This window comes from Setaria italica, chromosome III (genome assembly GCF_000263155.2).
Source record: "Setaria italica strain Yugu1 chromosome III, Setaria_italica_v2.0, whole genome shotgun sequence".
Lineage (NCBI taxonomy): Eukaryota > Viridiplantae > Streptophyta > Magnoliopsida > Poales > Poaceae > Setaria > Setaria italica.
This window is the reverse complement of record NC_028452.1, coordinates 16,641,154-16,713,070: the sequence shown is the minus strand read 5'-3', so window position 1 is coordinate 16,713,070 and position 71,917 is coordinate 16,641,154. Positions and strand designations below refer to the sequence as shown.

The 71,917-nt window shown below is 47.6% G+C and overlaps 2 protein-coding genes and 1 long non-coding RNA gene across 3 annotated transcripts; all 3 read left to right on the top strand.

Moving 5' to 3' along the window:
* The first annotated feature begins 25,556 nt into the window (after positions 1-25,556).
* On the top strand, positions 25,557-28,335 carry LOC101769596. The gene is made up of 3 exons (XM_022825236.1): positions 25,557-26,778; positions 27,045-27,155; positions 28,117-28,335. The coding sequence occupies exons 1-2, from the start codon at positions 25,557-25,559 to the stop codon at positions 27,128-27,130; spliced, it is 1,308 nt and encodes a 435-aa protein (XP_022680971.1). The 3' UTR covers positions 27,131-27,155; positions 28,117-28,335.
* Positions 28,336-29,415: 1,080 nt separating this feature from the next.
* On the top strand, positions 29,416-31,751 carry LOC111256741 (zinc finger BED domain-containing protein DAYSLEEPER-like). The gene is made up of 6 exons (XM_022825235.1): positions 29,416-29,467; positions 29,586-29,821; positions 29,951-30,544; positions 30,684-30,746; positions 30,846-31,060; positions 31,115-31,751. The coding sequence occupies exons 1-6, from the start codon at positions 29,416-29,418 to the stop codon at positions 31,749-31,751; spliced, it is 1,797 nt and encodes a 598-aa protein (XP_022680970.1).
* Positions 31,752-47,778: 16,027 nt separating this feature from the next.
* LOC101768374 lies at positions 47,779-49,091 on the top strand. The gene is made up of 2 exons (XR_002676675.1): positions 47,779-48,469; positions 49,003-49,091. It is a non-coding gene; the product is annotated as an uncharacterized LOC101768374 (long non-coding RNA).
* The last annotated feature ends 22,826 nt before the right edge of the window (positions 49,092-71,917 follow it).

Below are 71,917 nucleotides of genomic sequence, written 5' to 3'. Positions count from 1 at the left end.
GGCGAGGGCGTGGGAGGCGCGGCAGGTGTGTTTCGCCAAAAAGGTGTAAACCCTAGGGCGCCCCCACCCCTCTATTTATAGAGGTTCCTGATGGGCCTCTGGATCCGAGGCCCATTAGTACTCCTAAACCTAATCCAACTCGGATCAGATCCGAATTGGGCTTCCAACCCCTTAAGTGTGTGACCCTATGGGTTCGGATACGTATAGACATGGCCCGAGTACTCCTACTCGGCCCAATAGTCGGTAGCGGCCTCTAGCAAGACGTGCCAACTCCTATATGCACACGAAGATCATATCAGACGAACCATCACAACATAATATACATACTATTCCCTTTGCCTCACGATATTTGGTCTAGCTTCAAGCCGACCGCTCTTTCTCGATCCTGTGATTCGGAATCCCTTTGTAGGTTAACTCTTAACCATACGTAGCATGGCCATACATTTTCGGATCCGATCACTCGAGGGGCCCAGAGATATCACTCTCAATCAGAGAGGGGCAAATCCCATCTTGATTGACCATGTCTCATAGCATGCTTCTTGACAAACCCGAAAGCTACCTTTATAACTACCCTGTTACGGCGTAGCGTTTGATAGCCCCTAAGTAGGTCGATCCACATCTAGAATACATGCGACAATCTCAGGTCTAAGGACAAAGCGTATATGTTGTTTTAAAGAGAGAACTACTTCTCGTGTTGGGTCAGTCCTAGCACATGTCTCCACATGTCTCCACATTATTAGTTCAACATCTCCATGTCCATGACTTGTGAAACATAGTCATCAACTAATACATGTGCTAGTCTAATATTCATGTGTGTCCTCACATGAACTCCGACTAGGGACAACTTTAGAATAACCATACAAGTAAAGAGTTTCACATACAATTCACATAATTGCAAATCAATTCAAGTAGCCTTCAATGGATATTCAATGAACACAACATACAAATCATGGATACAAATGGAATATCATCATCTTTATGATTGCCTCTAGGGCATACCTCCAACAGTCTCCCACTTGCACTAGAGTCAATCTAGAAGGTACCTAATACCCATAGCTCTTACATGCGCATCATGCTTAGCCTGCGGGAGTGGTTTTGTCAACGGATCAGAAATGTTCAGATCCGTGTGTATTTTGCATATCTTGATCTCACCCCGGTTAACGAAGTCTCGAATGAGATGAAATCGCCGCATTACGTGTTTGTTCTTCTGGTGGTTCCTTGGCTCCTTTGCTTGCGCAATTGCCCCATTGTTATCACAGTAGAGATTCAATGGGCTGGACGCATTCGGGAACACACCAAGCTCAATGAGGAAATTCCTTATCCAAACACCTTCCTTCGCGGCTTCCGAAGCCGCGATGTACTCGGCTTCCGTCGTAGAATCGGCCACCGTCTCCTGCTTGGAACTCTTCCAACTAACAGCACCACCATTTAGCGTGAACACAAATCCTGATTGTGACTTTGAATCATCTTTGTCGGTTTGGAAACTAGCATCGGTGTAACCTGTTACAACGAGCTCCTCCTGACCTCCATAGACGAGGAACATATCTTTAGTCCTTCTCAAGTACTTAAGAATGTTTTTTACCGCTGTCCAGTGACTCTCACCTGGATCAGATTGGTGTCTGCTTGTCATACTTAGCGCATATGAAACATCTGGGCGAGTACTTATCATTGCATACATAATAGATCCAATAGCCGAGGCATATGGCACTCTACTCATGCGATCCCGCTCATCAGTAGTCGAAGGACACTGAGTCTTGCTGAGATGTATGCCATGTGACATAGGCAAGAACCCTTTCTTTGCCTCTTCCATGCTGAACCGCTTCAACACTTTGTCAATGTAAGTATCTTGGCTTAAACCTATAAGCCTTCTCGATCTATCTCTATAGATCTTAATGTCCAGAACATATGCCGCTTCCCCTAAGTCCTTCATCGAAAAACTATTTTTCAGTGAAGTCTTTACGGACTCAAGCATGGGAATGTTATTTCCAATCAGTAATATGTCATCCACATATAAGATTAGAAATACTACAGAGCTCCCACTAACCTTCTTGTAAACACAAGACTCTTCTTCATTCTTGGTGAAGTCAAACCCTTTGACCACTTCATCAAAATGAATGTTCCAACTCCTAGATGCTTGCTTCAATCCATAAATGGATCTCTGAAGCTTGCATACCTTTCCAGCATTTTTCGGATCGACAAAACCCTCGGGCTGTATCATATACACGTCCTCAGTTAGGTTTCCATTCAGGAAAGCTGTCTTGACATCCATCTGCCATATCTCATAATCGAAATATGCAGCTATAGCTAGAATAATCCGAATGGACTTAAGCATCACTACGGGTGAGAAGGTCTCGTCATAGTCAACTCCTTGAACTTGTCGAAAACCTTTTGCGATAAGTCGTGCTTTATAGATGTGAACATTTCCATCCATGTCCTTTTTCTTCTTATAGATCCACTTGCACTCTATGGCTTTAACACCATCAGGCGGGTCAACCAAGTTCCAAACTTGATTGTCTCCCATGGACTCTATTTCGGATTGCATGGCATTCTGCCATTTTTCGGAGTCTGGGTCCATCATTGCTTCTGCATATGTCGCAGGCTCATCATTGTCCAACAATAATATTTCCCGCATTTCGCGGAGCCTTGCCGACCTTCGTGGTTGTGGCGGTGCTTCTCTTGCCGTGGGTATCTCAACTTGTTCTGCTACGTTAGCATCACTCATTGATTCTTGCCCGATCGGCTCATCTTGAACTTCTTCAAGATGCACTGTCTTTCCACTCTTTTCTCCTTTGAGAAACTCTTTCTCTAGGAAAACCCCGTTCCGAGCGACAAACACTTTGCCTTCTGATCGGTTGTAGAAATAATATCCCAAAGTTTCCTTTGGATATCCCACGAAAATGCACTTATCCGACTTGGGTGTGATCTTGTCCGACTGAAGTCGCTTGACAAACACTTCACATCCCCAAATCTTTAGAAAAGACAAACTAAGAACCTTTCCAGTCCATATCTCATATGGTGTCTTAACTACGGATTTAGATGGTACCCTATTAAGTGTGAAAGCTGCTGTTTCTAGAGCGTATCCCCAAAATGACAACGGTAGGTCCGACTGGCTCATCATTGATCGAACCATGTCTAACAAAGTTCGATTACGTCGCTCGGACACACCATTTCTCTGAGGTGTTCCAGGCGGCGTAAGTTGTGGAACAATTCCGCAACTCTTTAGATGATTGCTAAACTCGTGGCTCAAATACTCGCCTCCACGATCAGATCGTAAGGCCTTAATTTTCTTGCCACACTGATTTTCAACTTCATTCTGAAATTCCTTGAACTTTTCAAAGGTTTCAGACTTGTGCCTCATCAAGTAGACATAGCCATATCTACTAAAATCATCAGTGAAAGTTATGAAGTATTGGAATCCTCCTCTAGCCGTCGTGCTCATTGGTCCGCATACATCACTATGTACGAGTTCCAACAAGTCTACTGCTCTCTCAGGAAATCCTGTGAAAGGCGTCTTGGTCATTTTGCCTAGCAAGCAAGCCTCACATGTCTCGTATGATTCAAAATCAAACGAAGTTAGAAGTCCATCAGAATGGAGCTTCTTCATGCGCTTATCACTTATATGACCCAAACGACAATGCCACAAGTAGGTAGGACTCAAATCATTAGGCCGAGGCCTTTTAGCACTTACATTACAGACAGGTGAACCATCAAGATTTAAAACAAATAATCCATTCACAATGGGTGCAAAAGCCATAAACATATTATTCTTAGAGATCACACAACCATTGTTTTCACTCGCAAATGAATAACCATCCTTCATCAAACATGAAGGAGATAAAATGTTTCGACTTAAACTAGGAACAAAATAACAATTATTCAACTCCATAATAAATCCTGACGGGAGGTGGAGTTGCATCGTCCCGACGGTCAAAGCAGCAACTCTTGCATTATTGCCCACGCGGAAATCAACTTCTCCTCTTTCCACGCCCCGATCCGAGATCGTACCGAAAAGTTACGGCTGATTTACCGAAGCATACGCATACGGCAAAATCCCGACCCCGGCAGTAGATCCCATCTACTATTGCACATCTAATGCGCCTGGCGTGTGACCGTGGATCTCGATTCGACCAATCATATTGATCTTCGCTCACTGCAATTGGATTTACGTGTATCACTTAACTCCGATGGCGGAAACCGACTGGTAGGAGTATGTCGTAACACTACCATTGCAGCAAGAACACGAAACCAGGACATAGATCAAACTGAAAACTCGCATATCTCCATATGCACACATCCCGAATCCAAAACTAAACAGCTAAAGCTCTGATACCACTGTAGGGATACGAGGTAGGCTACGCTAGCGCAAATCAAAATTTCTACCGCGTATAACCAGGAAGAACTGCCGTATAAGGATCACGGGATTACCACTCGACGCACTACTGGTGCGGAAGATGTAGATATGCGTCGATGCAGTGAAGACGATCACGTAGTCGTACGTAGTCGATCAACGTCACGTCCAGCAGCTCCTCCACGTGCAGCAAGATCGCCTCCGGTGCCGCGGCTCGTCGTCAGCTCGTCGTGGCTCGTCGGCGGCTCATCGATGGCTCGTCCAAGTGCTGCAGGCGCAACACCTCCAAGGTATCCACACGTGCAGGGAGGAAGCGTCGCAAGCCGGACTGCTAGATCCGCGAGTTGCAACAGGCGAGGGCGTGGGAGGCGCGGCAGGTGTGTTTCGCCAAAAAGGTGTAAACCCTAGGGCGCCCCCACCCCTCTATTTATAGAGGTTCCTGATGGGCCTCTGGATCCGAGGCCCATTAGTACTCCTAAACCTAATCCAACTCGTATCAAATCCGAATTGGGCTTCCAGCCCCTTAAGTGTGTGACCCTATGGGTTCGGATACGTATAGACATGGCCCGAGTACTCCTACTCGGCCCAATAGTCGGTAGCGGCCTCTAGCAAGACGTGCCAACTCCTATATGCATACGAAGATCATATCAGACGAACCATCACAACATAATATACATGCTATTCCCTTTGCCTCACGATATTTGGTCTAGCTTCAAGCCGACCGCTCTTTCTCGATCCTGTGATTCGGAATCCCTTTGTAGGTTAACTCTTAACCATACGTAGCATGGCCATACATTTTCGGATCCGATCACTCGAGGGGCCCAGAGATATCAGTCTCAATCAGAGAGGGGCAAATCCCATCTTGATTGACCATGTCTCATAGCATGCTTCTTGACAAACCCGAAAGCTACCTTTATAACTACTCTGTTACGGCGTAGCGTTTGATGGCCCCTAAGTTGGTCAATCCACATCTAGAATACATGCGACTATCTCAGGTCTAAGGACAAAGCGTATATGTTGTTTAAAGAGAGAACTACTTCTCGTGTTGGGTCAATCCTAACATATGTCTCCACATGTGTCCACATTATTAGTTCAACATCTCCATGTCCATGACTTGTGAAACATAGTCATCAACTAATACATGTGCTAGTCTAATATTCATGTGTGTCCTCACATGAACTCCGACTAGGGACAACTTTAGAATAACCATACAAGTAAAGAGTTTCACATACAATTCACATAATTGCAAATCAATTCAAGTAGCCTTCAATGGATATTCAATGAACACAACATACAAATTGCTGCGTCTCGTCCACAATGCATCAATGCCTCGTACAATGGGTCAGCGATAACATCAAAATAGTCACCGCCGATTCCGCTTACAGCATTGCGGCAGCCGACGCGCAACAATGGAACTGCGAACACGTCAAGTGCATATCCGGTAGAACCTGGGATACCGATTTCCTAAAAGTGTCCAATTTTGGCCTACAGCTGATCCGAGCAGTCGGCTCCGAAGATTCGGATTAGATGGATCAGTTTGTCCGAGAAGACGGGAAACTTGGGCACGGATTTATGTCGGCTGATTCATTGGAGATGGTGGACTTAGGTGATGGCAGCAAACCAAGGCCGACGTATATTAGTGCTAGCTTGGATCCTGAGTACAAGTGTAAATTGATAAGTTTATTAAAAGAATTTAAAGATTGTTTTGCTTGGGAATACCATGAGATGCCTGGTCTAGACCGGTCCATTGTCGAACATCGGTTGCCTATAAAACCAGGATATCGGCCGTATCAACAGCCTGCACGATGATGCAACCCTAAAATTCTACCTGATATAAAGGCCGAGATTACAAGATTGATTGAAGCGGGGTTTATTCGGCAGTGCCGTTACGCCGAGTGGATTTCTAATATTGTACCTGTGTATAAGAAAAACGGAAAGCTGCGCGTGTGCATTGATTTCAGAAACCTTAATCAGGCTACGCCGATGGATGGATATCCAATGCCGACGGCCGATGTCTTGATAGACGCCGCCGCCAGCCACAAAGTCATCAGTTTCATGGATGGTAATGCCGGGTACAATCAAATATTAATGGCCAAAGATGATATTTCGAAGACAGTTTTCAGGTGTCCGGGCCACCTCAGTTTATTCGATTAGGTAGTAATGACCTTTGGATTAAAGAACGCCAGCGCTACATATCAACGGGCTATGAATTACATTTTCCACAAGCTTATCGGTGTACTGGTGGAAATCTACATCGACGATGTCGTGGTCAAGTCAAAAGGACATCAGGAACATCTGGCCGATTTGCGAGAAGTGTTGGAGTGCACAAGGAAACATGGGTTGAAGATGAACCCGAACAAGTGTGCATTCGGTGTGACGGCCGAACAATTCCTAGGATTCATGGTCCATGAACGTGGGATAGAAGTCAACCAGAAGATCATAGCTGCCATCAACAAGGTTGTAGCCCCGCAGAATAAAACTGAGCTGCAGTCCCTAATCGGCAAGGTCAACTTTATCAGAAGATTCATATCTAACTTATCCGGGCGTATTCAAGCTTTCACTCCTTTGTTGAAGTTGAAGCCCGATCAGGAATTCATGTGGGGAGAAGAACAGTGAAAAGCATTGGAAGACATCAAGCAATATCTGATTTCGCCACCTGTATTAGTCCCGCCACAAGCTGACAAGCCTTTCAGATTATACTTATCGGCCGATGAATGGGCTATCGGGTTGGCGCTGGTATAGGAGTTTGAAGGGAAAGAACGGGTAATATATTACATCAGCAGAAGACTCCTAGACGCGGAAACAAGATATTCCCCGGTAGAGCAGCTGTGCCTATGTCTTTATTTCTCATGCACCAAGCTCGGGCACTACCTGTTATCGGCAGAGTGCATAGTCGTATGCAAGGATGACGTAGTAAAATACATGCTATCATTGCCAATTTTGAAAGGACGGATTGGAAAGTGGATCCTAGCTCTGTCAGAGTTTGACCTAACGTACGAATCGGCCAAAGCTGTCAAGGGTCAAGTCATGGCCGATTTCGTGGCTCAGCATTGCGGACTGGAAGTCGCTGTCATTGAACCAGTTCCATGGACTCTATACTTCGATGGTTCTTCATGTGGGGTCGGATCAGGAATCGACATCGTCCTTATATCGCCTCGGGGGGCAAGTTATGATTTCTCTCTGCCAATAGAAGCATCCGTGACCAATAATCAGGCAGAATACCGAGCTGTTCTAAAGGGCATTCAATTGTTGAGAGAAATCAAAGCTGATGCTGTGGAAATTTTTGGAGATTCCATGCTCATTGTGGATCAATTGACGGGAAGATCTGAATGCAAAGATGATATCTTAAGAATTTACTACTAAGGTTGCCTCCAACTTTTGAAAGAATTCAAGCCCGCGGTTATTGAGCATATTCCTAGAAATTACAATGAAGAGGCCAACAGGCTTGCCCAACACGCATCCGGGTATCGGCCGATTCAAGGCGTTATGGCTCTGGAACTTGCGCTGACGATTGGCGAAAGGAGATCGCCGATTACTTGAAGGATACGTCCAAGAAAGTGGATCGGCGAGTGCGCTTTCAGGCCACGAAATATGTGTTGCTCGAAGACGATTTGTTTTACCGGACGATTGATGGAGTTCTGCTCAAATGCCTAGGAACAGAAGAAACAAAGGTCCTGATGGGAGAAATCCACGAGGGTGTGTACGGAGCTCATCAATCGGCTCACAAGATGAAGTGGATGATCAGAAACAACGGGTATTATTGGCCGACGATTCTCGAAGATTGTTCTAAATATTATAAGGGTTGTCAAGATTGTCAGAAGTTTGGCAATGTGTAGTGCGCACCAGCCTCGGCTATGAATCCGATAATCAAACCATGGCCGTTTAGAGGTTGGGGAATAGACCTCATCGGACAAATTTATCCTCCATCAAGTAAAGGACACAAGTTTATATTAGTAGCCACTGACTATTTTACCAAATGGGTGGAGGCAATTCCGCTGAAGGCCGTAACATCGGCCGCTATGATCGATTTCGTAAGGGACCATATTGTTTATCGTTTCGATATCCCTCAAACCATCACGACTGATCAGGGGACGATGTTCACTTCAGGAGAATTTGAAGAGTTCACCGCCGATATGGGGATTAAGTTGTTGAATTCTTCTACGTATTATGCCCAAGCTAACGGTCAGGCCGAATCATCTAATAAGGGGATAATCAAATTGATCAAGAGGAAGATAGAAGAACAACCTAAGAAATGACACCTATCTTTAACTGAATCTTTATGGGCTTACAGGATGGCCTGCCACGGGGCCACTAAAATATCTCCTTATCAGTTGGTATATGGTCACGAGCCAGTATTGCCTTGGGAATTAAGGACGGGGTCAAGGCGCACATCGCTTCAAGATCAGGTGACGGCCGATGACTATTCCTTCTTCATGAAGAGAGAGCTTGACGATTTGGCAAGTCAGCAGTTAAGGGCCCTGATCAGCATTGAATAAAACAAGAAAAGGGTGGCCAGGTGATACGACAAGAAGGTCAAGGTCAAAAAATTCTCCCAAGGTGATTTAGTATGGAAGTTGGTGCTGCCGATAGGATCTAAGGATTCCAAATTCGGTAAATGGTCGCCCACTTGGGAAGGGCCATATAAAATCGGCCGATGCGCTCCGGGAAACACATATATACTGGAAACTATCGAAGGAATAGAATTCACAAGAGCCTTGAACGGAAGATATCTCAAGAAATACTATCCTAGTATATGGGTGGACGCATAACTGGCGATAGGGTGCATCAAGACAACGTGGACAACTCCTATTGGCTCCTGTTGACATAGCCGATGCAAAGATAACATCGCCTTAAGGATGAAGCATTCGATTAATCTGGCCGATTTATTATTCCGTACGAGCAATAGGGTACATGACCAACACGGTACAAGTCGCCCTTAGAACAAAAAGTACCAACACATTTATTGACCGCGCTTTTTCTTAATCTCTCTCTCTATCCGGCCTAATTCTATCAAGAGGCGGATGCTCTTTTCCTCCAGATCCTCCATGGCGGCTTCAACCTCGACTTGACGAGGAAGTGGGTGGCTCCTGTCAAGGGTTGGTTGGGATGTTCCTGCCGCGGCATCCTCAAGGGTGACCTGACGAGGAAGCGGATGACTCCTTTCAGTTGGCGGCCTCTTGGAGCAGGTGGCATCTATATGGTCCCAGATATTTTGAATGTCAGCAGGGACATGATCTTTGAGTTCTTCACAATGAGTCCTGATCAGATCTCTGTCCGCCTACGTCAGCAGTTCGTCGGAATGCATGATCTCGATCGCTCGTTCTAGGTTAGGACTAAGGCATCTCGGCTAAAAAATGGCAAATAACTACCCAGCGTCAGATTGATTGAAATGTTAGACGGAGAAACAAAGGAATATTTCGTACCTGATTAACGGAGAAGGAAGAAGATGAAGAAGACATCTCGGCGTCTAGTCTGGGGGTATGGAAATCAAGTCGCTGGAGGAAAAGAGGATGGGCGATGCGAATGCCTTTAGAAACGACACAGGGCCTCATACTTATAGAAGGAAAAGGGCGAGAGACCGGTAGGACGCGTCTCATCGGAGTAAAAGGTTAATAAATGGAAGGCTGTCACAAAGGATGGTTCAAGTTTGAATCCGCACGTCAACGGCAAAAGGACATTAAATGTTTACAGAGCATTTAGTACTTTTACAATTCACCCAAGGAGGGCATTAATAGTCGCAATCGCTCGCTGCCTAATCTGATCGGCCGAGTCTAAAGTCCTCTGGTCATCATCAATCGATACAGGGACTTCTGGCATACGGCGATGGAGCTTGATTGCTTCGTGGGCCAGGCTCTACCTCTCTTAATTCAGCTCGGCGATGACAGAGGGGAGGTCTTGGAGTATTTTCTCTTCAACGGCTATGGCCTTGGTCTTTTGCTCCATCTCCTTGGCGAGATCTGCCCTCCGCCGCTTGAGACGATCTATGGCACCAACGATATCTGGGTGAGAGCTTTCAAGGAAGCTAATTCGTTGATGCACTTCTTGAGCTCGATGCTTATAAGAGTCCTCCTCTTCGCGAGCTTTTGCTAACTTGGCACGATCGGCCATGTGGCATAGAGCCCTGAACACCGGGACCCGCATTGACTCGATGTATGCGGTGGGTGCTAGAGCCTCTTCTGCCTCTTCGGGAACTCGGCCTCTGATATCGCTGAAAAGCTGCTGAATTGGCGAGGCGTCTTCCACTAAACGACTGATATCATCTTGGAGGAGGGTCTGTATGCTCTCAAGTTTGGCGCGGACGTCATCAGGAATTAAGCTCAGTGTGACTAGACGTGAAGCAACCTCCTCATCATCAGAAAGTGCGACCGCAAAAGAGAAAGAACTGTTGTTGGGGGTATCTTGCACCTAAGGAAGAGTAAATAAGTAAAATACGGATTAGCCGACAGTAATTGGAAATCGGCTGATTTGGGTGACAGGTTTCTGTTGGCGCTAAAAGTCAGCCAATTGACCCTCAGCGTCGGACACACAACCCGGAAGAATCTGCTTAGCTCCTGTTCGGGTGATCGCCCTGGTGTGGTTCGCGTGGCGTGCCAGCTAATCTGACCTGTTGATTGGCAAGGAATAAAACGTGTCAAATTCTAGGGGTTCCGATCGGCTAAGGTTCCGATCTCGAGAAAGCGTATCAGCGAATCGACCGATTTGCTATAAAAAGATAATCGGCAATGGTACAGCCGACAACCACGTAGCGATTATGAAGAAAACTACTAGAGTAAACTAGATAATGCTACAGGAGCAACACTTGAAATAGATCTAATCAGCTATATATGAAAATAATAAGTAAATAATAACAATAATAAAGCCGATAGTTCAAATCTCAAGCTGGATAACTGGTGATAAAACTAGAACAGCAGATGAAACCTATAATTCTAGTAAATATCAAAAACTGGTGAATAAATCTAAACGAAACGACAGCGATGCGCCCGAAGTTAAAGCTTAGATATTACTCGATAAACAGAACTTACAGAATCGGCCGGAGATCGTGTCGATGCAGTCCTGCCAACCCGTACGAACTCGTAGAAGAAGAAAAGTCAACAGTTTCTTACCTCATTGAAGCGAATTTCTTCTGCTTGCGTCGACGGGAGTGCTACACTCATCTCGGGAACTGGCACGACTGGTTCATCAGAGGAAGAAGATTCGATGATTATCGGTGCTCTGCTCGGGCCAGCCTCCTGGAAAGGTACGGGAAGCAGAATTTTATAAGTATAATGCAAATGGTTAAGTCTGATGATATATAATGACTGCCATACCTTTGTGAGTCGCCCGGCCGATGGTTGTTGGAAAGGTACAATCGATGTGCCCAAGGTAGCCTGCATCAAAATCGGTTAGCTTTTGGTTAAGTATCAAAAAATTGAGTTAAAAGACTCTCTACCTCGGTGGGAGGAATTGCTGGCGTTCCGATTTCCGCCTGGAATGTAGCCGATTGCTGTGGAGATTGCACTGGGGCGATTTGCGCAGCCTGACAGAAAGAAGAAGTTAATATCGATAGGCTACTTAGAAGAGTGTGGAGTATACAAAGTTACCTAGACGGCTTCTACCAACAATGATGCAGCAGCCGCTCCAGCTTCTGTAGCAGCCTGGGGATCGACTTCTTCAATGATCGGAAGAATCGGCGCAGCTAAAGATTCAGCCGATGCCGCTGCCGACTAATCGGCTGATTCTATGCGGGCGCGCACTTGACGGCTCATCTTCTTTGAGGTTTTCCTCGGCGTTTGTTTCGATCGGCCGGTGGTGATATCTTCGATGGTTGGGGCTTGATAGCCGATGAGTGGGAATGGTGTATATGGGTAGCGATTCTCTATCGACCTGCCACTTCGGCTGCGTGTTGGGGGGAGTCGACCCTCGGACTATAAAAGAAAATAAGAGTTAGCGGCAAATTTGTAGCATAAAAAGGAAACAGCATCGAAATCGGCTAAGGAAAGAGCAGTACCGCTGCATTTGGGTCGATGTTGTCAGGGTCCAGATCATTGCAATATGTTGCAGGAGATGCACAAAAGAGATGTTGCTTCCATTCTGCCCACCATAATTTGAATTGTTGAACAGCAAAAGGAGCTACTATCCAATTGTTGTTGGAATCGGGCACTAAGTCGCACAGCCGATTATAGTCAAGGCCTTTAGTAAGCGCATCTCGAAATTTTGCACGGCCGGCAAAGTAAACATGAATCGGCAGCTGACCAAGGCCGAACTGTCATGCTGCAACTGATGGGTTGCAAAACTCATAAGTTGGGGAATCCTTCCCAGAGAAGAAGTTCACCGGTAAGATCCCTGGCTTGATCAAGGCATCCGTAAGATCGTTGTCGAAAGAAATGGACGTCGAGTCATAGTAGAAGGGAAGCTCAAAAAGCGGCTCTGTTCTCTGGTACGGGTACCAACTGGTAGTTTCTTCACTGAAGCCATTGTAAAAGCATCTAAAATACTCGGCTGTCTGGGTGGCGGTGAACTTGCAACCAAGGAAAGCTGATGCCGCTTCGCTGAAAGAGGTGCACCGTCGTCGTACTGTGGGGTTTTCCTCTGACTCAATGTTGGGGAAGGTCTTGGTTTCTATCTGCTGCTGGGAGATCTTGCTCATGTACAAATTAAGCTAGAGGGTTGTGAACCACCAGGGGCCACCAGGGTTACCAATCGGCTCTCCCTTTGACAGTTTGACACCAATCTGGTGCATCATGTGGTAAGCCGATCCTAGCAGATGTTTCCCAAGAGGGATGGCGGCTCCTCTTGACAGGGCTTCGGCCAGGGCTTGGGTGTTGGAAGAAGGGCCGACTGCTCTGCCGCAAAAAAGATGCTTCTCTAGCCATATCATCAAGAAGGCTGCGTATTCTCTTTCTAAAATCGTCCCAGTCCTCATATTTTTGTTGATATAACCTTTCCACCCGCCGATTCCTTTCATTTCCAGCTGATAGGTTAGCTTCGTCAGATAGTTGAAGGGTGTATTGGGGGAGGAGATATCAAGACCGGTCAGCATCAGAACATTGGCCAGAGTTGGGGTCATGGGTCCGTACCCGAAGAGAAATGCATTGAGCGCGTCAGACCAGAAGTAGGAGGCTGCTATCACCAAGGGTTCATTTTTCTCCATCTGGGACAGAGATAGATTGATGCACTGGCCGATTTTTAGTTCATCCCACTGAACTCTCTTGGAATTGGCCATTCTTTGGTACCACTCTTTCCAGCTAGGGGTTTCATTCGACCAAGATCTAAAAGTGTCTGACCAATGGTTCAAATCCATAGGTGATTGCTTAAAAGGGATTCTATGGGTTTCTAGATTAATAAGGTCGGTCGGGTCTGGGTTCCCCATAGGGCCTAAGCAGATGAGACCAGGAGCTTCGGAAAGATGGATGGTGATTTGGTGTCTGACCGCCTAAAAAAGGTAAAAAGGGAAGAACTAAGAATGGATCTAAAAGATGCATGGGCGGTAAAAAAGAAAAGTTTTGGATGCTTACCTCTGGGATGAAGCTCATCGTCGCTGAAGGGGTCATCGGTGGAACCGCTATCGCCGATGGAGCTACCGGTGGAGCCTCCGTTGCCGGTGGAACCGCTGTCGTCGATGGAGCTGCCGGTGGGATCTCTGTTGCCGGTGGATTCGCTGATGATGCCGCCATTGAGAGGATGAGGTGGAATGCAGACAAAGGAAGGATCACCGAGGAATATGATTGGAAGCCAAAAGGGCGCTGGGAGAAGATGGAAAGTGATTCGCCGGGGAGGAAGTTACTGAGCTCGTGGAGAAGAAGCGACAGGGAACGCTAGTATTTAAAGACGGTCCGAGAGAAGGGATAAAGGCGAGATTTTTACCGCGCCGTCTACACGAATTCCGGGGGAGCGGTTGTCTCAGGCGCCCAGTTCGAAAAGATTGCAATCATCAGGTAGAAGACTGCGAAACAAAAGGAGATTTTTGCTGCGTTTGTTTCGGAGGAGAGGTTAAAAAAGAATTTTGAAGTAAAAGTCATGTTTTACTCCGAAACTGGGGGGCATGTGTTGATGCCAGATTTTGACACATTTTGAATCGGCGTCAGGGAAGGAGGAGATTGGCCGATGCGGCAGTATTAAAGGCTACAATTGGGAATCGGCCAATTGGCGCTACAGTTAGGAATCGACCGATTGGCGCTGCAGTGTTTCGGGCGATTGGCGAATGGAGTTGATGGGGGTCGGCCGATTGGAAGGCTGGAGCGACTGGGCCAATATGGGCTTAAGCTGGGCTAGAAAAGAAGATAGATGAAGAGATTGGCCCGTGGGGGCATGATAACCAACTCCGATACGAGTTGTGTTTGTAGATATTTATTTTCATTTAAAATTAGAGATAGATCCTAGTCGGTTAGGAAATCAGTTGTAACAGGCTATAAATAGCCGTCTCTGGGGATTTGTAAACAACACATCAATCAATACAAAACAATCTACTTTTTCATCGTACTTTACTTTCAAGTCGGTGACTTTGCCAGTACATCTTTTTCTTTCACGAGTTCGTACGGGTTGGTAGGGCTGCATCGACACGATCTCCGGCCGATTCTGTAAGTTCCGTTTATCGAGTAATATCTAAGCTTTAACTTCGGGCGCATCACTGTCGTTTCATTTAGATTTATTCAGAAGTTATCGATATTAACTAGAACTATAGGTTTTATCTATTATTTTAGTTTTATCACCAGTTATCCAGCTTGAGATTTGAACTGTCAGCTTTGTCACTGTTATTTTTATTTATCGTTATCGTATAGCTGATTAGATCTATTTCAAGTATTGCATCCGTAGCTTTGTCTAGTTTACTCTAGTAGTTTTCTTCACAATCGCTACGTGATTATCGACTGTATCACAGCCGGTTATCTTTATAGCAAATCGGCCGATTCGCTGATACGCTTTTCGAGACAGATCGGAATTTTAGTCGATCGAAACCCCTGGAATTTAATACGTTTCTTTCCTTGTCAATCAACAGGTCAGATTGACTGGCACGCCACGCGAACTGCACCAGGGCGATCACCCGAACAGGAGTTAAGCAGATTGTCCCGGGTCGTGTGTCCAACGCTGAAGATCGTCGGCCGATTTTTAGCGCCAACAGTAGGGCAGGTGGCCACATTGAATACAACTTAAAACCAAACAACCTGTAGACTTCTTCTATAGCTATAATCATTCTTGCATCACGGTACTGCTTGATCTCATTGATTACCATGTGCTCATTTCCTTTTGCATCAGCGGTAAATGATGCCCGATCATGACCTTTATATATGTATTTGTAGAGATATTTAACTGACTTGATGCTGCTACAAATACTTGACAACAAGCTGGTACAACTGAGGATATTTATTGGGGTCAGTAATTTCTGCTGATATGTACCTATCGTAATCATTCGGGCTCTTTAACTTACTTCCTGCCTCCATAACCAAAAAAAAGTACTCGTGTGGTAGACCCCTCTTCTGAAACTCTGTTACATGTGCCCATGCTGCCACAGTGTCGAGATGCCTCTTCTTGATCAAGAAATCATGGAGATCTAGTAGTTTAGCATGGTACACTCTGGTAACAATATCAGGATGATCCTGTGGCGTTTGCCTAGGCAACAATTCTACCATTATTTCATTCCAAGGATTGCATGTCATCATCATTTCATAATCAGGCTTGCCGTACCGTGCGATCAAAGTTATTGCATCCATGAATCTTGCCTGACATGTGGACTCCGAAAGCTCACCGCAGACCAGCACCTCTCCCCTTTTCCTCTCGCCGCCTAGCAACGTCATCAGAGTCTCCAGCACCGAGTCCATGTGAACCGGGCCACAGCATTGCAAAACGCCAACGCTGCCCCAATACCGACGGCTAGTGGACCGCGCCCACGGAAGGGATCCGCCCTTTGTCACTACTGTCGGAGCTCCCTGAACCAGGCTCTCGTGAACCAACCCACACCTTGGCTTCTCCGGTCGGCACCACCGCACCGAAACTTTCCACAACAAACCCCGCCACCGCCTCCGCCGCGCTCTTCCAACTTCCAATTTGCTTGCACGCTCCTCCGATATTCCGCTCCCGCTCCGCCGCGCCTTCTCCGCTGCTAAATCCTCCGCCCGCCTCCGTCGCGGGCTCTCCACGGCCGCCGCGCCGCGCTCTTTGTGGGTGATGATCTACCACACGATGTTGATCAACTCAGCGGAGCCGCGCGCGTCCCTCGTGCACGCCGAGGCCCCGCTTGCCTCCCACCTCCTCATCCCCTCCCACGCCGTCGACCCGCGGCGGCCCCACCCCGACCATGCCACCTACGCCACGAGCGTGCACTGCGTCGCCCGCGCCTCGAGCGGCGACGGCTTCCTCCTCCTCGATTTCAGGGATGCCCGTGCCACGGCACCCATCGGGGGCAGGCGCCGCGCCGCTCGGGCACGCCAATCTGTCGTGACCCTTGGCCGCCGGAGATCGCCAGCGACGTGAGCGGACAAGGAGGATCGACCGAGAGATAACAATCGCGGAGGAAACATTCCTCGCGAATCGGTTTCTGTTTGTTATTGTAAATTGTCTGATGAACTCTTGTCTTACACAACACAGTAATATAAACTCTTCTCTTCCTTCACCTTCAGCTGGGCCCAACGGCACCCGCTGCTCACACACACACGCTACGTCTTATTACAGAGAAGATGCACACTCCCGGTTGACGCCGTCGGTCTCGACACCTCCCCCCGCCGAAGATGTTGCTGGCCCACCAGCAATAAGTGCTGGAAACTTCACCTTGAGTACATTCCAGTCCTCCCAAGTAGCTGACACCGACGGTAAATGACTCCACTTCACGAGCACTTGAGGAATGGCTTTGTTACCTTTCTTCACCAGACGACGTTGCAGAATGTGTTCTGGTTGCAAATCTTTCACGCTGAGATCCACAACAGTTGTTAGATCAGCATACACAGGTGTGTAATTGGGTGTGAAAGGTTTTATCTGAGATACATGAAAAACTGGATGAACCAGGCTGCCTTCAGGTAATTGAAGCTTGTAAGCAACTGGGCCAATACGTTCCAAGACTTCAAAAGGACCGAAATATTTGAAAGCGAGCTTCGGAAAGGGTCTATTCACCACAGAAGTTTGAGCATATGGTTGCAGTTTCAACAGAACCTTCTCACCCACTTGAAAGCTTCGTTCCACACGTTTCTTATCAGCCATGAGCTTCATACGGTTCTGAGCTTTGGCCAGGTGGTACTTCAACTGCTGAAGTTGATCTGCGCGTTCTCTGACCACTGCCAGTGCTTCAGTCGGAGGCATATTGTCGACAGGAAGAGTTATGCCCGAATCTGACTCATATCCATAAAGTGCTTTAAAAGGAGAACATCCTAGAGCTGTATGATAAGAAGAATTGTACCATATTTCGGCCAGTGAGAGCCAAGATTTCCAACGTTTAGGAGTATCAGAAACTGCACACCGGAGATACATCTCCAAGCACTGATTGACCCTTTCAGATTGGCCATCCGTCTGTGGATGATAGGCCGTGCTTCTCAACAATTTAGTGTCAAACAAGGAGAAGAGTTCTTTCCAAAAAGCGCTTGTGAACACCCTATCTCTGTCAGACACAATGGACTTGGGAAACCCATGTAACTTCACCACATTGTCCATAACTGCTTTGGCCACAACTTGGGCTGTAAAGGGATGTTTCAAGGGTATAAAATGAGCATACTTAGTGTAACGATCAACCACCACCAAAATAGAATTTGATCCTTCAGACAAGGGAAGGCCCTCGATGAAATCCATTGTCCAATCCCGCCAAGCACCACTGGGGATAGGTAAAGGTTGCAGCAACCCTGCAGGATGGGTATTAGAATGCTTAGCCTATTGACAAACTTGGCATTGCTTCACAAAATTCTCCACATCGGCCTTGAGTCCTTTCCAATGGAACAACTTCTTAATTCTGTGATATGTGGCTTGAATACCAGAGTGACCACCAATAGCTGTGGAGTGCAGAGCAGCAATAAGTTTAGTCTGAAGTGCTGAGTTGTGTGCAATCCATACCTTGTTTTTGTAATTAATAATACCCTGGTGGAGAGAAAACCCATGTTCATCAGGTGAGGTCATAGCCAACTTTGTGAGAAGCTCTTGAGCTAAAGGGTCGGTAGAGTAGCTGTTTAACACCTCCTGAGTCCATAGGGGCTGTACTACTGAAACTGCTTGAATAGCTGTCAAATGACTGACCCTGGATAGTGCATCAGCATCCAAGTTATCCTTGCCTTGCCTATAGATAACTTTAAATTGTAGTCCCATTAATCTTGTCATGGCCTTTTTTTGCATGTCAGAGTGTAAGTTCTGTTCAGTCAAATAGGACAGACTCTTATGGTCAGTGCGAATGAGAAATTCTTGTCTCTGTAAGTACGGTCTCCATTTTTCTATTGCCATTATCAGGGCCAAAAATTCTTTTTCATAGATTGACAACTTCTGATGAACTGGTCCCAGAGCCTTGCTGAGAAAAGCTATAGGTTGCTCTCTTTGCATCAACACAGCTCCCACTCCCAAGTCAGAGGCATCAGTTTCCACCACAAATTGGGCACTAAAATCAGGAAGTCCAAGGACTGGGGCGTGGACCATGGCAGTCTTGAGCTGCTGAAAAGCCAGTTGTGCTGCAGGAGACCAAGAAAATTGCTTCTTCTTCAACAAATTAGTTAAAGGCCAAGCAATGATCCCATAATTTTTGATAAATTTGCGGTAATACCCAGTGAGGCCTAGAAACCCTCTCAACTCAGTTACTGTAAGTGGCACTAGCCATTTTACCATTGCATCAGTTTTGCTACGATTAGTAGCCACCCCTTGGTGAGAAATGATATGACCCAAATACTCCAAAGATTCTTGGGCAAAGGAACATTTACTGAGTTTCATATATAGTTTGTGGGTCCTCAGTTTGCTAAACACTTGCTTGAGATGAATGAGATGCATTTCCAATGTTGGACTATAGATCAAAATGTCATCCAAAAACACCAATACAAAGTTTCTCAAGAAAGGTTCTAAGAGCTCATTCATAATGCACTGAAATGTGGCTGGGGCATTTGTCAAACCAAAAGGCATCACTCTGAATTGGTAGTGGCCATGATGGGTTTTAAAAGCTGTCTTATGTTCATCAGAGGCATGCATTCGGACTTGGTGATACCCAGAGCGCATATCAAGTTTTGTAAAGTATTTGGTACCCGCTAGCTCATCTAAGATCTCATCTATAACTGGTATAGGGTATCTATTCTTGATGGTAATAGTGTTCAGTTTCCTATAATCCACACAGAATCGCCATGTACCATATTTCTTTTGTACCAGCAATACTGGCGAAGCAAAAGGGCTAGTACTAGGAACAATCAACCCTGCTGCTAGAAGAGCTTTGACCTGTTTTTCAATTTCATCTTTGTGCAAAGGAGAGTATCTGTATGGTTTGGAATTGACAGGTATAGAGTTTGGTAGTAAAGGAATTTGGTGGTCATGGAATCTAGATGGTGGTAGGGTATTAGGGTCTGAAAAGACATCACTAAATTCATCCAAAAGCTGTTGAACAAAAGCAGGTATGGAAGGGGAAGCAGAATGTGTTACCTCTACCACTGCATAAGCACCAATATCATTACCAGCAATCCACTTGACCAATTTATCTGAAGATAGTTCATGAAGAGTAGGTTCTGAAGGTAGAACCCCTTGAAGAAGTACTTCTTTGCCTTGATCGTGAAAAGCAATAGTTTTGTTCTCCCAATGACAAGTCATAGGACTATGCGGATTAAGCCAATCATACCCCAATATGGCATCAAAGGCCCCAATATCCAACACCTTCATATCAGTATGGAAAGTGTGGCCCTGAATCCACCATTCCAGTTGAGGCACTTGTGTACTGGTGATCAGTGTGCCTCCATTGGCCACCTTAACTTGTTGTGGTTGCATAGGTGTTGGTGTGATACCACACTTGTCCAGAAAAGAAGAGCTCACAAAGCTATGAGAGCTGCCACTATCCAGGAGTATTAACATCACTTTATTGTGAACCAGTGCTCTCAGTTTCATAGCTTCACCAGAATCAGTCCCTGCCAATGCATTCAGGGATAAATGACAGAATTCGGCAGTCAAGGCATCCTCCATCTCTAACTGTTGCAAAACTTCATCGTTCAATGTGACATCCAAATCATTCACTACCAAGGCATTGAGATGTGGTCTGGGTCGCTTACTGCATTTTGTCAAATGATTCTGATCAAAAGGTTCTGAACAATAAAAACAGAGGTTATTGGCTTTGCAGAAGTCCCTTTTCTGACGCTCTTTACTGAATGGGGAAAAAGAAGGAGGCAAAGGCTTCTGATCCAACTTGGAAGTCACAGACCCTTTTGAGATCGGCTGAAATTTGTTTGGTCTGAACTTTTGGCGATCCAGTAATTGTTCTTGTACTTTGGCAATCCTAACAGCTGTTTCCATAGTTTGAGGTAACTGGGACTGTACCACAGCAGCAATGTCAGGCTTCAAACCCCTTGTGAACTGAGTAATAAAGAACATAGTGTCATACCCTGTGTTATGCATCTCAATAAGAAACTGAAGTGATTCATATTCAGAGACATATTCCTCCACTGAATTTGTTTGCTTCAGCTCCAACAGTGCAGTCAAAGCATGAACATAGTCATAGGCACCAAATTTTAACTCCACGGCCTCCATAAACTTGTCCCAAGTATTGAGGTCTCCTTTGAGCCGCTGCACTTCCACCCAACGGCCTGCATTGTCCTTCATATGCATAGTTGTTGTGGTTATCCAAAGATGGTCAGGCACATTATAGAACTTGAAGAAGTCTTCACATTTGTGCCTCCAAACCTTGGGATCACGACCCGAGAACTCAGGAAAATTCAATTTCGGCACTGCAGCCCTGTATCCTGGTGGCCCGTCCCCAATACCACGATGTGCGCCAATCGTCGAACGAGTATGGTGCGGCTCACCTGGAGGTTGTGGAAGTGGCCGTGGTGGATGAAACTGTGGTGGTGGTCTGGATCCCAAAGAGTGAGCAGAGAAAGCATCAGACTCGTCGTCGCCCGCCCGATCCAAGGTGAGCTGTGCCACAGCCTTCCCTGTTGCCTCGAGTTGCTTTGCCAAAATTGATTGATCCTTCAACACTTGCTCCATGGCCTTAACCCCGAGTTCTTGATTTACTTGCATCTGCTCCTGCACCCGACTGATGTCCGTTACCCGCGCGAAGAGCAGATCGATGCTGTCTGTCATCTGCTGCCAGCGCGCCGCATCTCGCTGCGCCGCTGTGTCCATGGCGTCGAGGACGAACTGAGTCTGAACCGAAGGCTTGGGAGGCGCCGTGATGACCGCCCGCAAATCGACCCGGGATGGCAAGGACTTACGGGAAATCGATCGAAATCGTCGGTGCTGCGTGGCAAATCTCGAGATCTCAACACGCCTACGCCGGATCCAGTTCAATCGACAGAATAAGCGGCACCGCGACGCGCGCCGAGGAAGCCCGAATCTGATACCAACTGTCATGACCCTTGGCCGCCGGAGATCGCCAGCGACGTGAGCGGACAAGGAGGATCGACCGAGAGATAACAATCGCGGAGGAAACGTTCCTCGCGAATCTGTTTCTGTTTGTTATTGTAAATTGTCTGATGAACTCTTGTCTTACACAACACAGTAATATAAACTCTTCTCTTCCTTCACCTTCAGCTGGGCCCAACGGCACCCGCTGCTCACACACACGCTACGTCTTATTACAGAGAAGACGCACACTCCCGGTTGACGCCGTCGGTCTCGACACAATTGACCGGCATCGACATGAACCCCGGAATCGCGCGCGTCGTCAGCGGACACCTCTTCCACCTCCCCGACATTAACGGCACGAGCGACACCGTGTCCTGACAATCCCTCGGCCTCCTCACTCGGTCCGAACGCCCGCACGGACCACCTGACAGGTACGCAGTCGCTGACCTCGTCGAGGACCACGACGGGGAGGAGCGGAGCTTCGTCATGCGCCGGTTTCTCTCGCAGACAGGGGAGTGGGAGAAGCTGGTGGGCTTGCCGTCCTCGCTCCCGCTTGCACGCCGGATGGTCATAGACCACGCGGTGCTGGACTTCGCCGACCGGCTGTGGTGGGTAAACGTGAGTTGGGGTGCCGTCTCCGCCGACCCACTCGGTGACCGCCCGGAGCTTCCCGCATGGAGATCACTTGTCAGGGGAGGACACGCCACAGATCGGCGCTGTTGACCCACTGAACGCAAGCGTCATGCATCTCACAGTCGCCAAACAGGCGTTCTCGGTAGACATGGACAGGAGGAAGATGCTTGCGTGTTCGGTGAGAGGTGAAGGTACAGGCCTACCATGTGTGCTCCCCCCATGGCTTTGATCAAGCCGGATCCCTTCTGCAGGTACTGGTCTTTTCACTTGTTATCTTCTAAGATGTATGCTTGATACATGAGGTTTGTTTATGTACATTAGAGTTGTCAGATCCGTACTCTTCATTTCACCTGTCCTTAAACTCTCCGATGTCAATTACTTACAAGTTCTCAAAGGGTAGAATTATTGTTGTAATCTGGCATGTTGGATATTGAAAAAAAAGAAATGCTTATTGTCTAGTGCATGAAATCCATTTAAATTGCAGTCAATGTGCATAGCCTATTCGCCATCCGACTCTGTTTCTAGATGAATGTGAATTACATATTTCGAGCAAACTAAGCTAAATTTACATAATCAGAAACCATGGTATTAGTAAGGGTGTATATCTCCTTTTAGAATGTTCGATATGAGGATGATATGCTCTTGCTCAATCTCTTTGTTTGGTTTGGCAGTTGAAGTCTTCAACTATAACATGCAATGTAGAAAAATATATTTTTTTGTGGTCGAATTTGTCAAATCTCTCAATGAAAGGAACTTTTTCAAGCACCAATACTGATGCCAAAAGCAAGACTTTATCAGACGTATTGGTCCGTGTAGACAGAGACAAGAAGAATTGAGGTGCAGAAGCAAACTAATCACTTGGTTTGTTCTTAAGGTAACTCCTATGTTCAATCTGTTATCTATTTCATTTCGTTTCCAAATAATGCTTTTGTGGCTTCTTACCTTTCACTGCCTATATGTGTTTTGTGTTCATGTCATCGTTTCTAAAATGCATACTCCGAATGATAACAGACCAGAAACTGGCTATCACATATCAGTTAAACAGTTGAGGAATATTTTTTTCCTGCAATCTTGTAATGTTTATTGGGATTCAATGTGCAGGAGCGAAGTATAAATTTATACTTAGGGTAGAGTACACTAGAGTTTATCTGTATCATGTTTAACTCCCTACTTTACAGCAGCTGTGCATGTTATAGTTGTTCAAAATTTCAACTTTTTGGGGGGTGAAACAGTAGGAACTTCAAATTGGGTCAATGATAAAGCAAGTAACAAAGCATGAAACTATTAAAGCCTAAAAGATGTGTAGTGTTGTCATTTTTATGGTTTATTGTCTCCTAGAATACTCTGGACAAATATTGAAGAGCAACACTGAAATAAATTATATCTTTTGATGGAACTGAACTAAACTGTATTACTTCCTGTTCCTTGCCACGTGATCCTGTTGTAACTTGTAAGTAGCCACGTGATCACAGGACACGGAAAGTAAGCACACCATGTATATTTTTTAAAAAAATATATACAAATAGGCATTTGGGGTTATGACAGCGTTTCTGTTTATACATTATACTAAAACCAGCAAAAACGATAAAATGCCAGCTATAAGTTGTGTTTATGAGCTGTATGGCTTTATCATCATGATGAGCCACTGTAATCCCTTTCCTACAATATTATGAGCAACTGATCAAGCCTAAGACAGCTTGCTATTTCATAACAAGGATCATGGTGGAATCTTCTTCTGAATCTGGCATAAGTGAAACAGAAACATGCTATCTTTATTTTTTTTTTTCACAAGTCAAGGGACTAGATGCACTATCACAGCTTCCTGTCTACTACTTGTGTTTACGCTGAATGAAATAAATTCTATTTTTTTCCACACCACTCATAATCTTCATATGATATTCAAACGTGTCCTAATGTCTCCCATCTGATTCAGGTTTCGACAAAATCAACTGGATTGGGCGTTCTAACGAATCAGCAAGCTGATGGATGGTAGCTTGCAGAACCCTCGTAGTTTACCTATATATATTTTGTCCAATTTTGGGAGAAGTCACGAATTGGTCTTTGTTTGTTTGCGCTTTTCTGTGGGGTGGGGCTTTTAGTTGCACGCATATTAGAACTAGGAACATTGCAATTGCAGTAGAATGAGTGAGTTCAGTCAGCATGTAACTGGTCATCACAAGACTATTGATGATGTGTGTGTGTTTTTTTTTGAGAGAACATATTGATGAGATGATGTATTCACCGCAAGACAGCACCCGCATCGTTTCAAATGAAAAATGCCGATGCGTAGTTCTATGACTTGCCAGGAATCTTATTTAGGCATCTCTGGTTACTCGTTCTTTGGATGGTAACCTTGATGTTGATCTCTATTGCAAGCCGCGCTCGCAGCTTGTAAGCACAAATTTCCGGATGCACGGCTTGTGTAATTGTGAAAGACCGTGTGGGTGACTATACTGTTATGAGAGGTGATGAACTTATGAAAGTGGAATGGTAGGGCGGTAGGGCCGTAGGGGACACCGTGATCGGCTAAGGACTTCTTGGAGATTTGTAATTTGTTAGCGTACTAAGTACCTTGACAGCTTCGGTAGTGTGATTTTTTGCACGCGTCGCGTTTTAACTCGCTCGCTTCTCGTCGCATTGAAAAGGTATTTGAGGAATGTACGAGTTTGTGCGAAAAAAAAAGAAAAACTGGAGGGATTCAGTTGGGCCCTAAGTCGTGGTTCCTAAGGGCCCAGGCCCAAATAGCCCAGTTAACAGACCATTTTGGCGGGAACCTGGTGACGGGAGCGGAAGTAGAGAACAGCCAATGGCAGGCTAGCAACGTGGCAAAAAGGTAGTGAACTTTTTCTCAGTAGCTGTCGCCGATGAAATCGGTCTCTAGACTTATCTCACTAGACCATAGTACTGCTCCTGGACCCAGAAGAAAACAGGCGTACACCACCTAGTGGAACAAGCCCACGCTGCAGACGCCTCCACGGACGCCACCGTCTTTCGCATTGCAATTGCAAAATTCCCCTTCTCGCGACGCACCCAGCCCAGAGCTCAGCCCACCGCCCCACCCACCCACCACCGCAGCCCCCAAGCGCAGCGCCGCAGCGGCTCCTCCGAGATGCCGCTCCGGCGCCTCCTTGGCCTCTCCGCCGCCGCCTCCGGCCGCCTCCGCCGCGGATTCTCCGCTGCCTCCTGGCGCCCTCCGTGGGCCATGGTCCAGCATGTCGCGGCGCTGAACATGCCGGCGCCGGGTCCGCGCGCGTCGCTCCGGCTCGCCGAGCCCCCGTGCGCCTCCCGCCTTGTCGTCCCCGCCCACCTCGTCCGCCCGCCGCGCGACCTCGACCCCCCAGGTGACACCATATACGCGGCCTTCGCCGGTATCGTCAGTGCCGCGAGCGGCGACGGCCTCCTCCTCCTCACCTTCTATGATTTCCCCGCCACGGCCCCCGTCGTCCCCGGAGTCGTCATGCCCGGCGGCATCCGGGGACGGATGCTGACTGAAGTCGCCGAGGAACCCGAAGTCACGCGCTTCGTCTGCAACCCCCTCGGTGGCCAGCTGGTCCGCCTTCCGGACATCGACGGCACGACGAAGACATTGTGGTACTCGGACATTGGCATCCTCACCCAATCCGAGCTCCCGGATCAGCCACCTGACAAGTACGCCGTCGCTGTGCTCAGCAATGGCCAGGACCGGAGCTTCGTCCTGCGGCGGTTTCTCTCGCAAACAGGAAAATGGGACAAGATGGTGGGTTTGCCGTCCCCACTCCAGCTCGCGCGCCCGATGGACATGTACATAGCCCATGAGGCGGTGGCCTTCGCCGGCCGGCTGTGGTGGGTCGACGTGGCCCGCGGCGCACTCTCCGTCGACCCGTTCAGCGACCGGCCGGAGCTCCGTTTTGTCGAGCTGCCGAAGGGCAGCGTCACAGAGCACGCGGACTGTAAGAAGCGACGGGACTTGTGCAGGTACCGGCGCATGGGCGTCAGCGAAGGGAGGATGCGCTATGCAGAGGTGTCACAGGAAGAGCCTTTCCTGCTCAGCTCGTTTGCTCTTGACGACGACGGCAGCTGCTGGACGCTGGAGCACCGGGTGGCACTACGCCGACTATGGCCGCATGAAGACCTGTGTAAGAACAAGCCGCAGATTGCTGTTGTTGACCCACTGAACGCAAGCGTCATGCATCTAACAGTTGGCAAGCAGTGTCTCTCCTTGGACATGGGCACGTGGAATTCGCTTGGGTGCACGCTGATAGGTGAAGATGATCACCGCCGAGCGGAGTTTGAGCTCCTTAAACCGTGTGTGCTCCCACAGTGGCTTCAATCAAGCCAGATCCCCTCTTCAGGTTATTGTCTTTCACATGATTCATGTTTGGTACATAGATATTCTTATGCTACAATAATGCCTTTTAATTTTGCATCTTGCTAGTTGAAGGCTTGTGCATAGCAGTATCATTTTGTTCTGTAGTAAAATTAATTGATTATCCTTCTGTTCAAATGTATCAGTTTTATTTGTCACTTCAACTATTATATGCAGCATAGGGAACTGTATACTTCCATTTATTTTTATGTAGTAATAAAATTATTCAAGTCCTTCTATATATGATTGAAGGAACGCTTTCGAGGAACAAGGACAATGTTAAAAGCAAGAGTTTATCGGACATTTTAGTTCGTGTAGACAGGGTCAAGAAGAATTGAAATGAAACATCGAACGGGTTACTTGGTACTCCCTGAATCTGTCTCTCAATTATTGTCATATTCATTCCTTTTCATCTTAAGGATACTGCTTGGTGACTAGTTACTGTTCACTGCCTGTTTGTGTTCATGACTTCATACCATCATTATTGAAGTGCATACTCCGAATCATGAGTGATCAGTTTATAAAATGGCTATTTTGGTTAAGCGTGAACTTGAACAACAATTGCTTTTGTTAGGTGTTGTAGTGGCACTTTAGGCACTACATTTTGAGGGTAGAATACAACATTATCACCATCATATTCTACTTTCGAGTCTTTCAGATTATAGTTATTATACGAACATCATTGCATAAATTATTAAAAACTCCAAACTGGGCAAAGAAAATATACCAACTATGTATAGAACCCTTAAAATGTTTGGTGGGTCATCGTTGTGATTTATTTGTCTCCTGTATGTATAATTTTTTTAATGTAAAGCGAGTATAATATTATGAGCAATTAATTAAGATATTCCTGTTTCTTCAGAAGTGATCTTTTTTTTGCTGTTTTATGGATCAAGAAATTGAAAGAAAGTAAGCATAACGTGCATTGCTTTTTTTTTAAATAAAAAAGCACAAAGAAGTACATGGGCTTGTGCAAGACTGCTAGTATTTCTGTTTGTTTGTGAATATATTGAATCATCAGACATGGTTAAGTGAAAACTAGGAATTCTATATATAGAACACAATAATGTGTAAGAGGTTAAAGGATGCTAACCGTGCCATCATGATGAGCCACTGCCTTTCTTTTGTCCTAGAACCTAAAATCATATCACCTACACATCAAGCCTGAAATGAGGCTTGCTATTTGATAACAAGGATCATGGTGTACTTAATCAAGGCATGGATAAAGCATAAACATGGTATCTTTCCATTTTCATGAATAAAAGGGCTACATGGACTGTCGTTATTTTCTCTTCAGATGATTAATATTTCCTATTTGATCCAGGTTCCGTAGAAATCAACTGACAGAGGTGTTTTAACGAACTAGGAAGGTGATGGATGGTAGCTTGCAGAACTCTCAACTGGGGAAACTCTGGAGAAGTGGGGTCTATTGGCCCTAGCAGTTTATATAGCTATTTGTCTTATTTCAGAAAGTTTGGAAGAGGTTTTGGTTTTATGGAGCTCTTCTTTTTTGAGCGAGCGGGGAGCTTTGCTTGCACGCGTATCCAGATGACTCAGTTCAATCAGCATATAACTGCCATCACGTAACAGTGACACGATCCATGCTGTGTTCTATATCTGGCCATGCAGCCCGCAGCCCGAGAGCCCGGCACGGAGCACGTTTTTTTAGCCCGTACCTAACCCGGCCCGGCCCGTTATTTTTCGGACTCGGGCTAGCCCGGCCCGCAGCATCGTGCCGGGCGTGGGCCGTATCCTCGGCCCGACGGGCGGCACGGCCCGGCACGAAAAAGATTGCCGGCCCGTAGCCGGCCCGTCAAAACGCAGCGGCCCAGCAACGGTCGGAAGGGGGGGCGTATATAAGCCGTCGCGGCCGGCGACGCCCCCCCTTCGCAAACCCTACCCCCATTTCCCCTCCGCCCGCCGCCTCCTCGTCTCCTCCGCTCCGCGCCTGCGCTCGCGCTCCCGCCTCCAGGCTCCTCGCGACCTCGCCTCCTCAGCTCCTCCTGTCCCGGCGAGTCGGCAACGGCTGACGGCGACCGGCGCGCCGCCTCCTCGCCTCGACTCCTCCCGTCCTCCGCTCTCGCCTCCCGGCTCCCGGCTCACCTCCTGACCGCCTGGCGCCTGCCTGCCTGGCTGCCTCCCTGGTGCCTTCTGCCTTGCCGGCTTGCCACCGGCACCGGCGCACCGCCTCCTCGCCTCGACTCCTCCGTCCCGCCTCCCTGGATCTGGATCTACATCTTGATCTGGATCTGGATCCTTAGATCTAGATCCTCCGGATCCTTAGATCTAGATCCTCCTGATCCTCTTCTTGTTCTCCTGATCTTGTTCCTGTCGTCCTCTCTAGCCCGGGCTGAGCCGCTGAGGCGTCGCAGGTAGATCCCCCTCCCCCTGATCCATTTCTTGTTCTCCTGATGTAGATCCTCCTGATCGTGTTCTTGTTGTCCTGATCCTCTTCTTGCAGGTAACTGTATTCTTCTCCTGCTCCGGGCTCCGGCGTCGCAGGTATCCGTCGCCCCGTCGGGTGCCGCGCGCCGTTGAGTGACGGACCGGTTGAGGCCTGAGACAGTGAGACCTGAGGGACGCCCCGGCCCCCGGCTGCCGCTTGCCCCAGGAGGTCGTCGTGATGGACGAGAACTACACCATCAACGACGACCTAAGGGCCTGTGGCCTGCCATGTAACATCTTGCTGATCCTCTTCTTGTTCTTGTTTGGTTGTTCATCTTCTTGTAGCTGTCTTCCTGATCCTCTTCTTGTTCCTGTCTTCCTGTTCCTCTTCTTGTTCTGTTCTACCAGGCGACGATGAGGACGACGTGGCTGCCGGAGCCGTGCCACTCGTCGGTAGCTCTTCTGCTCCCGTCAATGTGGATGCTGCCGGTGCCGGAGGTACCATTCCACCTTCTACCCCATCTTCTACCCCATCTTCTACCCCAACTACATCAACGGGCACCAGTGTCCGCAAGGGGAAGCGGCGGTCTACTGCCTGGAATGACTTTGAGGAGTTGTTCCAGGAAGGCGCCAACGGGAAGAAGGTAAGGTACGCTGCCAAGTGCCGTCATTGTTCTCACATTCTTACTGGCCGGTCTTGTGCTGGTACTGGCCATTTGCTCTGGCACCAGAAGATGTGCTTGGCTAAACAAAACCATTCTTCTCTTGTTCAGTCTCATCTGCAATTCCATTCTGATGGCTCAATTATTAATTGGGAATACAAGCCCGATCTTGCTCGCAAAGAATTGTGCCGGTTGATTGCTAGACTTGATCTTCCCCTAGGCTTTGGTGAGACAGAGGCATTTGTGGAGTACATCCAGCGTGCTCATAACCCTCGTTTTGCTAAAGTTTCTAGACAGACCACTTCTAGAGATCTTGCCAAGTTCTTTGCCGAGCGTCGTCTTTCTCTTGTTGATACTTTGAAGTCTCATGTTTCTTCTGTTTGTCTTACTTCTGATATTTGGTCAGGGAATGCCAAGGAGGACTACCTTAGTGTTGTTGCACATTTTGTTTCTGCTGATTGGGAATTAGAGAAGAGAGTCATTGCTCTTAGGTTGATTGATTGCTCCCATTCTGGTGTTAACATTGCTGAGCGTATTGAACAAGTTGTTTCTGAGTTTGGTTTACAGGATAAAATTTTCTCTATCACACTTGACAATGCTTCTGCTAATACTTCTGCCATGTCCACACTTATTCCCAAATTTGTTGGTTATCTAGGTCCAGATCCTGAACCTCTTGATTCTGATTCTGATTCTGATAAAGCACTTGTTGGTCTTTTGCATCAACGTTGTGCATGTCATATTATCAATCTCATAGTCAAGTCTGGTTTGAAGAGGATCAAGGCTTATCTTGAGGCTTTTAGGACTGCAATCTCTTTTTTGAACTCTTCTAATCAACGCATTGCAGCTTTCCATAACTTCTGCATTCTCAAGGGGGTACGCCCCTCGTAAGTTTGGTTTAGATATGGATGTGAGATGGAATTCTACATATCTCATGCTCAAACATCTACTACCATATAAGAATGTCTTTTCTGTCTTTATTTCTGCTCATTATGTGCACAATGGCCAGCCACTTCTGACTGAAAACCATTGGGTAATTGCTGAGAAAATTTTGCTGTTCCTTGAAATGTTTTATGATTCCACTGTTGCTTTATCTGGTGTTTACTATCCTACAAGTCCTTTGATGTTGCATCATATTATTGAGATTGCTGGCCATTTGCATGGCCAAGATTCTGATCCATTGCTCAGGAATATTGCTGTTCCCATGAAGCTTAAGTTTCTCAAGTATTGGCAGAACATACCTCTGTTGTATTCCTTTGCATTCATTTTGGATCCTAGAGCCAAGGTGAGAGGTTTTCATAATGTTCTCCAACTTCTTTCTCAGACAGTTGGTGTTGATTACTCTTCTTATTTCACTGAGGTAAGAACTCAATTACATAAGTTGTTTAACAAGTATGAAAACAAGTTTGGTGCAGTTCGATCGCAAAGGCCCGCTCAACCTTCAGCTGCTACTGGTAAGAAAAGAACAACATGGGGTAAGATCTTTGGTGGTCCTGGTACATGTGGTTCTCCTGTTCTTTCATCTACACCTCCTATATCTCCTGCTTCAGAGCTGTCATCCTACCTGGACAGTGATACTATTTCTTGCTATGATGATGACTTCAACATACTTAGTTGGTGGCATGAGCACAAGCTATCCTATCCTATTTTGTCCATACTTGCTAAAGATGTTATGTCTGTTCCAGTTTCCACTGTTTCTTCGGAATCTTGTTTTAGTCTAACTGGCAAGGTGATTGAGGAGCGGCGCCGACGGTTGCTGCCTGAGACGGTGGAGATGCTGACCTGCCTCAAGGATTGGGAGTTGGGAGATGCAAGGGCCCAACATGATGTTGAGAAGGAGGTCAATGAACTGGAGGAAACTTACAAAAGCCCCTACCCAGACATGGATGAAGGCCAAGCTACTCCTAGTCAGTAAGTGATTGTCATTACTCATCTTGTTAAATTCTTTGAATTGTAAACACTAATAGCTAATGTTGTTGCCTGTTGCCCTGTTGTGCACTTGTGCTTGTGCACCTCCAGGCCTACCCCAGGACCAGGAGCAACCTGAAGCCTGTTGTATGTTGGCTGTTGCCTGTTGCTGTTGGACTTAGAGACTTGGAGACTTGACTTTGAATGCCTGATTGCCTGTTGCCTGTTGGAGCATGGAGCTTGGCCAGTTGCCCAGTTGTTCATTAGATGTTAATATGTTTTGTGTCTGTCAGTCTCTGTGTGTGTCTCAAACTCTTTGTAATGTTGAATTGAAACAATGAGCTGGCTGTACTCTTTTTCCCTTCCTAGGGTTTTCTCACAAGGGTGAGTTTTTACCTAGGAAGGTTTTTAATGAGGCAGCCAACACTTGATCACACAGATCAAGTGTTAAACAGCTCTAATAATTCCATGTGATGAATGTCTGTGATTTTGTGATTGTGTGTTGTGTCTGTGTCTCTGTGATTCCATGTTAACAGCTCAAATGAATTGTGAATTGTGAATTGTGAATTTGTGATTGTGTCTGTGTCTGTGATTCTGTGATTGTGTGTTGTGGTGTCGAATATGGGCTGTGGGCTGGCCCGACCCGTAAAAAAAGACGGGCCCTTCGGGCCGGCCCGGCATGAAAAAGACCTCACGGGCCCGTGTATGGGCAGCCCCCACGGCCCGTGGGCTGGCCCGGCCCGGCACGAGGGTGTTATCGTGACGGGCCAGGCCCGGCACGAAAACGAACGGGCCATGCCGGGCCCGTGCCGGACCGGGCCGGGTGGCCCGAATGGACATCTATACTGTGTTCTCCTTGCAAGCCAGTGGGCTCAAGTTTTCCCATGAAAATGGCGCCAGAAATCTAATTTGTGCTTGTGCACCTCTGTTTACTCAATTTCTGGAGATACCTCCTCAATATATTTTTTGCTTGCTGTTGATAAGAGGGCTAAAACGATATCCATGAAGTGGAAAATGACTGCCAAGTCAGGTTTCTTTTCAATCGAGTCACTTTTGAGTTGATATGCATACCCGAACAACGTTTGCTTTCGTTTGTAGCAGTACTTCATCTTGCTTGGTTGTTCACTGTACCTTTTTTCCTTCTCAGTTTCTCAGCATATATTCAGGAGCACTTTGTGCGTATATACCCTAGTCTGAAAATGGCCACTTGAGCGGACAGCGGACCCTCTTCCACTTGTACTCGTGAGAAATTTGATAAATGTCTGATGGCTGCACAATCGTCGACGTTTTGGTTAACTCAAAAGGCCTCGACGGTGTGATTGTGTGAATGGATGATAGCCCATGGCCGCTTGTGGCATCTCAGGCCCAAGTACTAGAACACTTTGGCGGGAAACTAGTGTCTGGTTGGTGGCAGCCGCCCGTAGTTACCCTGAAAAATATAGAATGAACTTATAGTATACTCTATCCGTTTTCATATATAAATGATATCTAGAACAAACTAACTAATCAGAAAGAGTATATTTTGAATTGTTTTCTAAAAGCATTTGAATTATTTCTCAATAAGTAATATAAGCGTTGAAGTTTACTGTCACCTTTTTTAAAAAAAAATCTTCTCCACGCTCCATGATCCCATCCGTTGCCGATGAAACTTGGTGGACTCTACCGTATCCGTTTCCCATATATCGTTTTGTTCATCAGTAAAAAACATAAGCTTTTCCGTTGCAATTATAAACTTCCATAAATTCAATGCTATTTTATCATCATCAGTATCATCCATGTACCTATAACCTATTTCAGATAGGAATATCCTTGGTAAAAAAACAGTTTGTTTAGGTGAAAAAGAAACAGTTTTGCCTTCAGCAGGAAAAAAACAGTTTGTTTATTTAGGTGAAAAAGAAACAGTTTTGCCTTCTGCAGGAAACGATAGCACAAGGTACGTCGTCAAAGGCTGTGTTGTTTCGTGTAGATTCCGAGAGCCTGTGTTCGGTTCAGAGACGTGGGATGGGATAGTCCCATCCAGACTGTCATGTTTCGTGTTTGATTGAGAGGGATGGATTCATCCTAGTTTTTTTTACGAGGGATCGAAAATGATGGTACGGATGCTCATTTCACACCGTTCGGTACAATTTTGTATGGGACCTACTTGTCAGTTGTGGGACCCGCATGTCATCCTCCTTTTTACTTCTTCCCCACACGACCTTATCTCTTCTTCTGTTGGCCTGGGTCTTATCTCTTCTTCCATCAGCCTGGTCTTATCTCTTTGTAACGACTCAGGTTCATCAGCCGAGTTGATTCTAATCCGAGTCCCTAATCTCGCTGACTCAGCTCCCCTGAGCTTAAGCGCTCAACCTCCAGTTCCCGGTCCCGACCCCTGAAAACCCAACCAGAACCACCGGTTCCTTCTAAGTCCCAACAGCAGTGTTCCCTCCAATCTTGAGCAGAGGAGAAACTGAGACTGACTGGTGGACCCGTAATCCTTCTCCCACGGATCTCTCGGGTCAAGCACGCCAGAGCAAGCGTGCGCCCTGCGTTAGAATCTCTCCGCCGCATGGCTTAACCTCCCCGACGAGCCCCGCCTCGTCCAGTCGCCGGCCACAACTAGACGGACCAGCGCGCCTCCTTCCCAATCACGCGCAGAAGCGCCCTGCAGACTCTCTGCCTCGCCTCGTCTCGCTCGCAACCTCGCCGGCCGTGCCAGGCGCCCTATCGCTGCTACGACCAGCCGCTGCTGCGCCAGACCGCCTCGCCTCCCGCGCTCATCATCTCACCCGGATCTCCGGCCGCGCGCGCCCCTCGATGATGCCGCCTTCGCCAACCACGGATCCAGCAGTGACAACTCCTTTTCCCACCTCGCCAGTAGCGTGCCCCGGCAAAGCCGCTGGTCTGCGCCTGCTAGCGTCACCGCTCGCCCTGTCACCTCGCATGCAGCGCTCTCGCCTGCAGTGCCCCTTCCTTCTTTCCTGTCACACGCTAGTCGAGTCGCCGCCCCCAATCCGCCGCTTGATGCGACCAGACCCGCGCTTGCCCTCACCAATCCTTTTCTCCAGCAAAACCGCGCCTGCATAAGCCTTGTCTCCAGTGCCCAATGGCCGAAGACGCTATCTCTAAAGCTCTGTTCCACCGCCCATCGCCGCTCAATCGCCGCCATGGCAGCGCACTCCATCCTTTTCTTCCCGGTCTTCATGCTGCTCCAACACTCTCTCTCCCGCGCAGCTATAAAAGGGAATGCCAGAGTCCTACCAGAGTTCCCTTCGCCATCGTTGCCTTGCCGCCTTTTCCTCTGTTTCGTGCTCAAGCGCTGCCACCTAAGTTCTTGAGGAACTCTCCTCTCCGCTCAACACCCGCCTTTCCCAACCCACCGACCGCTTGTCTTCTCCACGCTGTGCTAGAGCTTCCTTGTGTCAACAAGAAGCACCGCCACCACCGGAGCACCGCCGGACATCACCGCCGCCCAAGCCTTAGTGCTTAAGACCTTCCGTCCAAGTCTGCTCCTTCCCAACCCCAAAGCTTCACCAGTAGGCCTAAAGGTAAACTGCCGACCCCCTTCCTGGTTCGCCCGACCCCTTTTTCCGTCTCACCCGACCCTGTCTGTTTCGCCCGACTTTGTCTGTTTCGCCCGACCCCTTTTCCCATCTCGCCCGACCCTGTTTGTTTCACCGACCCTATCCGTCTCGCCCGAGGGCTCGGCTGTATGTTTTTCTTTGACCCAAAGGTATCTGTGTCAAATTTCAGGGACTTCTCTGTGATAAGTCTGAGGACCCCGGTACAGTATTCCTTAGGTCGGAGGGTCAGATCATAAGTTTCTCCCGATCCGACCCTTTGTCTTGTTCTCTATCAACTGAAGCTTGAACCTCCACACTTTTTCCATAGCTTTGCTACAAGTTTCTGGGCTAAAGCTTGCAAGTGTTGTTGAAATAACCGTCTAAGTGCTAACTCCTGCATTTGCATTCGTGTAGAACTAAATCTCGCCGACGGCACATACGAGCTGCATCCAGTGCCAGAAGACGGAGTAGTAGCTGAGCCACCGACCGCAGGAGCTGAAGCAGAGCCCTCAGAGGACCAGTTCGCCTCCACCCCGCTTGAAGGCAAGCCCCGAAGCATGAACCCAATTTTCTAAACTTACACATGCCCTCCTTCGTTTGTATGTGCATTTAAGTACAGGAGTTGTTTGAAACCATAGATGCATGACTTAGTTCCCTTGATCTGAACACTATTCTGGACAGGGCATGGCCTGGTGAACTCTTTTGGTAGTCGGTGGATCGCCCTGTCTGTCTATATGAAATTGCTTAAGGTCGGAAAGTGTTGGCGTTCATGATCAAGTGTTTGAAAGTACTAATCTCATACCTAGTATGGGATGGGAAAGCCTAGTACCTGATTGAACTAGGGCGTGGCTTATACCCCTGCTGTCCCTGGAACGAGGTTCCCATGGTGCATCATGTGGGTGCAAGTGCGGTCACAGTATGGTAGAGACTGAGACTGTGGAGCATTGCATGCCAAGGGAAGTTTGGACCTGACACGTGGAATTGATGGGGATGGCCGACATAGGAAGCGACCCTTTGTGGTGCGCGGATGTCGTGAGATTAGGTTCGCCATGCATGGTTAAGAAACTCGAATCGATTCGTCTGCCTCTCACAGTTTGAGACTGCTTGATCGCTATGCTACACTGAGTAAAGATGGAACATGATGATGATATGAACCCGATGCTTGTTCTATACATTGTTGTTGGAAACTGTGGTTGTTTAGCATAAGTTGCCAACATAGACTGGTTAATGAACTTAGAATCTAAGCTAAAATATTGAAAGTAAGGACTCACTATGGTCGCTTTTGGCAAAACAAACCCCTCAGCCAAAGAGCCTTGCATGTCTAGAAGTGGTGGAGTAGTTCTTCCCACCGGTCGGTTAAGTCTTGTTGAGCTTAGAAGCTCAGCCTTGTTTGTGGCTCTCTTTTCAGGTGAAGTTGCAGCTTCTGAGTTTGCTGCTGTTGCCACTTGGCCGCCCCAGCTTCCTCCTGGGTGGACGGTAGAGTGGGATCCCTCCTCGGACGGCGAGGAAAGGGATCACTGATGTCCTGATCGGCCTCATCAGGGACATCCGACTCCGGCGCTAGCTTCCGCTATTTTATCTTTCCGCTGCTTTTGAATCTTGTAAAACTCTGACTTTCGAATTGATGTTGAAATAAATTGTCAAACTTGTTTAACTCGGTGGATCTGTTGTATTCTCTGGAACCACTCACCTTCGTGTGGGTTATGCTAACTCGGTCCTGTTAAGTGGTTAAATCGGATGAAATCCGACGGCACTTCGAGTTAACTTGACTAAGGCATGAGTGTCGCGTGTCAAGCGGCTTAAACGTGCTTTAATTAAGTTAATCTGAGGTGGTTCCGCCACACTCTTCTTCCTGTGGCTGCCTCCTACGCCTCCCCGCCGGACAAGCTCGCCCCCTCCGGTGCCGCATGAGCTCACCCCCGCTACCGGCCGCGACGGAGCTGACCCCCGCTGGTGGCTCGCCCAAGCTCTGCCGGTGGCTGCCGGTCTGCCATGGGGGAGCTCTGCCGGTCTCGCCCAAGCTCCGCTGGTGCTCCGCCTCGCCAGTCTTCTAGCTTCATCTCTCGCCCTCTCCATTCGCAGCTCACCCGCTTTAACGCTTGCCAGTCTCGGTCGACGACAGAGGAGAATGGAGTGAGACGGGCGCGATGTGGGATGATCCCGTCCGCTCGTTTTGGATGGACGAGTTATCGATATTGAGGAAGGGATATTCCCATCCCATCTATCTTCAAATTAAACACGTGGCTCACTCCGTCCCGTCCCACTTCGTGTGTGACCCTCTGGTACACCACGGTGGAACCAGCCAGTCCAGCCCGCTCCGCTTCGTGTTTTCCTCCTCCTCTCTGCTTGCCTGCGTCATCGGAGCTGCGCCTGCGCGAGCGTAGTCTTCGTGCACCGGGCCTCGCAATTTGAAAACCCAAACGTTGCACAAGACCTAGCACCAGTAGACCACGCCCACGGACGGATGGCCCTTTGCCCTCTGCCACCTATGTCACCTCCACGCCTCCACGTGAACCAAGTCCTCGTGCACCAGCCCACCCACTCCTCGGCTCCTCGCCTTCTCCGGCAGGGAACACCTCTCGCCCTCCCCGTCTCCGCCCACCGGCCAACCCCTCATCTCCCCTTCCCTTCCCACCACCGGCCTCCGCCAGAATGCGGCTCCTGCTCCGCCGCTCTCTCTCCGCCGCCGCGTCCGGCCGCCTCGGCCGCGCCCTCTCCACGTCCGCCTCGCTCGCGCCCTCCGTGGGCGATGATCTACGACATGGAGGAGCTGGTCAGGTCGCCGGCGCTGCGCGCGTCGTTCCAGCTCGCCGAGCCCCCGTGCCCCTCCCGCCTCCGCGTCCCCGAGCACCTCATCGACCCGCGGCCCCGTCCCGACCCCAACAGCGACATCATGCCCCTCGTCGGCGGCGGCGTCCGCGCCGCGAGCGGCGACGGCCTCCTCCTCCTCGACTTCATGGACGCCCGCGCCACGGCTCCTATCGTCGGCAAGGTCGGCACCGCTCGGGCGCGCCGGCTCATTGGCTTCGACACGGACCCCGACAGGACGCGCTTCGTCTGCAACCCCCTCAGCGGCCAGCTGTTCCGCCTCCCCGACATCGACGGCACGAAGAAGACCTCCGAATGCCAATCTCTCGGCATCCTCACCCAATCAGAAAGCCCGAACGGGCCGCCGGACAGGTACGCCGTCGCTTGGCTCGACGTGGTGGTGGGGAGCTTCGTCATGCGGCGGTTTCTCTCGCAAACTGGGGAATGGGACAAGCTGGTGGGTTTGCCGTCCCCGCTCCCGCTCGCGCGGCAGATGGTCATCAACCACGACGTGGTAGCCTTCGCCGGCCGGCTGTGGTGGATCGACGTGACCTGGGGTGCCGTCTCCGTCGATCCATTCAGCGACAGACCAGAGCTCCGCTTTGTCGAGCTGCCGAGGGGCAGCGTGACGGAGCCCGAGCAGGGGCTGCCGAAATTGGGGACGTGCCGCCGCATGGGTGTCAGCGAGGGGAGGATACATTACGCCGAGGTGTCCCAGAAGAAGCCTTTTGTGCTCAGTTCCTTTGCCCTTGAAGACGACGGCAGCTGCTGGACGCTGGAGCACCGGTTGGCACTCAACAGACTCAGGGACTGGGCGGATGGAGGACACCCAGGGCGGGAGGAGGACGCACCCTGTATTGGCGTTATCGATCCACTCGACGCAAGCATCATGATTCTCACAATCGGCAGCTATGCTATCTCTGTAGACATGGACAGGGGTAAGGTACTTGGTTGTTCGCTGATACGTGGTGGTGCATGTCGACTTCCACATTTCTCCAGTTTCCTACACCATGCATTCTTCCACCGTGGCTTGGATCTACCCTGATCCCTTCTGCAGGTGAACGTCTTTCTCGTGTTGTAATCTAAATATTTCCTTTTAGGTAGGTCCTCCAAGTGTACAATTTGTGGTTCTAATCTGGAAATTTAGATAAGACATGTCAGATCTCACAAAAAAAAAGTAATTTTAATGTCGAAGTGCCTGAAATACTCTAATTTTAGTCAACATGCAAAGCCATTTGATTATGTTTGTAGATAAGTGTGCTGTGTGACTTGTGGTATACTGATCTCTGCTAATCCAATGTGGGAAGACTGCAAGAAAGTAAAGGAAAAAATGTCTTCTCAAATGCGAGACAAAGTAGAAACATGGTTTGTCTCTTTTGAGTATGTTAAGATATGAGGAGGCTGTGCTCTTGCATTCGAAATGCTAATCTTTTACTTCAATTCTCATGGGATAGTTGTTAAATTTGAGAATCTTCTACTTATATTTCTCGTTGATTGCTATACTCCCTCCATGTAGGAACTCATGCAAGCACCAAGTCAAATTTCAAAAGCAAGACTTTGTCGGACATATTAGTTCGTGTAGATAGGTGCAAGAAAAATTGAGGTGCAGAAGCTCAGCGTCATTTGATACTTTCTTTTTCTATTCTTGTTTAATTCATCATCTATTTCATTTTTTTCCTGTGTTAATGAGATCATATTTATGAATAATTGAATTCTCAATTTTTGCTGCTTACATATGGTTGTATCTTCATTCGTAAAGTTGTACGGCAAATTAGGGCACACTAGTTTGACCAAATGGCTACTTCAGTTTCGGCGCAATCAGTGACTAGTCTTGTAGTAGTAGCAGTTTAGAATTCACTGTGCAGGAGCATGCTAACAATTATCTCTTTCGTGTTTTACTCTAGACCTTGTATCAGCTGCTCTACAGATTAGCTATTGTGATTTGAAGTTCTGTTATTTATGACTTAATAACAGCAGCATATTGGTCCACCGAATTGAAATTTGTCAAGTATGAAAATTTGGAATAGAGCCTATAATCTTGCTAGCATCTTTAGCTTTTGTCTATATTGCTTCCTGTTTCTTGTGCAAGTTGTCCTGTGTTTTGCCAGAACAAAGAAATGGTTTATAGAAAGTGAATGTGCAATGCTCATTTCTATTACGAATGCAAATAGGTATACGGGGCTTACTTTTATTTCTGTTCGCCTTTGTTAGTAGTGAACCAAGAAAAATCAGTTCTTTGTCAAATCACTCACTCTCTTTCCCTTTGCATGATCAATGGGACGTCCCTAATGTTTACGATTTGCTTTCCAGGATTATGGAATTTTACAGGCGAAATCTGCTCTGAGCTTTTGATGGGTTAGGAAGTTTTCTTTCTTTCTTTCTGCGAGGGGAATTCTCATTTTGGTGGAAACGTTTGCTGAAGGCTGAAGTTTGAGGTTTGCTAATGTTTTTTGAACACCTGAACTTTTAAACCAACCGAACAGAGAGGCACGAGGTGAGTTTGAGCTTCGGGTTCTCCAAATGCAGCAGATTGTAAGAGCCCCCACTTGGCAGGAATCTGGTAAAAGCTCTGTCGTTTGATGCTGTTTTTTGGGAAGATTCAGAGCTGTCTGTTAACATAGCATTCAGGGTGTGATTGTCTGGTTGATGTAGGGAAACTTGTAATATGTTGATGTGTGACAGTTGACATTGACACCTTTTGGCTGTGTGATTCGTGCAGTTTGCATGCTGCCAACACCTGGAAAAGTTATGTCTTTTGCATTAGCCTTTTTTTTTTGTCTCTAAAGGCTAGTCTGGAAAAATTATCAGAAGATTTTGGGGAAGGCGAGAGAGAGTCCGATTATTGAATTGGATTGCAGTTGGGCCTTGCGATTTAGTGGGTGGTAGCCCATATCCCACTGATGACTTCCCAAGCCCAAGCAGCACAGGGCCTAAACATTTTGGCGGGAAAATGGTGACGTGGAGCAGTAGATCAACCAATCACAACGTGGCGTTCAAAATGAACCTCCTTCTGTAGGAAGGAGGGCAGTAAATTTTTCACCGGCTAGATGTTAGAGCCCCTTTGGCAAGGCTCAAAAATAGTTCCACTGTTGGTTCCATCCGAAGTTCTACCAAATACACAAAGATAAAACAGCTTCAGGGAAGACGTCGGGCTGGAGCCGTTTGAAAAATGAACTGCACGGAAGGAAAATGAACTGCGCGGAAGGAGCAAAAAGCAGCTCCTCCCGTTTCCTCCACCTCACATCAGTGAATACGAAACTACCCCCATATTCATCAAAATCACACATGAATTACCACCTAAGCCCTTGTTTACTTCACCCCCAACTCCCAACTTTGGTATTATGCAAAAAGAAGATTCCCCATCACATCAAACTTGCGGTACATGCATGGAGTATTAAATGTAGATGAAATTAAAAACTAATTGCACAGTTTTGTTGTACTTTGCGAGACGAATCTTTTGAGCCTAATTAGTCAATGTTTGGACAATAATTCACAAATACAAACGAAATGCTACAGTGTGCTACCGTGTCAGCACAGTAATTTGGCACCTCCCAATTTGACCAACTAAACAAGGCCTTGTCCCATGCTCCCTGTGCAGGCTTGGAGTAGCGACGGAAGCCGGCACAAGTGCGTGGGCCCTCTGGTCCTACTTCGGCTGGCGCCGGCGCGGCCATAGCCATGTCGCCCGTGGCTCCTCCAGGACTCGGGCAAGCAGTAGCAACGACACCCGACAGGTGCGGGCAGCAGCAACGGCAGAGCATCGGCGATAGAGGAGCATCAGCACGGAGGGGCATAAGTGGCGTTGGAGCATTAGGCTGGGAAGGGGCGGTGGGGAGCAATAGGCCTAGAAAAAGGTCGGTGAGGGGAAGGGACCCGAGGGGCTGTTGGCCTGTTGCGAATGGATGAGAAAGAAAATGAGTGGGCAAGGGAGAGGTCGGATAAGGATCGAAAAAATATGTGAAAAGATAAAAGGAAAAAAGAAATCATGAATCGGTATAAAGTCTATTCATTAATCATTCTTATTCATATGAAATCATACTATATATTGATGAGAAAAGGAAAGGGTAAATCGGACATTTGACATCTTTCATCCATTAATGAAAAACAAGAGAAGCTGTTTTGCCAAACGATTTTCAAAACGACTTCAACTCCAATAAAGAAGTCGGTTCACCGAAGGAGCTTGAGCCAGAACCGTTTTGGAGTCAGAGCTCTGCCAAACAAACCCTTAGGAGGTGTTTAGATCTTTAATCTAGACTAAAATTCATGTCACATCGAATATTCGGAGGCTAATTAGGAGGATCAAATATGAGCTAATTATAAAACTAATTACACATATGGAGGCTAATTCCCGAGACGAATATATTAAACTTAATTAATCCATCATTAGCACATGTTTAATGTAGCACCATATTGTCAAATCATGGACTAATTAGGCTTAATAGATTCATCTCGCAAATTAGTCTCCATTTATGCAATTAGTTTTATAATTAGTCTATGTTTAATACTTCTAATTAGTATCTAAACATCCAATGTGATACGAATTTTAGGAACTTCTAAATAAACAAATAGGGCCTTAGTGTGTTCATAGACTACCCAGGCTGCTTCCGGGGTCCAACGCAGGAGTAGACTACGGAGGTGTTTGGTTCCTTGAGCTAAAGTTTAGTCCGTGTCACATCGAATATTCGGAGATTAATTAGGAGGACTAAATATGAGTTAATTATAAAACTAATTGCACAGAGGGAGGCTAAACGGAAAGACGAATCTATTAAGCCTAATTAATCCATCACTAGCAAATGTTTACTGTAGCAGCACATTGTCAAATCATGAACTAATTAAGCTTAATAGATTTATCTTGCCGTTTAGTCTCCATCTATGCAATAGGTTTTGTAAATAGTTTACATTTAGTACTTCTAATTAGTATATAAATATTTTATGTGACGTGCTAGCTGAAACGCCTCCCACGTCAGCTGGTGGAATAGTTCCACGCTATTTTCTCCTCGGTCCTCGCGAACAGTTCCAGAGCCTTCAGGCCTATCAATCGCAAAACGCCACTCCTCTCGGCACTCGGCAGTATAGATTTCCATTTGGCCCGCGGCCCGTGGGCCGGCCCACGGCACGACATTTTGGTCCGGTACAGGCACGGCCCGGCACGGCGGCCTTGCAGGCCGGGCCGGCCCGGCCTACATCACGAGCCGAGCTTGGGCCGCTGTCTCAGCACGTGGGCTGGCACGGCATGGCCTGGCCCATTTGGCCCGTGGGCCAGCAATGGCCGGTACGGCCTGTTAAGGCCTGCCAGGCCTGCCTCGGCCCGGCCAACGACCAGTATATAACGTCGGCGCCCTCGGCCCCGGCCGAAACCCTACCCCCCTGCCCCCCGCTCCCGCATCGAGCCGCCTCTGTCTCTCGCCCTCTCCCGGCTCCTCGCCTCCTCCCCGCTCCCTCCCGGCTCCTCGCCTCCTCCCCTAGATCCTCCGCCGTCCTTGCCTGCCGCCGGCTCGCCGGTGGCCCCTCCGCCTCCCTCCCCCCGTAACTGCTCCTCCACTCTTAGATCCGGCGTCCTCGCCCGCCGCCGGCTTGCCGGTGGCCGTTCCGCCTCCCTCCCCCCCCCTAAACTGCTCCTCCACTCTCAGATCCGGCGTCCTCGCCCGCCGCCGGCTTGCTGGTGGCCGTGGCCCCTCCGCCGGCTCCGCCTCCCTACCCCTGTAACTGCTCCTCCCCTAGTCCCCTCTCAGATCCGGCGTCCTCGCCCGCCGCCAGCTCGCCGGTCACCCATCCGCCTCCCTCCTCGTAACCCCACTTCTCCCTTAGCCCCTCCGCCCCTCCGCCTCCCTCGGTTCCTCGCCTCCTCCCCCCGACCCTCGCAGATCCGCCTCACTCCTTGGTTCCCCACCGTTGTGGTTCGTCTTCTCCGGCTCCGGGCTCCAGCTGCGCAGGTAAACAACCTCCTCACTCCTCTCATTCCTCTTCTTCTTCGACCCCTCGCAGATCCACCTCCCTCACTTTCTTCTCTTGACTCTTGTAGGTCTCTTACAGGGGCCGCACGTCGTTGAGGAACGGAGCCGCCGAGGCAACAACGTCAACGGTGGAGGGCTCGAGGGTGTGTTCCGGGTGTGCTCGAGGATGGACGACGACTATCCAACCTGCCTCAGTGATGAGTTGCGGTTCATGGGGGAGACCGGAGATGATGATTCTGATTTGGAGGCGGATCGGCGGGCACTGCTCAGTGGTGCCGTCCCCGATGCTCAGCCAGGTCGTGGAGATTCTCCACCACCTACTGCTGCTGGCTCTGGTGCTGGTCCGGGCTCGGAGAGTACGGGCAGCAAGAGGACTCGTTCTTGCACCTCTAAGGTGTGGGATGACTTTGAGCCTCTGTACGAGGTAAAGAATAACAAGAGGGTAAGAACTGGTGCTAAGTGCCTACATTGCAAGAAAGTTTATTCTGGTAAGTCTGCTAGTGGTACTGGACACTTGCATAGGCACCTTCCAAAGTGCCCAGTCTTGCTAGGTGCTTCACGTATGGCTCAGTCCCAACTCAAGTACAATCCTAATGGCTCTCTCCATATGTGGGAGTACAATCCTGATGTTGCTCGTATCCAGTTGTGCAGATTGATTGCTAGACTAGACCTTCCTTTATGCTTTGGTGAGTCTGATGCATTTGAGGAGTATATTAATATTGCTCATAATTCTAGATTCAGTTGTGTGTCTAGGCAAACCACCACCAGAGATTTTGTTAAGTATTTTGATGAGCGTCGTACTAAACTCCTGGCTTCTTTGCAATCTGTTTCCTCTGTTGCTCTTACATCTGACATATGGTCTGGTAATGCTAAGGAAGATTACCTTAGTGTGGTTGCTCATTATGTGAATGTTGATTGTCAACTAGAGAAGAGGATCTTAGGCCTTTGTTTAATTGATGTTTCTCATAATGCTGATAATATTGCTGAGCGCATTACAGCTGTTGCTACTGATTATGGTTTAAATGATAAGATATTTTCTATCACACTGGATAATGCATCGGCAAACACTGCCGCCATTGGTAAGCTTCATCCTTCACTGACTAGTTACATGGGTAGACTTTTTTTTCATCAGCGTTGTGCTTGTCACATCATTAATCTTATTGTTAAGGCCGGCCTTGATGTTTTCAAGCCTATGCTTAGTTCATTTAGAACTGCGATTTCATTCCTGAATTGTTCTAACCAATGTATTGCGGCATACAAGTCATATTGCATTGCTGTTGGTGTCCGTCCTCGTAAGTTTGCTTTGGACATGGATGTTAGCTGGAATTCAACTTATCTCATGTTGAAGCATCTATTGCCCCATAAGACCACATTCCATCAGTTCATAACCACTCAATATGGTTTGGTTGAAGGTCAAACAATTCGGACAGAATTACACTGGTATATTGCTGAAAAGATTCTGATATTTCTTGAACAATTCTATGATTCTACTGTTATTCTGTCTGGTGTTTACTATCCTACTGCTGCATTAATCTTGCATCATATTCTTGAGATAGCTGGGCACCTTAATTTCTATGCTAATGATGCTGATCTGAAACATGTTGTTGCACCCATGAAGTCTAAGTTCTTAGATTATTGGGCTGATATACTTATGCTTCATGCCTTTGCTTTTATATTGGATCCTAAAGCTAAGATTACTGGTTTTAGCAATGTGCTTCAGCTGATGTCTCAGCTAACTGGTAAGGATTATTCTAGTTACTTAACTGATGTAAGAGCTGAATTGTCTACAATCTTTGGCAAATATGAAGCTAAGTATGGTTCTGTGAGGATGCAGAGGGCCACTCAGCCAGGCCCTGCAGGTAAGAAGAAGACTGCTTGGGGTAAGATCTTTGGTTCCCAAGTTGCTTCATCTACTTATTCTGCTGCTAGCCTTGGTGCTGGCCTGGGTTGTACTTATGTTTCCTCCTCCCTGTCTAGGAGACAATCTGCTAGTGCTTTGTTGCAAGCTGCTCAAACAGGTGCCTCTCTTGCTGCTGCTTCTGAACTGTCTGCTTACCTAGACAGTGACACTATCAATCAATATGATGATGACTTCAACATATTGATCTGGTGGCATGAGCATAAGTTATCATATCCTGTTCTATCTATCTTAGCTAGGGATGTTATGACTGTGCCTGTCTCTACTATATCTTCAGAATCTGCATTTAGTACCACTGGCAGGATCATTGAGGAGCGGCGACGTCGTCTGACCCCTGAGATGGTGGAGATCTTGGCTTTGATCAAGGATTGGGAGCAAGGAGATGCAAGACTGCAGCATACCGTCGACGATACCGAACTTGAAGAGTCATTTGAGGATTTGTATCTTGATGAGTAAGTTTTCTACTCTCATTTACTTCTATTCAGCATACTTGTTAGTGTTCAGGAGCTAGATCTCTAATCCTCCTATCATTTTTTGCAGAAGCTAGATGCCTGCTGCCCTGTTGGTGCTCTGTCAGTGTTCAGGAGCAAGTTAGAACTTAGAAGTGAGAAGCCTCATGCTGTTGTGCTTGTGTAGGTCTTGTGACTTGTGAGTTGTGAGTTGTCAGTTGAGTTGTGAACTTGTGTGATTGTGTATCTGAACAATGAACTTATGAGCTGGCTGTACTCTTTTTTCCTTTGTAGGGTTTTCTCACGAGGTGTGAGTTTTTACCTACAAAGGTTTTTAATGAGGCAGCAATACAAACAACTCAAAATAATATTCAAATTTGTTTGTGTTATTGTGATTGTGAATCTGTGTGAATCTTTGTGAATCAGTTGAATCTATGAATATGTTGAAACTAAGTTTCTGTGAATATGTTGAAACTAAGTTTTGAATTTAGCTTTGAAACTGTGAAAATGTCTAACTATGATAAATTTGATTTTGGTGAGGGGTTTTTCTTAAAACGTGTCACGGGCTGGCACGGGCACGGTGAGGCTGTTAAGGCCCGCCAGGCCAGCGGGCCAGCACGGCCTGCGTAAGAAGGTAGCAAGCTGGGCCTAGGCCGCTTCTTCGGCACGCGGGCCGGCCCAGCCTGTCACGACAGTTAGGCGGGCCTAAACAGGCCGGGCCTATTCGTGCCGTTGCCAGCCGGGCCGGGCCGCCCGTTTGGCTATCTATGCTCGGCAGGCACCACCGCTTTTCCCCCTTTCCCCTTGCTCACAGCGCCGCATTGGCTTCTCCGACATGCTATTCCGGCGCATCCTTGGCCTCTCCGCCACCGTCTCCGGCCGCCTTCGCCGCGGCCTCTCCACGGCCGCATCGCACCCTCCGTGGGCGATGATTTACCGCACCGAGCTGGTCAAATCTCCGGCTCCGGGCACGTCGATCCAGCTTGGCGCCCCCCCGCGCGCCTCCACCCTCTTCGTCCCCGACCACCTCGTCGATCTACGGCCCTGCCCCGACCCCGACAGCGACATCGTAGCCTTCCAAGGCGGCATGGTCTCTGCCACGAGCGGCGACGGCCTCCTCCTCCTCGATTTCACGGATGCCCGCGGCACGGCTCCCATCGTCGACACGCCCGGCGGCCGGTGCCGCAAGTTGATCGGACTCGACTTGGACCCCGACGTGACGCGCTTCGTCTGCAACCCGCTCAGCGGCCAGCTGCTCCGCCTCCCGGACATCGACGGCACGAAGAAGACCGCGTCCAGCAACAACTTCGGCATCCTCACCCGGTCCGCACACGGGCACGGGCCGCCTGACAGGTACGTCGTTGCCGAGCTCAGCGACGACCGCGACGCGGAGGAGGGGAGCTTCGTCATGCGGCGTTTTCCCCCCGAAACTGGGGTGTGGGAGAAGCTGGTGGGCTTGCCGTCCCCGCTTCCGCTCCCGCGGCGGATGGACATATACCACGAGGTGCTTGCCTTCGCCGGACGGCTGTGGTGGGTTGATCTGAGCTGGGGTGCCGTCTCCGCCGACCCGTTCAGCGACCGACCTGAGCTCAGCTTTGTCGAGCTTCCGAGTGCCAGCGTGCTGCCAGTGCCCAGCACCATTGCAGAGTATGATGCGGCACGAGAGGTGCAGGGAGTGTACCGGCGCTTGGGGGTCAGCGAGGGGAGGCTGCGCTATGTGGAGCTGTCCCAGAAGATGCCTTTCCTGCTCAGCTCGTTTGTCCTTGATGAAGATGGCAGGAGCTGGACGCTGGAGCACCAAATGGCACTTGGCGTACTCTGGGAGAAAATAGACCCACCGCCTGAGGAGCACTACCCACGGATTGGCGTTGTTGACCCATTGAACTGAAGCTTGATGTATGTCACAATCGGCAACCTTGCTTTGGCTGTTGACATGGGCAGGGTGTTGGTCCGTGGGTCTTTAATAGATGAACTGGGAGCAGTTGCCAGCACCTTGTTCCTTAAACAATGTGTGCTCCCACCGTGGCTTAGATCGAGCAGGATCCCTTCTGCAGGTAATCATCTTTCACATGTTTGATTCATGAGATGTGGTTATGTGTATTAGAATTGTTAGATTCCACAAATCCATACATTTTCATTTTACATCTCATTTGTAATTTCACATGATGTTCCAGTACAGCCTGGCAGTATGATTTGTACTGTGGATCATCTCTTATGTTTACTTTGTGCAAACATCAGACTGAAAAAGTAGGCATATTAAGGCCTTGTCAGATAATTGTGTTAAGCTGCTATCCCATAATCTGTGAATATTAGCAGTATAATCATGGATAAATTTTCAGAGTGCTTCCTCAAAATTAAATCAGAATGGAAATGTGGTATCAGTAGCCAGTAGGCTAACTGGTGTTTCTCTTTTGAGTACATTTCATATGAGAATGTTTTGCTCTTGCTTGGTAAACAAGGGTGCATATCCGACATAGGGATGTTATATGTACCTTCTTTTTGTTTGACAATTGAACTAGTGTATTAAAAGTACAGAATTGTGTGTTTCTATTTTTGTTGTATAATTGTTCAAGTTCTATAACTGAAGGAACTCTTTCGAGCAACAAGGACAATACAAGAAGCAAGACTTTGTCAGACATACTGGTTCGTGCAGACAGAGACAAGAAGAATTGAGGTGGAGAAGTTACGTCGTTTGGTACTTTCTTCAGCTATTCTTGTTTAATTCATCATCGTTTCCATTCTTTCCTGTGTAAAGGAAGCCTTAGTTGTGAGTTGTGACTAATTGCTTTTTGCCACCCATATATGTTCATGTAATCATTTGTGAATTTAATACCTCAGATCGTGGCATATCACTTTTGAAATATGGCTACTTAGGTTTTAAGCTGTCAACCATCTCTTTCTCTAGACCTTTCATCGGTGCAGCCTTGGTTGTGGTTTGAGCTGCAAGTTATCACATGATACAAAGCTCGCATTTGTCACCAGTAAAAACTATCAGTTATGAAAATGTAAATAGTTATCCTATAAAGTCTTGTTGTCAATTTGTCATTGTGAGTTGCTGTTGACATTGCTTCCTGTTTCTTGACAAGTGATACTGTCATTTTTTCCACAATAAAGAGATGGAGTATAAAATGTAAACATACAATTTCTGTTTGCTTGTGCTCCTTTTCCTTCATTGAAGTGAACAGGAATTAAAAGTTACAAGGCTTGTCACAAGTGGACATGCTCAGAGGCTAAATAGACACCTCATCAAAATACAAAGTTTTCTAGTTCCATGTTGGTGTTACAGTGAAAGTTAAGTTTCCAGGCTGTTTATGCTATTATGCTAGTCGCTGTCATTGGTTAGGCCTGTACACAAATTATGGTTGATCACTTTCAAAGAAGCATGCTGCTTATTATTCCAACTTCGAAGGAACTGAGGTGAACTCAGTTGTGGGGAGGTGCTTTGCTGTCACCACCCGGATTAGTATTAGGGTGCCTAGTTATTCTCATTCTTTCACCTGCTCTCCCACCCATTACACTCATGCCATATAAGTGACAGAATAGTGCCTCTGGCAATTCTCACTTTTTGTTCAAGGGTGGGCATATCATCCAAGCGCTTTTCTATTTTCTGAATCAGCAAACATGATTAAGTGCAAACCATAAATATGCCAGTCATAATATTCAGGAAACCAAAAGATGCCCGGCCTTGTATCACGAGGAGACACTGTCTTACTTTTGTTTAAAACATTATCATCTTCTGATCAAGCCTGAGGTGAAGCTTGCTGTTTCATAGTAAGAATCATGACTGCAACTAAAACATGGACAGAACATGATGAATAGTATTATCCTCTACAATACATTAGCAGAGTGACTAGATAGATTATAATAGTGCGACCGTTTAGTCGGTTTTATGCTAAAACCAGAAAATTGTTGTTTCCCATATTACCCGTTCTCTATTCTCTTTATAAGATTATTCAAACACATCAGTAATATTCCACATTCTATTTTTCAGGTCTCATGGAAAAGTCAACTGATAGCGCTGTTTTAATCAATTAGGAAGCTGATTGTGATAGTCTGCCAAAGCTTTCATTTTGGAGAAACTCTAGGGGAAGTTTGGGGTTTTAGGGGGTTGGTGGTTACAAAACTTTCTTCTCTTTGGAAAAACCTGGAAGATATTTCAGTTTTTTTTTTTTTTTTGGGGGGGGGGGGGGGTGGGCTTTTGCAAGCACACTAATGGAGAGCACTCCAGTATTTACTATGTTAAATTAGCATGTTATGAGATCATCGCAAGTAACATATTATGTGCTATGTTTACTTGCAAGCCAATATATCGATCATTTCTTATGAAAAGGTTGCTTAGTTTTTTTTAACAATTTAGCTGCAACTTTATCTGGGTATCTCTATTACTTGTCCTCTGCAGTAAGAGATATGTTCATATATATGATCAGATTGTCTCAACGTATTAATATCTCTAGCTGATGGTTACTTGAGTAATAAATATCGTCTCGTTGCTTTGCTATGTTAACAATCTTGTCTTGTTACACTTCACTACCAATATACTGGTGTCGCTGTTTTAGAAATCTGTACTCCAGATCATGGCAGATGAGATTAGTTTACAAAAATAAACCCTTCAGTTAAGCATGCTACTTGAATAGTAGCTGTATTCTCCAATTTTGTAGTAACACTTTAGCATCCAATGTGCATGAGCTCACCAAAATGTTGTTGGAGGCTTGTGCAATGCACTACGATCTGGTTTGCATGGTGGCTTCATCTCTTACTCCCTCTGATTTCTCTGATTTATGATTTCTCTGATTTAAATTGTAAGTAGTTTTGATTTTCTAGGTTTATAGTTTTTATTATGCACCTAGATATACGTTATGTCTGAGTACATAGTAAATTTCATGTATTAGAAAAGTTAAAACGACCTACAATTTAGGATGGAGTAACAATTTAGGATGGAGTAGGTACTTTTTACAAACCTCAAAGGTTGGGATTTGTTGTTTGTAATATGAGCTAAGACTTTTATTTTCTGTTCAAGCAGTAAAGAAAGAAACATCCATGAACTTCAGCCCTTGGCCACTTGCGGAGCCAATTGGCAGCAAATTCATTTTTTTGGTCCATGCTTCATGTCTATTGATATTTTTGTTTCAAAAACTGCACTCCGTGCTTTCACTCGTCGGTCTTTTTGCTGTAGTATGGTCAATTCTTTTCTATAATGAACTGGAACATATCTGACTAGCTACGATTTCTTCTGCCGACACCAGCTTATTCGAGCAACTCTCTGATGTTGGGTGGCACTGGAACATCCCTATTTTCTTGTTGCTGTCGGGAAATTTGTAATTTGATTTGATGAAGTGTTTTGCTCCTTTTTAGCTGTGGTTCATGCTGCATATTGTGAGAATCAATGCCAAGCCTCATTAACGATTCGTGCAATTTCCATGCCCTGTCATGGCTCATCGCTTGGGGGGAAAGTCTTGGCATTAAGTTTTTTTTTCCTGAACGCCATTGTTTTTTTCTTTTAAATTCACGCTATTGGGATTTTGGGAACAGCAGTGTCATGAACTCAATTCAGGCCCTGTTTAGTTGCCAACAGCAGTGTCATGAACTCAATTCAGGCCCTGTTTAGTTGCCCGAAAAATCACTGTACCAGCACTGTAGCATACTGTAGCGTTTCGTTTGTATTTGTGAATTATTGTTCAAATATTGACTAATTAGGCTCAAAAGATTCGTCTCGCAAAGTACAACCAAACTGTGCAATTAGTTTTTGTTAGTTTTTGATTTCGTCTACATTCAGTACTTCATGCATGTACTGTATATTTGATGTGATGGGGAATCTTCTTTTTGCATAGTGCTAAAGTTGGAATTTTGGGGTAACTAGTCCTTACTCTCCCGCACCTTCAGTTGTTCTGGTTAATTGGGCCTCAACCCATGTCCACTCGCGATTCCCAAGCCCAAGCAGCCCAAGGGCCTGAGCATTTTGGCGGGAAACTGGTGACGTCGGACCGGTACAACCCCAATCACAACGCGGCGTTCAAAATGAGCAAGAAGGACGGTGCCAACTTTTTACCCATAGCTCCCGAGCAGTTCCTAGACTAATCCTAGTGGACAGTCACACTGCATCTGGGCCCAGAACGAGAATGGCCTAGAGCAAATCTGGTGGCACAACCTCACGCTGCTTTTCGCTTCGCTGGGAACGCTGTCGGAGCGGCGTGCGCTGCGTCTACAAGCACCGGCCTGGTGGCCTCTCCGATCAAAAAAACCCACCAAGGGTTGGTTCTCTTACCTGGGAGCCTGGCTCACACCAGGGAATCAGGCCGGTTCTGAGGATGCAAATGGATCGCGTTTGGTTGTAGTTTCAATTGAACCTGGCCGCGAGGATATGGTGATTGGTTGCACGTACGAACTCAAAATTCAAAAATGAGATGTTGTTTGGTTGGTTGCATACAGACTGTTACAGTCACCACTTGCATTCAACCGGTGGAGATACCAATCCTAGTGCCCGAACATAGTCAAAAGAGGAAACTACACTTTGTAACTAAACTAAAATTACTTAGACTTTAAAACTAAAACCACAATTATTACAGCTTCAACTAGGATAATTAAAGCCTCTAACAACATTAAGACATCTTTACAGTCCCATTGGGCATTCTTGATAATAGGTCTAGCTTGCGCCAGTACCTCTGTAGCTTCAAATTTTGCACCATGAAAAGCTTGCATCGCTTCCTCTTTGGTCTTGTACTTCTTGTAGCATGCTTCCCTGAATCCATTCACCTGATCATGGCAAGCCTCCCAGCTGGAGTACACTCCAGTTTGACGACCAACACTGACAACGTACCAAGACATGTCTTCTAAAAAAATAAGCAAAAGAAAGTATCATTGGCCTTACAAATAATTTGACAAGAAATGCTCAGAATAAGAAGAGATGCATAAAACAACTGAAATGAACATATTATTGGCAAAGGGCAAATGCTTAGATTCAGAAAGAGATGAAAGCATATAGCAAAATGACAGAAATTAGCACAGAATTGAGATGACATGAAAACAACAGGAATGAACTTATCATTTGCAAAGGGCATAAGCTCAGATTCTGAATGAGATGAAAGCATGTAGCAAAATGACAGAAATTAGGACAAAATTGAGATAAAATGAAAACAACAGAGTTGAACATATCATTGGCATTGGGTATATGCTCAGAATAACATTAGAACAACACAAGAAGTAAAATGACAGATCAGGAGCCATATGCTCAGACAGGCAATGACATGAAAGCAAAAAGCAACAGAAGCATCATTGGCAATGGGCATATGCTCAGAATGACAATGAAAACAAAGCAACAAGTTTAATGACAGATCAGGAGGCATATGCTCAGACAAGCAATGAGATGAACACATCAACCAACACAAGCATCATTGGTAATAGGCAAATGTTCAGTCATCACCAGTCAGTCATCATATCAGATAACTCAAAGTTCAGTTACTAATCAGCTACCAGGAGGCTACCAACAGAAGAGGATCAGGCTGACTGCACAAAAGAATGAAGGAGTGGACCAGGAGGTTGATGCACAAAAAAAAGCCACCATCTGATCAGCAGTCACTGCACAAAAGAATTGTCACTGCACAAAAGTAGGTCTCTGCATGATAAGGAGCCTCACTACATGTAGTAGTGCTTTGCCAAGTAGGTCCTCAACCACAGGACTCTATGAGAACCATTCATCTTCACAAAAGCAGCACCATGAGCCTTGTTGCCAAGCAGGTGTTCATAGGCAGCCATGAGTTCTTCATCAGAGAAATCGGGCATGAACATGATAGCATCATAGAGATCAGGGTGCACATCCTCTACCTTGGTCTGAATAATGGCATTGGCAACATTGTTGACAGCATCAGTCATCCCAGTCATCACCAAAATGTCCCCCTCACTAAGCATGGACCTCTTCCTCTTGTTGGCTGGTTCTGAACCAACAGGACCACCATCTTGACACTTCCCTACCATATCATCCAGCTTGATATGGTCATGCTCTGAATATGCAAAGTCAGAAGGGGACCCCAAAGGTTCACTGGATCCCATAGTAACTTTCCCTGTTGCCAAGCCATTCCTAAAGATCACCTCCATCTGCTGGTAGTTCTCAATGGGCTTGTTCAAGTTCAGCATCCTTTGGGTGTGCCTGAAATTCAAACAAGTAACAGATGGTTATCTTACAACAAGCTGGGTAGCTTACAAAATAGGTGACGTAGTTGAACAAACTTACCTTCACATGGCCCTTGTAGTGCTCATCCTCCAAAGTGATCATGAAGTTGTCATCATCTCACAGTGCACCACTCAGTTCTCTCAGCTTGATCACCCTGACCCACCTCTGTCTCCATTTCCTCAAATGGTTGTAGACCTGGGTCCCTGTGACCTCAGTCCCTGAGAACTCATTGACACCCTTGGAAACTTGGTTCAAGTGCACTTCCTTGAACCCCTTGTCAATTCTCACACCAGTAGAGATTAGTTGACAGAAGCGGCGAAGCACAAATGCAGACATCATATTGGTCCACCTCATAGCAGTCCTAGGTTGCTGCCCAGCACCACCAACAGTTGCAACCTAGCCTCCATCAACTGCGGCAGCCTGGCCAACAGCTTGAGGTGCAGCCTGGCCACCAGCAACTACAGCCTGGGCACCAGCTTGATGGATGGCAGCTTGGGCAACAACCTCAGCAGCCTGAAGTTCCTCCACCAGGTCAAAGTGACCATTCACTTGTGCCATGTCCTAGTAAACATCATTGCATATTGCCCATTGCCTCAGGAAATAGTAAAACATCATTGCATATAGCCCAATACCTCATGCAAGTGAAATAAGCAAACATCATTGCATTATGCCCATTGCCTCATGTAAGTGAAGTAAACAAACATCATTGCATTATGCCCAAAGCCTATGAAAATAAACAGAATGCACATATCATCATTGCACACTTGTCCATTGATTCAAGTTGAATTGGTTGTCTAATGTCTCAGAGTGAGAAAGAAATAGGAATAACAGATCATCATAGCATAGGTGTCCAATGCCTCAAAGTGAGAAAGAAACAGGAATAACAGATCATCATAGCATAGGTGTCCAATGCCTCAAAGTGAGAAAGAAACAGGAATAACAGATCATCATAGCATAGTTGTCCAATGTCTCAAAGTGAGAAAGAAACAGTGCAAATAGATCATCATAGCATTGTTGTCCAATGTCTAAAGGTACAAAAGGAACAGAAACATTACATCATCACAGCACAGGAGTCCAATGTCTCAAGGTAGGAAAAGGAACAGAAACATTACAACAACATAGAAAAGTTGTCCAATGTCTACAAATGTGCATTACCCCTACTAGCCCACATTTGATTAGCCCATTCATCTCTAACAGTAGCCCAAGCTGCATTGTCATCCACAGGGACCCCATGGCCATTAACAGAATTAGGCTCCCATGTGGACTCAAGAGGAATAACCTCATCAATATGTAAAATGCAACACGCAAGGACCAACTTCACTTGTGTCTTGAATGGATGAAAAGGTTTGTTGTCAATAATGCGGAATCTATTTTATAAAGCCCCAAAAGCCCTTTCAACCATTACACGCAGACTAGAATGCCTCAAATTTAATAGCTCCCTTGGATTGGTTGGGTAATTTCTACCACCAAACTCATTAAGATGATATCTAGTATCCCTGTAAGGAGGTAGGAATCCAAGACGGCATGCATATCCAACATCTACCAGATAGAGTTTCCCTAGAAAGATTAGAAACAGGTATTAGTCCTAGTGTCAACTAGTTTGTAACTTGGTTTATGGAACTAATTTAATTCATTACCTTGTGGAACCCTTAACCCATCATCTCTCTCTAGTGCATCTGTTAGAGTGGTGGCATCATGTGCAGAACCCTCCCAGCCAGCCAACACCTAAGTGAACTTCAAGTCAAAGTCCACTGCGGCTAGCACATTTTGAGTTGTATAGTGTTTCCTACCCCTAAATGCTGATTGCATCTTAGCTGGGACTCTAACATAGATGTGAGTGCCATCTATAGCCCCAACACAATCCTACATAAACCCAACAACACTTTATTACAAAATTTTTACTCAATTATGCATTATTTGTCTCATATTGATACTATTGTGTTACCTTGAAATATGGGTACCATCTTGAGCTGTTTGTAATCTTAAGAGGTGTCTCACTTGATGGAGCCTTAATCATCTCATGCCTAAGTTCACCAATTGCATACAACACCTCCTTGAAATGTCTACAACTGTCTCTACAGATCTCCTCCAACTTTGGTGGATAACTCTAAACCTTTGGTTATGCCCAACAACATGGAGAAACATTACAAGTTGCTCTTCTACACTGCTATGTATGGTATCTCTAAGCAAGTCCCTGCCCCTAAGCAAATTACATAGCCTAAAGAAAGGGGCTCTTCTCATGCGAAGCATGTTTACACACTCTACATCGTTACAGTTATAAATTTTGTCTAAGTTTTTTTTGCCTTTCCTCATCCATAGCACTCATTGGGGCATAACTAATCTGAGGATGTGATGTTTTAGCCATCCTAAGCCTATTCAAGAAGAATGCATACATGGTAGTCACTAGAGCAACTGCATGAATAATAAGCATGCGTCTCTTGTCTTCAAGAGCCATCTATATGAATAACATGCAAAACAAGGGTCACTGACATGGGCAACAATGCTCAGATCAATATATGAACACATCACTGGCATGGAAAACAAGGTTGAGATCAATATATAAACACATCATTGACATGGACAACAAGGCTCAGATCAATATATGAACACATCATTGACATGGACAACATGGCTCAGATCACTATGTGAACACATCATTGACATGGACAACATGGCTCAGATCACTATGTAAAAACATCATTGACATGGACAACAAGACTAAGATCAATATAAAGACATCATTCACATGAACAACAAGGCTCATATCAATCTAAAAACATATCATTCACATGGAAAAACATGCTCAAATCCATATACATGCATCAACATCATGAACAAGTGTGCTCAGAGTATGCTGAATCGTCAACCAGCACTGGTAGCCATCATTTCCACCACATAGTAAACATCAACAGCATCGTGTTAAGATAACATGCACATCCATAGAGGGGTAAGGGCTAGGATATTTTACCGCAACAACAGGAACAGGGAGAACAACGTGCGAGAGGATGGGGAACTCAGATCCGCAATCGAACCACAAACAAATTGGCGGCGTCCGGAGGAGGGGGAGTCTGATATGCAAACCTAGCAACCAAAAAAGAAGTAATCACTCAGAAACGAACCAAATAACTCAGATCGGGTGCTTAAACTAAAAAATCGTACATAGGATCCACTAAAGAACTCAGATCGGGTGCTTAAACTCAAGAATCGTACCTAGGAACAACCGAAGAACTAAGATCCAGTGGGGACCTACGTGTATCACATAAGAAATGCACCGGTCAGTGGGATTATTGAACCCTAGGGTTGGGGTTTTGACAAAATCCGAACAAAGGATCAAAAAATACTTGCCTTGCCAAACAGATCCGTCAAGAACTCCACCCTTCGAACCAAAGAAAACCCATGGGGGTGGTAGATCAGGTCTTCGGAGATCCAAAAACAACAATGAAACAGGACAAGGGTGCAACCCTCACCTGCGAGCCGTCGGTGGAGGAACAAGTCTACGCGAGAGGAAAGGGGAAGGGGAAGGGTCGGGGTTGCCATTTATGGTCGTGGAATGGCGTGAAATCGCCCGGTAACCCTAGAGAAGGCGCCAAAGCTTCCCGCGTGCACGCGCGGAAGCTTTTTCGCCTGCCGCGCGCTCGACTTGCACATGCTGCCGCACCCGCGGATCCAGGCTCTGGGGAGAAGGTCGAATCGGCTGCACCACGGGAGCCAGCATCTGAGGGTCTTTTTGCACCCGGCAAACCAAGCCTAGCAACAGGCCCAAGTAACCAATCACTCCTTACTCGCATGCGGGAAGCCCGGTTCCAGGTAGGTGCGAGCAACCAATCAGACCCCAAATCCCTCAACCCACCAATCCCCTTTCACGGCGCCACAGCGGCTCCTCCAAGATGCCGCTCTGGCGAATCCTCAGCTTCTCCGCCGCCGTATCGAGCCACCTCCACCGCCGCTTCTCCATGGGCGCCTCGCACCCCACGTGGGGGTGCGATCCAGCACACGTCGGTGGCTAGATCTCCGGGCCAGCGCGCGTGGTTCAACCTTGCAAAACCCCCGCGTGTCTCCAACCTCCGCGTCCCTGAGGACCTCGTCGATGCTCTGCCAAGCTTCGACCCCTACGGCAACCACTTTGCTGCCATCTGCGGCTCGGCCATGGCCACGAGCGGACGGCTTCCTCCTCCTCAGCTTCATGGAATGCCACATCACGACTCCCATCGTCGCCACGCACGGCACCACTCAGCAGTGCAAGATCATTGACTGCTCCGACCCCGACCCCAACATCATGTGCTTCGTCTGCAACCCGATCAGCAGCGAGCTGTTTGGCCTCCTAGACATCGATGGCATGAAGAGGACAGTGGCATGCCACGCTATCAGCCTCCTCACCCAGTCTGCGCGCGGACACGGCCCCCGTGATAGGTATGCTGTCGCTGCGCTCCTCGAGGATCGTGGTGGGAAGGAGCCGAGCTTCGTCATGCGGCGGTTTCTCTCTTAAATAGGGGAGTGGGACAAGCCGGTGGGCTTGCCGTCCCCACTCCCACCCTCGTGGTGGATTTGCTTACATTCACACCATGAGGTGCTTGCCTTCATTGGATGGCTGTGGTGGGTCAACATGAGCTGGGGCACCATCTCTGTTCAGCGACCGACCGAAGCTCCGATGTGTCGAGCTTCCGAGTGGCTGCGCACAACCAGTGCCCGGCAACACGTCCGCGGAGTTCACGGTGGCACTGGTGGAGAATGGTATATGTACCGGCGCATGTGGGTCAGCGAGGGGAGGCTGCGCTATGTTGAGGTGTCCCAGAAGGAGCCTTTCGTGCTCAATTCGTTTGCCCTTGACAACGATGGCAGCGGCTGGATGCTGGAGCACCGGGTGGCGCTTGGCTGACTCTTGGCGAATGGAGGAGGCCAGCCGTGGATCAGAGTTATTGACCCACTGAATGAGAGCTTCGTGTGTGTCAGTGTCGGCAACCATGCTCTCACTGTAGACATGGCTAAGGGCAAGGTGCTGGGGTGTTCACACATGGGTGAATGTGAATAACTGTTGGAAAAATACCAGAGGTGGTCAAAAGGTCGAGAGAGAAGGGGAGGGATAATGAGGACCGTCACCCATGACTCGGACTTCCGCGCTAACTCGCACCTTGATCGAAGGTGCAACTGACTTGTAGTTGCAGCCCCAGATCGCCCAACGCTATATTAAAAGGATAAATTGGCTGGTTTTGGATAGTCCAATGCACGCCAAACCCAAGCATGCCACCCTACATCACCACCTTGGTCCCAGCGGCGCTGGAGCCCTCCGAAGGCCACTGTCACTTCACCATCATCATCCTCGGTCAGACGAGGTGGAGACCCAAAGGTCGATGGGACCTCCTGCACGCTACCCCAACACCGACGTCCCCTTCACCGGCCACTACGCTAACTGAGATGGCCGGCTCATTACACAACGTTGCCGCCGGTTGATTACTAAACTTATTTACTAAGATGTGTTCATGTTCTAGATGTTAAGATCCTAGTTTTTGTTAATCTAAGTAATGTAGTTTCCCACATTTGGTATCAGTTAAGCCAATTGCATCTAGACGTGAATCCTAAGGCTGTGTAGACATGGTTTTGATGTGCATAGATTGGTTCTCTGTGTGCAATTGAGTCAAATTGTACTGTTTTCTAGGCCCTTTGGTCTACATCGTGGTTTTTCAGAGCAATTTGCTATGCTATTAGGCTTAATCTACTTCGGTTACAAGTCAATGTTCAAGTTTTAGTTCATTAACTTGATCTGTTAAGTCAAAATTAGTGTCGAATTAAATCTCAATTAGCCTAATTTTGTGCATCAGCTAGCAGATTAGGCTCTAATTAAGGTCAATTTCATGTATAAGTTAAGTAATTAAGGTTGAGGTCTACAATTTTCCTTTTTCCCCACTGTTAACTCAAACCCCGTGCGATTAGTATCGATTCTTTAAATTTGAGATGAGCATAAGCATTTATAAGGAGGGGAATAGGTGAATTGCAAACCGAATTAAGAAATCCCCAAAATTTTAGAGACAAACCCTAACCCTAACCCATTTTTCCCCATAAGATGGAGGGGACTTACCTCTCCCGTTGGTGGCCGTGCGTGGCATAATGTGCCGCTGCACGTGGACGTCGGCATCCTCCTCCAACGAGCCATGCTAGGCCATGATGCACGAGCAGGGCATGAGAAAGCCATTGCTCGGGTCCGATGTGACCCTACTCTATTGTACGGCATCAGCACCCGCCGTGTGCAGATCCATCGATGTGGTGATGAGCTTGAGCTTCGCTCGTCATCGCTGGACTTGAGGCTGGCTGTGCTCTTGTGCTCGACTGCCATTGCCATGATGAAGCGCCCCAGCAGAGCCCCCAGATGGTGCTCTTGACCGGTGGCGGACTTCTTGGGGTTGGGGAAAAAGGAGGCGGAGAGGAGAAACGGCGGTGCGGAAGTGAGAGGAAAGAGATGGAATGTGCTAGGGTTCCCCCCCCCCCGGGGGGGGGGGGCGGGAGTGATGCGAGGTTTTGACCCTTCGATCCGCACGCTCCGCCATGGATCTGATGGATGACTGAGATCAAAGCAGGTGTAATGCAGCGCGCATGCTGGGCCGATTCAACGGTCCAGCCATTGGCTGCTAGGCTCCAAGCCCAGACGGGCGTAGGGAAAGCTAGGCCGATTTGGCGGCCCAGTCGTTGGCTGTCGAGCTAAAGGCCTTATAGAGTTTGGGCTGGGCTGTCAGATGGGTTGCGGCTGGGTTGTGTTGCGAGCTGGGCTCGCACGGGCCGCTGGCAGGCTATCAGCTGGGCTGCGTCTGCGCCGCCGTGCGCACTAGGCCGCCTTGCGAGCTAGGCTCGCACGGGCAGCTGGCAGGCCGAGCTGGGCCATTTTTCACGGGCTGAGCTGAGATGAGTCGCTGAGATTTTTGGCCGAGGCAAAAATGGGCCATTGCGGGCTGATTCAAAGCGTGGGCCATTAGTTGCGCTACTTAAGTTGGGCCATGCGCACCTGAGCTGTTTCGGGCTAATAAGAGGATGTAGCTGCTGTTGGCGCTAGAAATCGGTCAACCGAATCCCAGCGTCCGACACACGACCCGGGAGAATCTGCTTAGCTCCTGTTCGGGTGATTGCCCTGGTGCAGTTCGCGCGGCGTGCCAGCCAATCTGACCTGTTGATTGGCAAGGAAGAATACGTGTCAGGTTCAGAAATCACGATCAGCTAAGTTTCCGATCTTGCGAAAGCTTATCAGCGAATCGGCCGATTTGCCTTAATAAAGGAATCGGCTATAAAGCAGCCGATCACTGTAGCCTTGCAGACAGAAAACTACTAGAGTAATCGATACAAAGCTTATGATAACAACACTAGGAATAGATCTAATCGGCAATAGATGAATTAGATAGCAGAACGTAAAGAAAGCCGACACCACCGATTCCTAGCTGGATAACTGGTGATAAAACTAGAAAAACAGGAAGAATCCTATAATTCTAGTAAGTATCGATAACTGGTGAATAAATCTAAACGAAACAACAGCGATACGCCCGTAGTTAAAGCTTAGATGTTACTCGATAAGCGGAACTTACAGAATCGGCCGGAGATCAAGCTGATGCAGCCCTGCCAATCCGCACGAACTCGTGAAAAAGAGAAAGGTGTCGGCGAAGTCGCCTGCTTGAAAGTAAGTACGAGGAAAAAGTAGTATGTTGTATTGATTGGTTGATGATTACAGATTTACAAAGGTAGCTATTTATAGCCCCGTACAGATAACTTCTTAACCGACTAGAATTCTATCCTAATTCAAACAGAAAACAAATATCTACAAGCACGATTTGTGCTAGGTTGGTTACTCCACGCTTCATGGGCCGATCTCCCCCTCATCCTTTTACTCCTTTCCAAGCCCATACAGGCCCAACTAACCCATCCTCCTAATCGGCCGATTCCTTATCGGCTAAAGGCAACCGATTAGGACTCCGGTACGTCCGACCCGAAGCGAGACAGAAGTCATCGGCCGATCTTGCATTGTAGCACCATTCGACCGATTCCCAACTGTGCTTCTCCGATTCCCTCTCTTCCTGGTGCCGATTCTACTAGTGACGAAATCTGGCGTCAACACATGCCCCCCAGTTTCGGAGTAAAACATAGTCTTTTACTTCGAAATTCTTTATAACCTCCCCTCCAAAACGGCCGCAGTGAAAATATCCTTCCATTTCATGGTCTTCCAGCTGATCATTGCAATTTTTTCGAAACGGGCGCCCACGACAGCCACTACTCCCGAAAAACTCGAAACGCCGGCGCGGTGAAAATTCCATTTTTACCCCCCTTCACGCATCCTTTAAATAGCGCTTCACCCCGTACTTCATCTTCAAGCTCACGTCTCTTTTCCCAGCGCGCGCGCCTTCTTCTTCCTTCAGCATCTTTCCCTTGCCACCGAAGCTTCCTAGCTCCACCTCTTGTTACTTTCTCCTCTTCTCCTTCAATGGCGGCTCCTTCCGGCAGCTCTCCCGCGCGCGATGTCCCAGAAGTAGCGCCCCCGGTGGTGGTGACGACAGCCGTTGCTCCATCCACAGAAGAAGGAGCTTCATCGGAGATCCCAATGGCGATCCCCATCGCGGCCCCATCGTCCGCATCTGCACCGGCGACCACGCCGATCACTCAGAACTTCATCCCAGAGGTAAATACCGAATCCTTCTTCTATCGGCAATATATTTACCTTAGATCTATTTCTTACTTTTCTACACTCCCCTTTCCTTTTTTAGGCAGTTAGGCATCGAATTACCATTCACCTTACGGGAAATCCCGGCCTTGTTTGTCTCGGACCTATGGGAAACCCAGATCCAATAGATCTTATAAATTTGAAAACCCACAGGATACCCTTCAAACTGTCTGATATGGACTTAGATCAATGGCTGGGTACTTTTAGGTCCTGGCCGAATGAAACCCCAGGTTGGAGGGAGTGGTACCAACGGGTAGCCGCTTCAAAGAGCGTCTCATGGGAAGAGCTCAAAATCGGCCAGTGTATCAACCTATCCTTATCCCAGATGGAGAAAAATGAGCCGTTAGTGATGGCGGCTTCTTATTTTTGGTTTGATGCACTTAATGCCTTCTTATTTGGGCACGGTCCTATGACCCCAACACTGGCCGATGTGGTCCTATTGACCGGCCTTGACATATCTTCCCCGGACACACCCTACCACCTTCTAGCCACAACGTCACATCGGCTGGACACAAGGGGAATCGGCGGGTGGAAGGGATTTATCAGAAGTAATAAGAGGATCGGGACTGTTGAGAATAGAGAGCACACGGCCTTCTTGATGATGTGGTTAGAAAAACATTTCTTTTGCGGAAGAGCCGCTGGCCCATCAACCAATACCCAGGCCTTAGCCGAAGCGCTGTCCAAAGGAAACCATGTACCCCTTGGGAAGCATCTGCTAGGGGCCGCGTACCACATGCTCCATCAAATCGGCATCAGATTATCCAAGGGAGAGCCGATCGGCAATCTAGGCGGACCCTGGTGGTTCATCAACTTGTGGCTGAACCTTTATATGAGCAAGATCACTCAGCAGCAGGTGGACCGCATGATGTTCCCCAACATCGAATCGGCAGAAGACCCTACCGAACGTCGCCGATGCATGTCCTTTGGTGAAGCGGCATCAGCCTTCCCAGGTTGCACGTATTCTGCTACAAAAGTAGCCGAGTACTTTCGATGCTTCTATAACGGCTTTAATGAAGATGCAACCATTTGGTTTCCTTATCAGCGGGATGACCCGATCTTTGAACTCCGAACCTGCTTTGATTCGACTACTGGCCGATTTGATGAAGAGCTCTATGATGAGTTAATCAAGCCAGGACTCCTACTAGCCAACTTCTTCTCGGGGAAGGATGCCCCTACGTATGAATTCTACAACCCTTCCGTTGCAGCACGTCAATTCGGCATGGGTCAGCTGTCGATTTAAGTGTATTTTGCTGGCCGAATCAAGTTTAGAGATGAGCTCACATCTGGTCTGGATTACAGTCGGTTACGAGACCGAATTCCGGATTCCAGTACCATTGACCTGAACGACTGGCTAGTAGCTCCATTTGCTGTCCAGCCGTTCAAACTCTGGTGGGTCGATTGGAAGCAATTTCTCTTCTGCAACTCGGCATCGGCATACTGCAACCTCCTGGACCCAGCCAACATCGACCCGAACACCGAGGTACTTTACTTAGCCGATTTTTATTTCACTTAACGTGACTGAGCACTAATGATTTTACTATTTCTTCAGGCCGAGAATCGAACTCCTCCAACACACAGCCGGAGCGGACGGCTAATAGAGAGTCATCCATACACCACTTATCCTCTTATCGGCTATGATGCTCCATCTGTTGACGTGATTGCTGGCCGATCGAAACAAGCCCAGAAGAGGACCACCAAGAAGACCAGTCGCCGAGTCCGAGCTCGTATAGAATCGGTGGATCCTCCTGTGCTCGTATCGGTAGAGACTCCAGCCGCACCACCTTCTCAGGTCATCCAAGGTGCCGATACCCAAGCCGTCGCACAAGCTGGGGCAGCTGCCGCGTCATTGTTATTGGAGGCCGTTCAGGTAAACCTAATTTTTATTGCTTCCGATTGTTGCTCTGATATTAACCCCTCTTATCTTTAGACTGCACAGAGCACTCCTATGGAAATACAACAATCGGCAGCAACCCATCCGGCCATCGGCGCACCCCGCTTCCATCCATTGAGGTATAGTACTTATTTTACCGATTTCCCTTGGTATTTGCATAATGTACTTATTCAATCCACTGACACAGGTCGTCGGCATACCAAGCGCTCTTCAACCACCGGTCTTTTCTCAGGGAGCTGGTCCAAGCACCGCGCCGATCGTTGTGGAATCTTCTTCATCTGATGAACCCATGGCGCAGGCCCCTGAGCAAGGCGTGACGGCTTCCCAAGTGCAGCATGAAGAAATTCGCTTCAAAGCGGTAAGTTTTGTTTCGGCTTTTACTCCCAACCGATTTGCTTTTACTCCCTACCGATTTATTTTTCCTCTTTATCATCTCCAGGAACAGGACACCCCCGACAACAGGCTCTTTTCTTTTGCGGTCGCCCTTTCCGATGATGAAGTTGCTTCTCGCCAAGTTGCCTTGAGCTCCGTTCCTGATGACGTCCGAGCCAAACTTGCTAGTATCCGATCCCTCCTTCAAGGGGACATTGGCCGACTAGTAGAAGACGCTTCACTGATTCGGCAGCTCTTCAGTGACGTCAGCGGACGAGTACCAGAAGAAGCGGAGGAAGCCCTGGCGCCGACGGCCTTCATCGAGTCTATGAGGATCCCGATCTTTAGAGCCCTTCGTCACATGGCCGATCGCGCCAAGCTGGCCAAGACTCGTGAAGAAGAGGACGCGTTCAAGCGTCAAGCTCAAGAGGCACATCGGCGCATCCATTTTCAGGAAGATTCCCGCCCGGCGATCATCGGTGAGATAGACCGCCTCAAGCGTCGGAGGGCGGAGCTCGCCAAGGAGATGGAGCAAGTGACCAAGGCAATCAATGCCGAAGAGAAAAAGCTCCAAGAGCTACCTTCTATCATTGCCGATTTGACACGGGAGAGGCAGCGCTTTGCCCACGAGGCCCTAAAACTCCACTGCAGTGCATCAGAAGTCCCTGGATCGGCGGATGAAGACCAACGGGTTCTTGACTCTGCCGATCAGATCCGGCGCCGGGCAATCACGGCTATCGATACCCTTCTGGGTAACCTGTAAAACACTGACTGTTTTGTATGAACATTTACTATCTACTTTGACCGTCCTTCGCGACGCCCTTTCTATTTATTGCCTCTCTTATTTCCGATGGGACGTAGCCTTACCAAATTTCCACGCATATTTTCCCTATAAATACCGGCCTCGGCACTTCCTCCTGATAGTACCAGTTTGGCTTTCCGTTTTACTCTCTCATTTCTCTCATCAGTGCGACTTTCTGTCATGGCTTCGTCGGCTTCTTCTTCTTCTATTAACCAGGTGAAATCTTGACTTCGGCTTCCCTTTCTTTTTTAGATCCTAGGAAAAGAATGTCCTTCTTATTCCTTCTTTGTTTCAGCCTTAACGTCTTAGCCCTGAGCTCGTGCGCGCCATTGAGCTCATTCACTCCGAGGACCCATTGACGTCGGAGGACAAGGAGCTGATCATGGCTCATCGAGAGGAACTTCGAGACCACGTTACTACGGAGGCTCGTGTGGTCTTGGATTTCGTGGTGAGTGATAGCAGCCGACGATCTCCAACTGTCAGGATCCATCGTTGTGACGACCTTCAAGATGATGTTGCCACGGCGGCCCGTACAATCTTGGACTTTGTGGAGAGCAATGGTAGCCGGCGACCTCCCACCGACAGGAGCCATCTGCTTCCTCCGCAAATCGTCCTCGAAGACGCGGCGGCAGGAACTTCGCGCCCTCCCATGGATCGGAGTCATTCTCTCCCTCGTCAAGTTGAAGCGGAGGCTTCAATGAAGGAAATAGAAGAAGAATACGTTCGCATCATGAACGAGTTGGAGCGAAATGGGAAGGCGCATAAGAAGAAGAATAATTAATTTTTTTGTATTTTTTGTTCTAAGGGCGACTAGTGTTTTGTCGGCCATGTAACCCATCGCCCGCACCGAATGAATACATCGGCCGATTTGGACGACTTCGTGCTCGAACCGATTTGTATCGGCTATGTGTGATTGCATCACAGTTAATCCCTTATGCTCCGACCCATATGCTGGGATAGTATCTTTTTAAATACCTTCCGTTCAAAGCTCTAGTAAATTCTTCTCCCTCTATTGTTTCCAAGATGTAAGCATTCCCTGGAGCGCATCTGCCGATTTTATACGGCCCTTCCCATGTAGGGGACCATTTTCCGAATTTAGGATCTTTCGACCCAATCGGCAATACTAACTTCCATACTAAGTCCCCAGGGGAGAATTGTTTGACTTTGACCTTCTTATTGTACCACCTGGCTACTTTCGTTTTGTTTTCTTCGATGCTTATCAGAGCTCTCAATCGTTGGCTAGCCAAATCATCAAGTTCCCTTTTCATCAGTGACGAGTAGTCATCAGCCGTTAACTGGTCCTGGAGCGAAATACGCCTCGATCCCGCCCTCGATTCCCATGGTAGTACTGCATCGTGACCGTACACCAGCTGATAGGGAGATAACTTGGTAGCCCCATGACAAGCCATCCTGTATGCCCATAGGGCCTCGGTCAAACATAGATGCCACTTCTTTGGCTGTTCCTCGATTTTTCTTTTGATCAACTTGATTATCCCTTTGTTGGAGGACTCTGCCTGACCATTGGCTTGGGCGTAATACGGAGAAGAATTCAACAGTTTGATTCCCATATCGGTTGTAAATTCCTCAAATTCCCCCGATGTGAACATTGTTCCCTGATCGGTTGTTATAGTCTGAGGGATACCGAATCGGTAGACGATGTGATCTCTTACGAAATCGGCCATGATAGCCGATGTCACGGCTCTTAATGGGATTGCCTCTACCCATTTGGTAAAGTAATCAGTAGCCACCAGAATAAACTTGTGCCCTTTGCTTGATGGTGGGTAAATTTGGCCGATAAGGTCTATTCCCCATCCCCTGAACGGCCATGGCTTAATGATAGGATTCATGGCCGATGCGGGTGCACGTTGGACATTTCCAAACTTTTGACAATCCTGACAACCCTTATAATATTTGAAACAGTCTTCGAGGATCGTTGGCTAGTAGTACCCATTATTCCTGATCATCCATTTCATCTTATGGGCCGATTGGTGTGCTCCACATACTCCCTCATGGATTTCTCCCATTAGAGTCTTGGCCTCCTCTGTCCCAAGGCATTTGAGAAGAACTCCGTCGACCGTTCGGTAGAACAGGTCATCTTCGAGCAGTATGTATTTAGTAGCATGAAAACGGACTCGTCGTTCCACCTTCTTAGACGGATCCTTCAGGTAGTCGGCAATTTCTTTATGTCAGTCATCGGCCGTGAGTTCTAGAACCATAGCGCCTAGAATTGGCCGATACCCAGATGCGTGCTGGGCGAGTTTGTTGGCATCTTCGTTGCGTTCCCTTGGGATGTGCTCGATTACTGCCGATCTGAATTCCTTTAAGAGTTGTAAGCAATTCTCGTAATAAATTCTTAATACGTCATCTTTGCATTTGGACTTCCCGGTCAGTTGATCCACAATAAGCATAGAGTCTCCGAAGATCTCAACAGAATCGGCCTTGACTTCCTTAATAGTTGTAGGCCCTTCAATACAGCTCGGTACTCCGCTTGATTGTTAGTAGCGGCGGTTTCTATCGGCAGAGAAAAATCATAGCTTGCCCCCCGAGGCGATATGAGAACGATGCCGATTCCTGATCCAACCCCACACGATGACCCATCAAAATATAATGTCCAGGGTGCCGGCTCCACGAGGGCAATCTCCAGTCCGCAGTGTTGTGCGACAAAATCGGCCATAACCTGACCTTTGACGGCTTTTGCCGATTCATACCGCAGGTCAAACTCTAACAAAGCCAAGATCCATTTGCCGATTTGGCCTTTCAAGATCGGCAGTGATAGCATGTATTTTACTACGTCATCTTTGCATACGACCACACATTCTGCCGACAGTAGATAGTGCCTGAGTTTGGTGCATGAGAAGTAAAGACATAGGCACAAACGCTCCACCGGAGGATATCTTGTTTCAGCATCCAGAAGTCTTCTACTGACATAATAAATTACCCGCTCCTTGCCTTCAAACTCCTGGACTAGAGCCGACCCAATAGCTTTTTCATCGGCTGATAAGTATAGTTTAAACGGCTTACCAGTTTGAGGAGGAACCAACACTGGTGGTGAGACCAAATATTGCTTGATATCTTCCAGTGCTTTGCGCTGCCCCTCTCCCCATATAAATTCCTGGTCAGGTTTTAGCTTCAACAGTGGTGTGAACGCCTGAATCCGCCCAGATAGATTAGATATGAATCTTCTGATGAAATTCACCTTGCCGATTAGAGACTGCAGTTCGGTTTTGTTCTGTGGGGCCACGACTTTGTTGATGGCCGCTATGGTCTTCCGATTGATTTCGATCCCCCGTTCGTGCACCATGAATCCTAAGAACTGTCCGACGGATACGCCGAAAGCACATTTATTGGGGTTCATCTTAAGCCCGTGTTTCTTGGTGCACTCTAGCACTTTTCGCAAATCGGCCAAATGCTCTTCGTGACCTTTGGACTTGACTACGACATCATCAATGTAGATTTTGACCAGAATGCCAATGAGTTTGTGAAATATGTAATTCATGGCTCTCTGATATGTAGCGCCAGCGTTCTTCAAGCCGAAAGTCATCACCACCCACTCGAACAGGCCAAGGTGACCTGGGCATCTGAAGGCCGTTTTGGGTATGTCCTCTTCGGCCATAAGTATTTGATTGTACCCAGCGTTTCCGTCCATGAAGCTAATAATCTTGTGTCCTGCGGCAGCGTCAATCAGTACATCGGCCGTCGGCATGGGGTAACCATCCATCAGTGTGGCCTGATTAAGATTCCTGAAATCAACACAAACGCGTAGCTTTCCATTTTTCTTGTATACTGGTACGATGTTGGAAATCCACTCGGCATAACGACATTGCCGAATAAATTTTGCTTCGATTAGCCGAGTTATTTCAGCTTTTATGTCAGGTAGAATCTTAGGATTGCAGCGCCGTGCGGGTTGTTGGTACGGCCGATACCCTGGTTTTATGGGTAGCTGATGTTCAACAATAGATCGGTCTAAACCGGGCATCTCGTGATACTCCCAAGCAAAACAATCCTTAAATTCCTTTAACAAATCTGTCAATTTACACTTGTATTCTGGGTCTAAATTTGCACTAATATAAGTCGGCCTCGGTTTGGTACCATCACCCAAATCTATCATCTCTAACGAATCGGCCGACGTGAACCCGTGTCGTAGCTTCCCATCTTCGCGGGCGAACTGATCCATCTACTCTGAGTCTTCGGAGCCAACTGCTTGGATCGGCTGTAGGCCAAAATCGGTGACCTTCAGGAAATCGGTCTCCCATACTCTGCCGGATATGCACCTGACGGTTTCGCAGCTCCACTGCTGCGTGTCGGCTGCCGCGATGCTGTACGCGGAATCGGCGTTGACCACCTCGATGTTATCGCCGACCCATTGCACGAGGCACTGATGCATTGTTGACGGGATGCAGCAGTTCGCGTGTATCCAGTCTCGACCAAGTAGCATGTTGTAGGACCCTTTGCCATTAATAATAAAGACGGTGGTAGGAAGGGTCTTACTGCCGATGGTGAGGTCGACGCAGAGAGCGTCGCGAGCGTTTGACACGTTGCCCTCGAAGTCCTTGAGCATCATGTCTGTCTTGGTCAAGTCATCGTCTCTTTTCCCAAGCTTCCGGAGTACGGCGTATGGCATGATGTTGACTGCAGCTCCTCCGTCTACCATCAGTCTAGTGAGGGGGCGGCCGTCAACATGCCCTTTAAGGAACAGCGCCTTCATGTGTTATCGTTCATCATCTTCGGGCTTCTCGAACGTGGCCATCATTGGCTCCAAGGCCAACTGTGCTGTCTGTTCTTCTATTGCCGATACATCCTGTTGATCGGCGGGAGTCATGAATTCCATCGGCAATATGAAAACCATGCCGATCTCGGCTGCCGATTCGTCACCCGCCGATTCATCGTCCCCTTTATCGTTTCTTTTGGGGTGCCACACCCGAGGCCTCCCTTCCTTCTTGTCCGTCACGCTTTCTTCTTCTTTCTGTTCCCATTGGCGGAGACATTGGATTCTTCGTTTTTGAGACTTGGTCAATCCATCGGGACACCACCTGGGGTTTATTGGTCTTCCCCCTGACTTGGCGCGTTCCCACTCCGGTTCGCGTCCTAACGAGTTTTCATCTGTCACCCGAGCATCGGCCATCTCTTCGAGCCGGCTGTGAACGTTGGCCTTGTTTTCTGACCGGTCATGCCGATCAGTCCTGCCCCCCTGCCTATCATGGCGTCTATCTTCCGACCGATCATATCGGTCACTTCTGCCCCCCAGCCGATCACGCACGGGAGGGCGCTGGTCATCTTGGTTGCGCCAATTCCTGTTGATCGGTTCTGGCCTTCCGTCTGTGGAGCGAGACCTATTGAACGGCTGATTGCCACGATATGGACCGTTGCATTCTGGGCAAGTATCGGCCGAAGGTAGCCTGAGGTTGTTTTCCCAACAGTGAATGAAGAACGGGCATCTCCAGTGCTCTTCGTGCCGTCGCATTGCTTCTTCCCGGGACCTTGAGCGTTCATGCTGACGTTGGTACTTCTGGAGCAGGAACTGGGAAGTAATGCGTGGCCCTTGTGATTCGCCACCGTCGTCCTCTATCCGCCGTTTCCCCTTGAC

Coding starts and splice junctions, on each gene's coding strand:
- LOC101769596 (XM_022825236.1), top strand. CDS start 25,557: ATGCCGCTCCGGCGCCTCCTTGGCCTCTCCGCCGCCGCCTCCGGCCGC. Junction 26,779..27,044: donor AAGCCAGATCCCCTCTTCAG/GTTATTGTCTTT, acceptor ATATGATTGAAG/GAACGCTTTCGAGGAACAAG.
- LOC111256741 (XM_022825235.1), top strand. CDS start 29,416: ATGGACGAGAACTACACCATCAACGACGACCTAAGGGCCTGTGGCCTG. Junction 29,468..29,585: donor AAGGGCCTGTGGCCTGCCAT/GTAACATCTTGC, acceptor CTGTTCTACCAG/GCGACGATGAGGACGACGTG. Junction 30,747..30,845: donor AGTTTGGTTTAGATATGGAT/GTGAGATGGAAT, acceptor CACAATGGCCAG/CCACTTCTGACTGAAAACCA.